The sequence below is a fragment of the Rattus norvegicus genome, chromosome 17 (assembly GCF_036323735.1).
Source record: "Rattus norvegicus strain BN/NHsdMcwi chromosome 17, GRCr8, whole genome shotgun sequence".
In the NCBI taxonomy this organism is placed as follows: domain Eukaryota; kingdom Metazoa; phylum Chordata; class Mammalia; order Rodentia; family Muridae; genus Rattus; species Rattus norvegicus.
Window position 1 is genome coordinate 53,774,731 of NC_086035.1, and position 72,089 is coordinate 53,846,819.

Here is a 72,089-nt window from a genome sequence, read left to right on the forward strand (position 1 = left end):
TCATTTCTTTTTACAGTTGAATAAAATTTCATTGTGTATACGAGCCACATTTCATTTTCCATTCATTAGCTGATGGATATCTAGGGTGATTCCATTTCCTAGCTATTGTCAATATAGCATCAATGAAAACATATGTTCATATATCTCTATAGGAGGATGGAGAGTCCTTTAGGTATGTGTCCAGAAGCATCAAATGGTAGTGTTCTTTTTAGTGTTGGCACTAATTTGTATTCCCACTAACAGTGGATAAGTGTTCTCTTCCCCATCAGTCCCAACAGTCTCACTGGTATGTGTTATCATTTTTTTCCTTGGTGATACCTGTTCTGACTATGGTCAGATGGACTCTCAAAGATTTTAATTTTCATCTTCCTGATGGCTAATAAAATTAAATGGTTTTTAAGGTGAGGTTTTTATTTGTTTGTTTGACATTTAAACTCTATTCTGTTTCATGACCTGTTTTTATTAGGATTTCTGTTTTCTTGATGTTTCAGTTTTTCGTTTTTTGTATATTCTAGATACCCTCTGTTGGATATATGTCCAGCAAATACTTTCTCCTGCATTCTACTGGATGTCTTTTCATTTAATAGCAGTTCCTTTTCAGATAGACGGATAGATAGATAGATAGATAGATAGATAGATAGATAGATAATAGACAGATAAATGATGGGTGAGTGGATGGGTGGATAGACAGACAGACAGATGATAGATAGGTAGATAGATAGATAGATAGATAGATAGATAGATAGGTAGATAGATAGATAGATAGATAGATAGATAGATAGATAGATAATAGACAGATAAATGGATGGGTGAGTGGATGGGTGGATAGACAGACAGACAGACAGATGATAGATAGATAGATAGATAGATAGATAGATAAATAAGAAGATAGATAGAGATTTACAATCTTATAACAACTGTTGATCAAAATCTTATCTAGAAATTCATTATATTATCTATATAACTATATCTTCACATGTAACCTACTTTTACCTCTGGAAGTTTCAATATTCTAGGTCTTACCTTGACGTTCTTGCTCTGTTTGGAATTGTTCTGTTTTTATGTTTGTTTGATTGGTTTTTGTTTGTTTGTTGGGGGGGGTTGCAAAGTGAGAGATAAGTTAATTTCCTGTCTAGTTTTCCCAGCATTATTTGTTGAAATTTTCTCTCCAGTGTGTGTTTTGGCATTATTTTTAAAATCAGGACTTCCGTGATATTTATACCTGTATCTGCTATTCTATTCCATGACACATGTGTCTGTTTTTGTAGAAGTGTCAGATTTTTATTACTATGGCTCTGTAGTATAACTTGAAATTAGGAGTAGTGATATCTACTACTAACATTTATTTTTTTAAGATTTCATTAGCTTCCTATGGTCTTTTATGTTTCATATATGAACTTTAAGAATTTTAAATGTGAACAATGATGCTTCAATCTCTATTTGTATTGCATTAACTCTGTAGGTTGGTTTTGGATTTGGTTTGTAGATTAAACAATATGGTCTTTTTCCAATTATGGAAATGTCTCCCATTTTCTAGTAAATCTTTCTCCTTTTTTCTTTTCAGGCTTTTAAGGTTTTCATTAAAGAAATATTTCATATTCGTGGCTAAGTTAATTCCCTGGTATTTTAAAAGTCACTGGTAAATGAGATTGCTTACTTTATTTTTTTCAGTATGTTTATCATTGATATATAAGCAACCCAACCATTTTCTTGTGTTGATTTTTAAATTTTATTTTATTTATTTACAGCTGTTACACCCCTCACTACCCCTTCCCACAATTCTTCATCCCACTCCTTCCATCCCCCTTGACTCCAAGAGGATATGCCCCCCAAACATACCAGAGCTCCTGCTCCCCTGAGGACTCAAGTCTCTCAAGAATTTTTGTATATTGAACCATCCCTGTATTCCTGGAATGATGACTACTTGGTTGTGGTAAGTGACAGTTTTGATGTGTGGCTGGATTCAGTTTGCAAGAGTTTTATTGAGCATTGATATTCATAAGTGAAATTGGCCTGAAGTTTTCTTTGTTGGGTCTTTGTGTGGTTTAGGTATCAGAGTAACTGTGGCTTCAAAAATAAATTCTGTTTCTATATTGTGGAAGCAGTTTGAGGAGTATTGATATTAACTCTTCTTTGAAAATCTGGTAGTCTTTTGAGTAATACTTAACTTTACATATATATGCACGTGTCCACCTTAGGTTGTCAACATATGTGACAATAGTCCCAAGAGGAAACTGCTTCTTCCTCTTTAAGCAAACATTGACCATTTGTAGCTCATAAGCTAGGGATAAGACCATATGAAATTTCCCCTACCCATATTGGCCTGGCATGTCAACTTGTATTGTAATTATGAAGTCTCATTCAGACAACCAAATTGGTCATGGTTTCAGCTTCCCTGTCATATACTGAAGACAAAATCTCATAGCACACAACCTGCGTTTTGTTGTTGTTGTTGTTGTTGTTGTTGCTGCTGCTGCTGCTATTTATCAGCTATATTCTTTCATTTGACATATTTACAATGTCCCTATGGAAACTGGGTATTATAGAGTTGAGTGTATAGTTCACAAAAAAGTTCCTCAATCCAGTAGCTTGGAATGTCAAATGCAAACTCTATATTATTTTTTCAACCATAGCTGCTTACTATTATCGTTATGCAAATTTCACACTGGCTAATTTGCTTCACTAACTTAAATAACTATAGGATGATAAATATTCAGAGACAGTGTATACTATACTCAGATTTTATTTATTAAGATTAAGAACAAAAGGGTAAAGAGAGTGGGGATAAAGATTAAATATTATGTCAACTTTAAAAGAAAAGAGTTGAGATGAGTATAGTGTCTAGAAAGGGAATGTTGTGATATTGTTAGACTCCACAGATTTTAGAAACAGCTGAATCCATGGAAGGTTAGCGTTAAGAAGAAAGAATAGGAGAGAATAAGGATGAGGAAAAGAAAAGACATAAGGAGAACACGTTCATATATGAGACATGGTTTATAGTAGTCAGAATAAGGAAAAAATAAACAGCCCTAAGACCTAACTGAACAATATACCATCATGAAACATACATGCATAAGTAGAAACTGAATCACAGAAAAATAAGAAATAGAAAGAATACTTATAAAGGGAAATGTTGGCATCGCTGTGATGAGTTAAAGGTGATGTTTTCAGATCCTCTGGGTCTAGCCAGCTCCATGTGGCACTGTTTGCAGGAGGGGCTAATGGAAGTCCCAGCTTCTGATTTCTCAATGTACTCTTGTGTGGTAGCTCCCTGCCCTGCTCTGTGATCTCTTCTGGCCCTGCAGTTAGTGAGGAGCATCGCTTCCCTCTAAGTTCTGTCACTGTCTGGTGGGAAGCTTTGTTAGGCAGACAGGCCTTCTGCTGAGCTGAGTACTACCTGCCTGCTCTGCTTCTCCACCAAGGTCTCTTCCACTTACAGACCTTGGTTGTTGGTGTGTGAGAGCGTCTTGTGTCTTATGTTTACTATTTTCTCCCAATCTGTTTCGGTGATGAGGTTCCCAATCTTTTTCCATCTTACCCAGAAGCTGGGTATATATTTGTGTATATTTGTCAGATAATCTATGGGACTTCCTCCTTGGTTTCTTGTATTTGGCTTTCTAGAGGATGAGGTGAATTATTTGGCTCCATCTAGTGTTACCACCAAGATTTTCTGCTTGTCTGTAGTCCCCAAAGCTTATCGAACCCTCCGAACTGTGAGCACATATGTCTTGTCTTCTGATAAATTGTTTCTATATTATGATTGTGACAGAAAGCTACTTGTGCTACTTAGCTTTATCTTTGAGTCACTGCAACCAAATGACTATGATAATCAGCCTGAGAAGAGGAAAGGCTGCACTAAGCTCAGAGATTTGGAAGTTTCTGTCCATTGTTAACAGAACTCACTGCTTTAGGCCTTGTGGGAGGGCAGAGTGCTATGGCAGTAGCAGTTGGTGAAATAGCCTGTTCACCTCAAAGTGGTTAGGAAGGAACCAATGTCCCTTTCAACCATATGTCTACAGAATCCTAGCCTTTTCTCAGTAAGCTTTACCACTGATAGTTTCCACAGCCAGTAGCACTCTCTGCTGACTGATGTTACAGCCGGACCTTTGTAGGGTTCATCCAACCCATGGGCAGTGCATACTGATTAACATACCACTCATGCGGGCAGAAATGCCAGTCTGAGCAGAACAAATACACAGACAGTTCCAATTTCAAAGAATTTAGAGTCCCTAATAGAGTAAGACAGGAATCAGTTTTTCTAAGTGATCTACCGTCACATTCTTATGCAAACAGAATAAATAAACAAATGTTTAGCTTCATAATGCTTTTCCACTATATTGACTAGTTACAGAATCTTAAAAGTATGAAATGTTGAGTCACTGTCCCAAAAATATCACAAAATATTTGCTGATCTTACTGTGAACACATTGCTTCAAAACATCTGGCAGGTGAGGAATGAGAACATGTTTAGTGACATTTACAGGTGGACAAAGAAATACATGGGCTCCAAGCTCCATTTGAAATTTCTCTCTTGGCTTCTGAATTAAAAAAGAATATCCAGTAGTAGCATGAAGCATAAAAAATAAAAATAGAAGAAGAAAAAAATTTCTTAATGGGCAGTGAAACAAAGCAGGTAGAAATTGAATCACATGCAGTAGAAGACAGATCTGTAACAGCAGAATGTGGGCAGGGACTCAGGAGAGAGCTCAGTGGATAAGAGGACTGACTGGTCTTCTAGAGGATCCAAGTTTGTCTTCCAGAAGGCAGGTAGTTACTTATAACCATCTATAACTACAATTCCAGAGGATTACACACCCTTTTCTGACCTCTGCAAGTACCAGACAGGTACACAGTATGCAACCATGCATGCATTTAAACACTAGTACACACAGAATTTTATGGGTTTTTTTTTTAATTTTTAAAAGTAAAATGTGTGCTGAACATAGCTAAAAAGGCTAAACTTAGAGATTAAAATAAACACAAACATATTTTTTACCCTTAGTGATAATTAAGATACTTTGCATGTTTCCAAATTTTCTCTGTTTAAACCTCTTTTTGAGAAAAAAATATGGGTAAAAAGAGAGGGAAAGTATTAGTTGGGAAAGGGAGAAGGATGTCAATACAGAAGAAGAGGAGAAAGGGAGGAAAAATATCTCTAAGAAAATCTAAAAAGATAATCCAATTAGTATTTATTTACTTAAAACATATGAGATATATACATATATATACATATATGTATATATACATATACATATACATATATATATATATACATATATATTCCTCCCAAGAGCCATAAACTATTTAACAATAACCCTAATGCTGGGCATGAGAAACAACCTTTTAAAGTATTCATAAGGGGAGTCCAAGAGACTCTCAAAACAATATAGGCTATTGCTATTGCCCATAGTTATCTTCTAGGGGTCAACAGTAGGTAGTTCCCTATTGTTGAAGATACTGTGGACTCAGACACATAACCCAGAGGATCTGAACTGAATATTACTGGAAAGTCTGAAAGTCTCCTCCCTGGGCATTAGCTTTTGTAGTGCTGGAAGATGCTGTGCAAACTTCCAAGAGGGGAAAAACCAGTTATGATACCGACAAACCACAACAATGACCAGCATGACATGATAACCCTTAGGGCACTCCTATGTTAGGAGTAACCAGCAGCTGTCAAATTGGACTTTAGACCTACTCAACAGGACAGAAACCATGTTTGGTACTAGAAACCATTCATGGCTTCTGAGGTCTTGAAACTCAGAGGAGAACCAACTGCCACTTCACTAAACCAGGGTAATTCCTAACTACATTTTAAATATTCTTATAGCCACAGGTAACTATAGCTCTCACACCTCATCAAAAACAAAAAAACAAAAATTTTTCTTTGCAATAGCCAGAGACTATTACAGAAAAATCACAGCAGGTCAAAATTTAGAGAGCATAGGATTGTGGGGCACCCATCTACAGTGGATACATCTATAATACAACTGGAGCACTTATGGTTCAGGGAATATCAAGAAAGAGCAGGGCAGAAAACCCTCTAAGAACATCTGAAGAGATAATCAAATTAGTATTTATTTACGTAAAACATATGTAAAGCCAGGGGACCAGGAAACCTGGTGTGAAATTATGTCTCATATGACTACATCCACAGTATTTCAACAATATGTTTGCCTAAACAGGATTGAAAAACAAAAATGCCAACAGACATTCTTTTTTTTGTCTAATTAAACACAATACTTCATCCTTTATTTTGTCTTCATTTTCTATCCTATTTTTCTTTTCTTTTTTTAACTTCTTTTACTTTTTTTTACCGGATACTTTTTATTCACATTTCAAATGTTATTCCTTTTCCCAGGTCCCCGTCTATAAGCCCCCTATGCCATTCCCCTTACCCTTCTTCTATAAGGGTGTTCCCTCTCACCAGCCACCTTCCCTTCCTGCCTTCCCAGCCTGACATTCCCCATTGGGGATTCCAGCCTTGGCTTCTTCTCTGGGTCTGTCCATGTGTACTCTTTGGATGATGGTTTAGTCCCTGGGAGCTCTGGTTGGTTGGTATTATTGTTCTTATGGGGTTGCAAGCCCTTTCAGGTCCTTCAATCCTTTCTCTAACTCTTCCAAGGGGACCCTGTTCTCAGTACAATGGTTTGCTGCTAGCATTTGCCTCTGTATTTGTTATGCTCTGGCTGTGCCTCTCAGGAGACAGCCATATCAGGTTCCTGTCAGCATGCACTTCTTGGCTTCATCAAAAGTGTCTAGTTTTGGTGGCTGTAAATAAATAGGCTGGATCCCCAGGTAGGGCAGGCACTGGGATGGCCATTCCTTCAGTCTCTGCTCCAAACTTTGTTTCCATATCTCCTCCTATAAATATTTTTGTTCCCCCTTCTACAAAGGAGGCCTGAAACATCTGTACTTTGGTTGCCCTTCTAGAGATTCATGTGGTCTGTGGATTGTATCTTGGGTAATTCGAGCTTTTGGGCTAATAGCCACTTATTGGTGAGTGCATAGCATCTGGGTTTTTTCTGTGATTGTGTTACATCACTCAGGATGATATTTTCTAGTTCATTCAATTTGCTTTTAATTTCATGAAGTCATTGTTTTTGATAGCTGAGTAGCAATCCATTGTAAGGATGTACCACATTTTCTGTATCCATTCCTCTGTTGAAGGGCATCTGGGTTCTTTCCACCTTCTGACTATTATAAATAAGGCTGCTAGGAACATAGTGGAGCATGTGTCTTTGTTGTATGTTGGACTATCATTTGGGTATATGCCCAGGAGTGGTATAGCTGGGTCTTCAGGTAGTGCAATGTTCAATTTTCTGAGGAATCTCCAGACTGATTTCCAGAGGGGTTGTACAGCTTGCAATCACACCAATAAAGGAGGAGTGTTCCTCTTTCTCCACATCCTAGACATCATCTGATGTCCCCTGAGTTTTTGATCTTAGCCATTCTCACTGGTGTGAGGTGGAATCTCAGGGATGTTTTGATTTGCATTTCCCTGGTGACTAAGGATGTTGAACATTTCTTTACGTCCTTCTTAGCCTTTTGATATTCCTCAGCTCGAATTTTTTGTTTAGCTCTGCACCTCATTTTTAATAGGGTTATTTGGCTCTCTAGAGTCTAACTTCTTGAGTTACTTGTATATATTAGGAATTAGTCCCATATCGGGTGTAGGATTGGTAAAGATCTTTCCCCAATCTATTGATTGCCATTTTGTCCTAAAAAACAGTGTCCTTTGCCTTACAGAAGGTCTGTAGTTTTATGAGGTCCCATTTGTAGGTTCTTGATCTTAGAGCATAAGCCATCGGTGTTTTGTTCAGGAAATTTTCCCATGTGTTCGAGACTCTTCCCCACTTTTTCTTCTATTAGTTTGAGTGTATCTGGTTTTATGTGAAGGTCCTTGATCCACTTTGACTTAAGCTTTGTACAGGGCAATAAGAATGGGTCAATTTGCATTCTTCTACATGCTGACTTCCAGTTGAACCAGCACCATTTGTTGAAGATGCTATCATTTTTCGACTGGATGGTTTTAGCTCCTTTGTCAAAGATCAAGTTACCATTAGTGTATAGGTTCATTTCTGGGTCTTCAGTCCTATTCCACTGATCTACCTGCCTGTCTCTTTATGAATACCATACAGTTTTTAACACTATTGCTCTATAATACAGCTTGAGTTCAGGCATGGTGATTCCCCTAGAAGTTCTTTTATTGTTGAGGATAGTTTTCACTATCCTGGGTTTTTTGTTATTCCTAATGAATCTGCGAATTGCTCTTTCTAACTTTATGAATAATTGAGTTGGAATTTTGATGAGCATTGCATTGAATCTGTAGATTACTTATGGCAAACTGGCCATTTTTACTATATAAACCCTGCCAATCCATGCACACGGGAGATCTTCCCATCTTCTGATATCTTCTTCAATTTCCTTCTTCCGAGACTTGACGTTCTTGTCATACAGATCTTTCATTTGCTTGTGTAGAGTTATACCGATGTGTTTTATGTGATTTCAGATTATTGTGAAGGGTGTCATTTCTCTAATTTCTTTCTCAGCCTGTTTATCCATTGAGTAGAGGAATACTACTGATTTGTTTGAGCTAATCCAGTTCTCTCCCCAATGGGATTTGGGTACAGAGATCTCACCAACAGATATTCTAATATGAAAGAAGGAATTTCATGGGTGCCCATGCATGCAAAAGAACAATAAGCAAATAAGGAAAGCTGGGAGAGACAAATTGTCATCCCAGTAATGAGCACCATAATTGGTTATCTAATATAAAGTGATCATTATGTATATAATTTTTATATACATATACATAATATATCATATGCATATAGGTAACCTAACTTGACTAATTGTGTTGTATATTTTAGTCATATATAAACATTCTTCATTGTTGCATATATATGCTACATTATTGTTACGTGTGTACATGTGTGTGTGTGTGTGTTTGTGTGTAGTGTGTGTGAGTGTGTATTTAACAATAACAATCAAAGAAAAAGAGGCAGGCCATGATTTCCAGCATGGGTACATGGGAAGAAAGGATATGGGGAAATTTGTGTAATTAAATTTTATTATTTGACAATTTAACAAAATAAATGTGTGTAATTTTGAATACCTTTGTGAGTAATTTTCACATTTTTTTCTTATTGCAAATAATTAAGTGAGATATTTTAGTGCTGTTCCTAGTATCTAAAATAATGCTGGGACATTAAAATATTAGTAATTTAATTACTAATTTAACTAATAATGAAAACATTAGTAGATTAGGAATTACTGTTTTAGTTAAGGTTTTACTTCTATGAACAGACACCATTACCAAGGCAACTCTTACAAGAACAACATTTAATTGGGGCTGGCTTACAGGTTTAGAGTTTCAGTCCATTATCCTCAAGGTGAGAGCACAGCAACATCCAGACTGTCATTATGCAGGCAGAACTGAGAGTCCTACATCTTCATCTGACAGCTGCTATGAAGAAACTAACTTCCAGGCAGCTAGGATGAGGGTGTTAAGACCATACCCACATTAAGACACCTACTTCAACAAGGCCACACCTCCTAATAGTGCCAGTCCCAGGGCCAAGCATATATAAACCATCACAATATCTAATTACTATGTAGGTCATTGTGGTAATACTCTATTTCAGAGCAAGATATAGTTGGGATTTATGACTGGAAGATATGTTTAGCCCATGTCCAACCACTTTGGTTTTTGGCATCCTAAAGATGAAATGCACTTCATGGAATCCAACACGGCCCTTTCTATAGATGTAGACTTTGTAACCCATATATATCAATGGAATCTGATATGGAGGAAAGAAATCCTTTATTTTCTGCCTATAGGTCCAGCTCTCTTCTCTTCTCACCACCATGCTACTTGGCACATGTAGCCCGATAAATAGTTGACTGTAGCACTTGTACATATATAATATGTATGTAGAAGCAGAATGAAGACAAGAATTCATTTTCATGAATTCAATAAGTGAGAAGTAATAGCCACACTGTTGATAAGGAGAGAGTAGAAAACAGGAGGGTTGTAGTTTGTCCTGGGCTCTGCCCCAGCTCTGTCACATCCCTCATATTTGATATTAGGTGATTTAAGATTTGATCATAATTCCCTCGTGTATTAACTGTGGCCGAGGTTTGAATTTGAAAAGTAGAGCTAGAGTTTGTATATGACTTAAAAGTATTCTGGAAAGAGTCAAGAACTTTGTGTATACGTGCTGTATGGCCTCACCCATGGGCAATGTGCTTCTGCAGCTACCCTTGTCTGTTTCTAAACATGGCCTCTAGTTACGGAGTCCTCCCTCCCTCTAACCCATAGATACTTAGACTGGCTCTTCTTCTCATACTGAACCAAATAGTTGAAAGAAAACCATTTTAGAGCTCTCCATTAGCAAGATAAACATGAATCCACTGGTGGTAATAGCTATCCTATGGTCCAGTAAGACTGGTATATATTCATTATTTTGAACCTTAGTGTTAGCATTAGTTAATTTCTGACTTGTGAGCCCCATAACACTTTGTATAATGACAGCCAGCTACTAAAGGGACACTACAGACTCCAGCCATCACATCGAGGTGGTGATTCTGTAATTTTTAGGATATGATTACTCATATGAAAAATTAGTTTTATCATCAAGAGTCTGTCTGTTTAATGACAGCATTACTAAAAGTCTTTGAGGGATAAACAAGTTGACCATGAAACACAAACATTTGTTGTTAAGATCAATGGTAGAAGCTTTGCTGGTTCCATTTAGAGGAGTTTGATGCCTGGCTTCAAAGAAGCAGCAGCACAAGCACAATACACACTTTGAAGCAGGCTGCTTTGTCATCTTCTGCCTTAGGCCTGCCTGCTTCTGGCATACATTAGCAAAGCTTGTCTTTTTTGTCTTTTTTCTTTCCTGTCTTTTTTGTCTTTCTTTCACAATGGAAGAGTTTTGCCTTAATGACCATTTCTATCCCATGAGGATGGAGCTTTTCCCACAGCTTTGCCTTGATACTCCACTGTGTTGAGACAACTTCATTAATGAAGGGTGGGTTCTGTGGGAGCTTTTGTTGCCACATAACGGTATTTGTGTGAGAACATTGTGTGCCCTACATCACTATGATGCAGGCAGACCAGCAGCATGACAGGAAGAAATACAGCAGCAAATTAGCTCTGGCCATGGGTGGCCTTTCTGCTCTCTTCTGACAGACACTGAGCAGTGACCAGCATTTTCATTTCTTCTTGAGGGGACAAAGAAAGGGAGGCTTACTCTTTCTCATGTATACTTAGTCAGTCACCCTCATGCACCTCTAGATCTTAGTTGCCATGTATTCTAAAAAATGTTTTTTCTTTGGTGTGTACTTGATGAACCTAAACTCTTTGGGACACAAGCTTTTATGAAATTAAACGTCATGGAGTGAGGCAATTGTACAATTCCAGTCTTGAAACTGCCCAACGGCACTTTGCTTGTGGGTGAACAATTCCCTTTTGCTCTCCTTCTTTCTGTAATCGCTAATTGCATAACAATTAAGGAAAGCTAGAGGGGACATCAAAGAGACTCTGGAACTAACATCCTTTCTTTTCACAAGCCGAAGAGAACACTCAAACCTGCAACATTGCAGATGTAGCAGAATCCTTTCAACCAGAGGTAGAATCAGCACTCACTATTCTACCTCTTCTTGGCAGTGCCTCCTAACACAATTGTTTTATGACAATACTGAAACCATAATGGACATGGTTTGGGGTGTAAAGATGACAAGTTCTCTCTTCACTAACATGTGTATATGTTTGCATATTACCAACATTTCTTTTTAAATTATAGGATTTTTTTTCTAGATTAGGACATTATCTATATAAAATTTGCAATGATAATTATTTTATAAGTCAGATAAGGATTTGGGGTTTGTGATTCCCTGGGGCAGGGGAGGAAGGGTTCCAAATTCTATCAAAAGAGTGGAGAAATTGAGTTGAGCACAAATGAGCAAGTGGGCACATGTGCGTTCAGGGTTTCTTGACTTTGTGATAATGATGGACCTTATTCTAGAATTGTGCAAGAATGAACTGTGTTTCTTTCACATGCATATTGCTCTCTGGCTTGAATTAATCCACATATTCCCAAGTCTCCAGGCAAAAAAGGAAAGGGGAGAAAAAGTAGAAAAGTGGGGAGAAAGATAAAGAGTATGCATTTTTTATAAGTGACCAACACTACAATTGAAGAAGGGAGAAAAAAGAACAAAATAAATATGAGACAAATCTCGTAGCTTAGTGTTAGTTTCAGCCATGACAATATAGATACATACACATCTATTGGACTTCTCACTCAACGGTTTGTACTGTAGCCCCATATTTCTCATTTCTGGAAAATTATCACCTAGCAAATGTGTGATGGCATATATGAAAGTCGATATTGAAAAGCAAGTAGACAAATAACAAAAGTAAAAACTACATCCCAAACAGGTCTTTTTATTTAACATAAGGCCAAAGAAGCTATCGGGCATTGCTGAATACTGTCTACTAACTGTACAAAATATTGACTGCATGCCTCGCAAACACCGGAGTATCTGCTGGAATGGAATAGAAATAAATAACTTCTGCTATAAACACATGAAAACATATCCAACCATTATCTCTTTAAACATATCGTAAATAAAAAATTACCAGCACTTCTACAAAATAAATATTAAGAAACCATTGACATAGTTGAAATGCACTCATATAAATTAACAACTTTAATTACATTAGCCAAACAGACATCGGTTAAGGAATTGCATGAAGTATGCAAGGGAACTCACAAAATAAAAATAAAAAAAACAAACAAACAACATCAACCACATAACATAAAAGGTTTTAGAACAAAACAGATTCAGATTATCTTGGCTTTCATAATTATATTTTTCTTTTAAAGAAAAATATCAACCATTGTCAATGCACTGTTTTTCAAAGCATTTAAATAGAGGGTAAGACCCACTGAAGATTAATACAGAAGAAATTATTCACTTTATGCATAAAAATAAATAATATAGCTGAGACATGTGATTTGCTTTTGCTCTTGAAGATGTGAACAGCATCTATGCATTCATTATCTCTAACCCATCCAATAGCTTCTCGGTGATGTAGAGTTTAATTTAAACACATACAATGTCCATCCCCAAACCTCCTGCCCACATCTACAAGTCTCACTTAAGCGGGTTTGGGGGTGATTATGGTTTTTTTTTCTATATTAAAAAGAGAAATTGCCAAAAGACCCACAGGAAATCAAACTTTTCAAGTGACACAATCATTTCAATGCACATTTCTATAACTGTGGCATGTTTGTTCGGAAGTCATAAAGTCACTTCTTGAATTCAGTCTGGCAAATCACCCAATTTTGCTTATTCTGCCTTTTAAGAAAACACAAGGTCTCTCCCTGAAAATAGAGTGTGGAATCAATCTTAAATGAACATGATATTGGCTAGTCCTCTAGGATAAGAACATCCCCATCGTTGTGCTGAAATTTGACTTATTTTGGGAAGGAAAAGTGTCAATTGAGTTTACAAGTATTTAATGTTTAAAGAGGTACTGACTATAAATGCCCTTCAAAGCATCTAGAATTCGTGTGGGCAGGTGTTTAAGAATTATCCTTGAGAAAGCGGGGAGACCAGTCAGAGCCACTCTAACTCTAGGGAAAGCACAGCATGAAGAAACTAATATCTTAAGCATAAAAGCTTTTCAAATTTTGGACTAAGCACTTATGTAAAAAGACCAGTTGTTCACAAGACTCTGTGTCTTCTAAATTGTTAGCTATAGCAAAATAATATCTAATATTGTTTAAATATTAGCATTTAAATTCTATTGCAAGGCCATACAAATTTGATGAGCTCCGATGAAGTTTATGTGACAACCAAGTCATTTGACCTCCAGTAAATACACTGTCTTGTGGAATTCCATTTCTTTCTAGATTTAGTTACTACAGTTACTAATTAAGCCCAAGCTTACTTCCAAAACATCTAGAATTTAAAGGACTTAAGAAGATTGCACATTCGTCTCAGGTGAATGAGAACTATAATTAGTAGTTTCACAAATCCTGCTATTCCCATGGTCAAGATCTTCTCTGCTGTGGCACAGTTAGATCTCTGCCCACTATTTCTATAGGCTCCAGTGCCAAAGAAACAGTTCAGAGGGCCCTAAAGTTTTTTTTTCATAAGAATTGGCAAAGCTGAACCTGGACATCTACCTCCCCTCAATGTGTCCTCACCATGCCATCTGTCCCCAGATGGGAGATCTCTGAGGTCATTAGACCTTAATTATAATCCATTTCTTAGGCAGTACAAGCATTTCCTGCATAAGACAGGGAGGGCCCTGGAACACAGTAAATATGTTTGCCCAGTAACAAGACTAAAGTAGTTTGCCTACATACAGCCTAATGTGATAAAGTATGTTGACAGGATATTTAATACATATTGAGTTAGTTTATATTTAAGAATTAAATCAGCTTTTGAAAGATTTAATTTCTCCCTTGTATTTCATTTTCCTGCAATGACTTTATTCTATGGACTGACTTAATGCTAAAAGCTTCAATATTTTATAAAATACTGAGGAATATAGTTTTTTTAATTAGAGTTTTTCACTTTTATAAAGTTTTTCGAATTTCAAACAATTCCATAAAAATATGGCTCTGTAATTTTAAATACATAAATGAATAATTTTTTAGTTCTTTTAAACAAGCAAACACTGGGCTAAATTAGAAACTTGGGTTAGGTGTTATTTTGATCTTTATAAGACAATCCTTTCAGTTTTGCCTCTGAAAAATACAAATGTACACATCAAGATTTTTGGCTGTAAAATAGAATATTAGAGATTTGTACAACTACCCCACTCCCTGGCTCCTAAGCGCTCTCTTCCATGACTCCCGCTGTCTTAAATACGTTCCTGTTTCTTTTATTATTTAAGTAGTAACCACACTATTCAAAAAAATTATTCTAGCCTAACAATTTTTTCCAAAAACGTTTCTGATTTAAGATTGATTCCAATAAATAATAAATATAAGTTGAAAAAAAATCAGCCCGTTTTTTAAAGTAACATCCCATTTTTCCCCACAGGGGATAACTTGTAGGGAGCAGGGGTGAGAAAGAGGGGGATTTCATCCTGTACATTTATAGAGGGCCTGGCTGGATACTCATTGGGATTTTCAGTCTCTTCCCCATCCTAATATTTGAAATGTACCCACGTAATACAGAGTAAAAGCAAGAAAAAAATCTATCACTTATCCTTCTTAAAAATACTGTGTTTTGCACACAAACATTCATTGTTTTAAGAACATTTTAAAAATGACAGCCTGAAGTGCTTAAAATGTGTATGGACATGGTACAATACATGTATATATACACACAGGTATGCATATGCACAAGCAATGTATATATACACATACAAGCATGTAGTCTCATCAATTTGAACTTGATAATCCAACAGTGTACACTACTGTACATCCAGTATGAAAAGTCCTGTTTCATGGATGTAAAAGAGTCAAACCCAAACCTCTCAGGTCTTTTAAGCCTGAACACAATCCACTTAACTCAACCTTACATCTGTACCCCTGACTCATCGATGGTGAACGATACCAACCACAGACAGACTGTTTAAAGGCTCACACAAATGTCTTTGGTGTATGTGTCTATTTTTAAGGTACAAAATAATAATAATAATAATTATAATTATAATAATAAAAATAGCTATTTTGTGTGCTGTAGCAGTTCTTTTATAGCTCACATGAAGTGCAGCTCTTAAACCCCACCCCCACCCCCACCCAAAGAAAATACTTGTTAAATAAGGATTAGACAGGTCAAACACCATTGTAGTGCAAATAGTAAACGATAAAAAAACAACATTTACAAAATATAGAAATGTTTGAATCCAACAGATGGACAAACATATTCCTTTCAAGTATCTCTCCTTGAAGAAAATAAAAATTAATCAGGTTACTTCCAATACAAAAAAGTCTCTCTTTTTGTCCTCTTTCAGGTAAACAGTTTCAAACCTATTAGGTTGCATAGTTCTAAGATCATAAGCACCTTAACGAAATGTAACTTGGTATTCTTTTTACCTTGGTCTTTCACTCTTTCCATTCTTGTTCTCAATGTTTTATGGTGGTTTTGTCTGGTGGCAAAAGTGGTACAGAAAAGAAAATGTGACCACCTGCACAGAATTGTCCTTTTACTGGTATGTGTATGCATGTGGTGTGTGGAAATGCCTCTGTGTCTGTGTGTATGTACGTGTGTGTGTATGTACGTGTGTGTGTGTGTGTGTGTGTGTGTGTGTGTGTGTGTGTGTGTGTGCGCGTGTGTTGAAATACATAGAGATAGTGTCACATAGGCATACTTATGACCTGGGTAACTGGGTGGGACTGGCCCTTTAAAACGCATGGCTTTCTAGACGTTATTTGGGTTGTGCTAACCCACATTACTGCAGAATAGACAAGTAGACTTCCAGGCTCGCACGGGGACTGCAAGAGGCAGGAGAGAGGACAATACCCAGTTTGGATGAAACTGATGCAATCAGTTTGGTTTTGGAAGAAATGAAGGGTACACCATTCTCTCTTCTCCCCCAAATCCCTGTCTCCTTCACTGCTTCATCTCTGAGCCCTGCCTTAGGATATTTTTCCACATCTTCCTTCATCTGTTTCATTAGGTCTTGTTTTCAGTTTAGTTTTTTTTTTGTGGGTTTTTTTTTATTACTATTATTTCTATTTTTCTGGTTGTCTTGTTTAGTTCAGAAATCTTATATATTTTTTCTTCATTTGCCACTGTCTTTTCTGGACACCCTAGATCCATTTGCTCTGGGACCTGGCAACTCTAGGAGCAGCCACACTCCTCCACAATCATGTTCTGAATGTCCTTTTTGATAATGTTTTGACCATCATCATAATACAGCATGGACATGGGTCTCAGCTTGGTGGGCACACAGCATGACTTAAGGTTGGCAAAGGGGCTGTGACCCCTCATGCGGTAGTGGTTAATGACTGTTGAGTGGAAGGAGAGTGAGGACCCAGAGGTGCCTGCTATGTGGCTCGGGCACTCACCCTCACAATAGTTGGCATGATAGCCAGAGGGAGCAATGATCCAGTCATTCCAGCCAATATCCTTGAAGCTGACAAAGAACTGTTTCTTACAGCAAATGTTGACCTTGCCATCACACTCCAAGCCCCGCCTACGCCTGCGGTGAGGATGGTCTTCAGACTGCCTAGCCTGCAGCATGAGGAAAGGTCTGTGTGACTGTTCTTTTTCCTCTTCCAGCCCTCCGTCACTTCCGTCTTTCTTCTTCCCGTCTCCATCCACCTCTTTCTTCTTCTTCTTGCCCAGGAGCACTAGGCTGGCACCGCTCTCCTGGCACTGTTCACAAGCAATCCGCACATCCAGGGAACTCTTCCCCTGGTCCAGCAGGCGCTGGATGCTGCTAGACACTGGGAAGATGTGCCAAGTACTCTTCCGAGCATCTACCACTTTCTCTGATAGCAACAGTTCACTCCTCTCCCCCTTCAAGCCCATTTCCTCGGCCTCATCCCCCATGTCCAAGCTGCCCTGTGGATGCTTCTGCTGCTGAAACAGACGGATGGTGACTTTGGTCCTGGTCCTGTTGGCCTTGGGGACTTTCAGGAAGAGCCAGACTTCTGCACGCTCCACGACTGACAGGTCACTGCCTTCCTTGGAAATCTCAAAATGCAGTGTCTTCCTGGCTGTGCCTAAAGACAAAACACAAGAAAGGGAAGAAAGAGAGAGAGAGAGAGAGAGAGAGAGAGAGAGAGAGAGAGAGAGAGAGAGAGAGAGAGAGATGAGAACACCTGTTAACTCTAAATTGTTCACCTATCACTAACTTCCAGCAGCAAGACTCTTCTCAGGTATAGCACACAGTGTTCAGTCAGCAATTTAGAGCCCACAAATGAGATAAATCCGCTTCCATGTGGCCACTGAATTGAGAAAGGTTTTGAAGTATGAAAATGGTTGAAGAAAAACAATAAATATTTTTTACACGTGAAACTTAACCTGAAATATAACCTTTAGTGCCTGTTTGTATGGTTTTGCCAGAACACAGTTAAGCGTATTTCTTAATACATTGCCTGTGACCTTGTTTCACTTATACAGAATTGAGTAGCTATAGGAGACATGACTAACAGAGACAAATTTGTAGACCATGCTCTGTGATGAAGGAAGCCTGGGCTTCTGCATCTGTTTCATTCACTCCTTCATTTTAGTTTAATTCAGGGAATAAGAAAGGTGAGTCAACATTTGAGCAGTGATCTCTGGGCTGCAAAGGGCTAACAGAACCCAATAAAAGAAAACCGGGAAGCCTGAGCAAGGCAAGGGATTATTTTCTCACAAAAGCCCAAAACCTTGTATCTACTTGTGAGTCAGTAGGTCACATTCTCTGACACATGTCTTCTTCCTGTCACCACTAGACCAAACTCCTCTGTCAACCTGTCCCCCACTACAGCAGAGGGTTTTTCACCAAATTGCCTTCGAAGACTTAAGTCAAGACTTTCTCATGTCATGCCTCCATCAAGCAGTTGAAGAAATCTTCCCTAAAAGTGGGTCTGATTGCACTGTCCCCTCTGTTACAACCTTTTGTTTTCAATATCCAAACTTCCCATGACATTGCACTGTGCATCTCATATAGGTCTGTGTCCCTGTGACCTACATATTTTCTTCCTGTGAACTTTATGAACTCACCCCCTTGTACCAGGGACACTGACTATTCCTGTGCCATCGAGTGCAGCCAAAACAATGCTGTTATCCAACTGACTCCTACTTTCCTCTTCTTCCCTTCTCCTCACCTGTTACCAGTCTCACATCAATTCAGTTAAGGACACCTGAGGGCTTCGGGATTGTATGTCCTGTCCCATTCTCTGTCATGCTGTAGCATGCATCAGAGGTAGGCAATTGATTAACAAGTGGGAGCATATTAGCATTGAACAGCCTTACATTAAGAAAGCAACTCTTATCTCTGAATCCCTTATTTTTGCCTCAGTTCATCTAGAATCCATCAAATCAATACCAAAAGCATGCTCCACTCTCTATGTGCTTTTAAAACAGCCTATATCCCAGCAACTACTCAGATCTACCTAGTTATAGAGCTAGAAACTTGATATTTTCTTTTCTTTGCCCAGACACTTGTAGATTTATTACGTAGTATCTTTTACAAATAGGAAACGCAAAAGAACAAGAATTTTCAGTAAGAAGCAGAATTCTTTGATGAAGTATGCCTTTCCCTTCATTTCCACATGAGTGCTGGGAAGGTGTATAAAAGCTTGCTGCCTTTTACTTGATCGCATCCCTACTTGTCTGCGTACATGGATCACACGTACAATCAAGGAACATTCTTCAAGTTCATCTTTGACATCACAACTCCCTAGAAAGGTTGGCCTAAGTGGATTCCCATAGCTTACAGAAATCCAGACATACTCATCAGTAGAGACTTTCAGATGCTCTGGTACCATAAATTTCAATGCAGTTTCAAATGCTCTGAGGCAGAAGGAAGACTTTCCTGTGCATGGTACACTGCAGATTCCCATCTCAATTTAACCCACTCTCTAGAGTGTGTCTACAATACTGATCAATTCACGAAGCCCCCTGGCATCTATCTAAAAGATGGAGTATAGGGGCATTTCTCTGAGTGACTTCACATTTTTGTTAGGCATTAAAATAAATAATTAAGAGGATATATTTATTCCATAGCATATAAATGCAAGGACTGGTGAGGAAGAGAAACATGGTAATAGCTTTTAAAGTGAAATCCTATCTCACCCCTTGCAAAGGTTGAGTGAGTTTATTGTTGGTTGTTTGTTTTTATGAGAAAGTAAAATGCTCTAGGAAGAAAATCTAAGATGATAATTGCAGCAGATCCTGTGGTAAGGTACCAGAGGGCAGAGTGATCCAGAGAGGTTGGGGCAAAGGAGGGATAGGCTAAAGAGGGCTTGGGACAGCACAGGTTCCTTCCCAGAATGGGAGGCTACTACCTTTGGAGAAAATGTCACCTAGCTACCTATTGTTTTCCCTTCCTGCCTCTAGGCAGGAACCCCTTCTGAAATTCTGAGCTACTCAAGGTTTCAGTCCACAGACAGAAACCAAAAGTAGCAGCCAAATTAAAGGAGCCAATGGAGGATGTGCCTTTTCTCTAGGAAGCAGCTCCTGCCTGACTGCCTAGGTCTCACTAGATCTCAGGCAACCTCCTCCCAAACTCTGTTCTGCCCCCTGAGGGTAAGGGGGCAGACAAAGGGTGCTGACTTGCTCACACTGGGCTTTCCATAAACAGTTCCTGGCTGACAACTGCAGATGCTGCAGTAGGGACAAGAGAGGATTCAGTGGCATGCTAGAACAAGTGGCAGTGCATAGGAACAGATTTTTATCATGGCCAGCAAGACTGAGGCCATGTGCTCCAGTTACACAGCCTACAGGATGGCCCCTGATTTCCTGGGAACAAGTTTCTAAGGCACGAGGGTAGCCCCACCCCTTCTTCACAGGCGGCTGTACTTGCAAGCAAATGATTTAGTGTTTCTGCAAGAGGATCGTACAAAGACAGTGCTCATTAGAGGGGGCTCGGTCTGTCAGGTGTTGTTACATTAGGCTCAGAGAGTCGTCATAAAATGACTTTCAGGCTGGTCTTGGCTGACAATTAGCTGCAAGACATTTGCCTATGTGTCACGGGAGGCAAGAGCGCTGATTTCTGCTGCAGTTTAATTATCCAGCCGAAAGCCTCTGCTCCCTGGATTTGTATCCATCCTAGCTCGCTTCATCTCTCCCCCATATTTCTGACATTTGGATTTTCCCCTACTAATTGACATGCCTGTCCCCTCCTTCTCCTGGTGTCCATTTCTGGAACTGCTATTTGTGTATTGCATGATATTTTATCAGGAAAAAAAATAAAACTGAGATCCAATTTCATGAAAATGCTGTTGCCGTATGCCCGGGAGGACAGGGGGAGGAGAGAGTCAGGTCTTCCTCCATCTACCTCATGTCCAGGTACAGTTTACAAGTTCTATTGTATTCTGACTTATTAAGCAGTGCATTTTTTTCTTTTACCTTAGCTTTCATTGCAGAAGGGGATGGGGGGTGGGGGGGAGTGAGGAGGTTGGAAGCTGAAGTAGATTCGACCGTTTCTCAGACCTGTTGGTTTCAGAAATAGATTACCACTCTCAGGTTACTTACATAAGGCTGAAAAATGTAATTATAAATGTTCTATCCCCTTTATCTGGGAGAAATTACTCTATTGCAGTGGTGTTTCCAGGAGGCCCCAAGCTAAACATGTGATGATTTGGAAAAAGGAAGAAAGATATCTAAGGATGAGATGTTTAGGATCAACTTCCCATCCGTTTCAGACCTGATTTAAGTATCTGGTGCTGTAAAATCCTGACGTGACGGCCTTCCCATAATGCTGAGTAAGCAGGCACTGCGCTGGTGTGTACAGGTGTGTGCTGGCTCCCTCCACAAGGCCACAGCTCCCCAGCTACGGCTGCCTGCTTGTAACCTTTCATTAACTACTCCCTGGTAACATTCTTTTCCTCCTCTGTGCTATTTTTTGTCCTGAGGCTTGTGAGCAAGGCTTGTATCACACAGCCTGCTCTGTCTGAGTAACTCAGCTTGAAAGTCCCACGCAAACCCATGTGGGTGATAATTTCTCATCACCGAAGCCCCTGTGAGCTTGGTGGACACACACCAAAGCAGAAGAAAATGGGCAGAACATTCAGTAGGGATAAATTTTGTACCATATAGAGAATACCTTTGAAATGCTGCCTGGTGGGGGTGGGGGGCGCTGACAGAAAGTCTACATAAGCCTAAAAGAAGGATGTTTGTAGCAATTCTCTTTTGCTCTCCTGGGTTCTCACTAGCTTGATCATGAACGTATGCCAGGACTTAAGTAAACAGGCTCCTAGCCTCCTTCCTAACATTGGTATGCAAATTCCACATACACAAAGTCCTGGTCTCAGATTTGTGAGGTATATAATAATTTCCCATTAAATGATCAGTATACACATAAAGTTTCAGCTTAATTAGCCTGCTTTTCCTCATCAACATCCTGGGTAAAATATGCTGCCCTTTCACAAATCAGTAATAATGACGTTTCTGTTAATGTAAAAAGCCTCGCCATTCACAGTGCACATTTAAACTCACCATGAGGGGAGCACAGCTCTGCTGTAAAATATGTTACTTACATTTTCCATTCTTCATCAAGTTTCCCTGTGCCTAGATTACAGTCAGTAGCATGAAGGGCCCGCATTACAGCCTGTGTGTTCTCTCAGGCACTAAGTTGGCCTCTGGGTGGCTTCCAGAGGTTTCTGCAGAAGGCAGCCAGTAAGATCTGAAAGATTATTTTTCCTTTGGCCTATAGTAAAGAATCTTACCATTGCAGGCATATTAGCTTGTTTGTATAAATTATTCTGTCTAAGCCTTTAGCTTTAATACCTGTCTTCAGGATCCATTTTTTAATTATTGTAACTCTTCGGGCCTTAGTAATTTATCATCCATTGCCTCTTCCATTTAAAGAATGATTAAAAAAGGGTTAAATGTTCAACAACAACAACAAAAAAAAAGAAGCTTACTTCATAATATAACTGGAAAAAAATTTTCAAGATTCAACCCAAGAGTCATTTTCTAGAGTTCCTCAAAACTTTTACACTTTTAATTTTGGACCCAGGAACCAGTGAAGCATGAAGAATTCTGAACTAAAGTGAAGAGATCATGCTCAAGTTTGATATAAGAAGGGCCAAGAGAAATAAGTGTTTTCATGCGAAACGCCTGGGAAGATATTTCTTCTCTATGTGAAAACTGCGTCTCTCCCCTGATATCTCCCCATTCCCACTCCAGTCCACCCACTCCTCAAGCAAAATCCCTGTGCTCATCTCTTTGCACATCCTTCCCCCACCACGGTTTCTTTCCACACTCTCAGCTGGGAAACGAATGCGTCCCTCAGCAGCTGAACTCCATGTTCCTACCAGGCGTTAAATAAATAGTCTCTTTTGTCTCCCTGTTGGAAGTCACTTGTCATTTGTCCCTTGTGAAAAGCACTGATAAGGCAGGCAAACTAGGAAGCGGATTTGGGGCAGATGAAAGATGATTCTGTAAAACCTGGGCGTCTGTATTAGGGAACGACTGCGCTCTCATTGGTGTGGCTGACGACGCACACACCCCAAGCCCTGCTTTGTTTGTGTTTGAAAGGCATCACTCCTTTGCTGCCCATAGAGCTGTGGAATGTTCCTGTGAACCCCAGTACTTCCGTTGCTGTGCCTCTGTCTCAATGTTTACAGGTAGCTGTGCACCTCCCAGCCTATCAAATCTTAACTCTGCCGAAAGGTATGGCTGTGGGAGGAAGTAACTGATATTCTTCAAGATTAAGGTGCTACAGGCCGTGACTTCAAGTAGCCACAAAACTGCCTTGCTCAGAGTGACGCTGGCTGAGAGCAGTGAGGATTTAGGGAGGCGCCCTCTTGTGGCCAGTCTTTCCTAAAATTCAGATTCAGTGTGAAAATCTTAAAGGTTCAGAGGTTCAGAGAAGTGTAACTCACAAGACAGGTCAAAAGAAAGGCGGGAATGGGGCTCTCAGTGTTTACTCCACTTGCAGATGGCTTTCTTTGGGTGTGGAAAAGTGGTTTTCAGGTGAGCCCATGTCTAATTCAAGCCTTCTGTACCTAGTGTCCTCCAAGAGAGTAGGCACTTTAGACAATACCTGGGCAGTATCTATCTATGCAGGCATCACTTCTATTGTTTTTATATCCTATAGAGCAAGCACTCCAGTAAGCTAATTGTGAAAGTCAGTGGCTGACCATGCTACAATTCATGTAGACTCAATGGCAGGCCGTTACTGTACGTTCACTGAGCACCTACTACAATGAAGGAAACTCGATAAAACTCAGTGCATCAGCCAAGAAGGCCTCAGATCTCAATGTCATTGACAATTTAGGTCATATTCATTGGATCAGCTTCACTCATCCATACTGCTGCTCCTCTGAAGAAAAATGAGGAGTAATGGTATAGGGCCAGCCATGCAGTGAATACACTAACTTTGGGGAGGACCAGGATGGTGCTCCTTTAAAAATAAAATCAATTTCACTTATTGGGACAGATTTCAGAGCCCTTGAGCGTGAATACCTGCTGTTCAACCAATGCAATTCAAATCAACTTAGCAAATGCAAAACACTTCCCACCTGGGCACAGGAAAAACTCACTTAAAAGGTCAAGGAACCATAGCCCTTACATACCTTTAGTTTCATGTTTTATCAGCCTTATCTAATAATCTTGAGTGAAGAGGCCAAAGAAAACATACATTTCCATACCAGGGATCTTGCTATTAAAAGGCACATCTGTAGTGTGTTTACAGGTGACATTCACCATCTGTACTCTATGTTCTACAAATGGTTGTAAAGAAGAGAAAAAATTCGCCCTTTTCTATTCTTGAAATGTGTTGATTACTACATAGCAAAATAGGATTGTCCCGAAAGCAAGAAGACAGATCTTTGCAGTTCATTTTCATACATTTTCTCTAGCTAATCAAATAATAAATGTTTCCTGAATAGGTCACATGCTTATGTCATACCCTACGCTACTTGGAGAGTAGGTTGTCTACACTATGATCTTACTTGCATCTGTGAAATTATATTAAATCAACTTGAAGTCAGTGTGTTCTACTTCTCACAAGAGAAAATAAGCAATGTTAACAAAAATACCGTGTTCCTGGACTAGAAGAAGTTTCCTCTTACAAATTTTATACTCAGTCAATGTGTGAGCCCAGTGAATCACAGATATAAATGGTGGCTTATTTTCTCTCAAACTAAACAACAGAGAAGCAAAAAAATGACAGGATCCCATTTAACTGAGAGAGCCATTAGCATTGAGAAGGTCATAAGTAAGAAGAAAAGGAAAATGACCCAATTCTTGGCCCTACCTTTAACTGCCAAGTGATAGTCTAGTAAATCAGAGGGAAGGATAGAGTGCTAACATTCACTGTGCCATTAAACATGGCAGAAGTCACACATAGACTTAGTCATATGATAGAGTTGATTCCAAGTTAGTAGAAGCTGCAATTGTGGCCTACATAAGGGGAAGCTTGTACATAAAAGCTTGTATGTGAGTCACTTTTTGTCAGAACCAGGGCCAATCTCCTAAGACGGGGAACCCATCCCCCTCACACACCAACCAATGTTGTAAAGACTTTCTTTCTTACCTTCCCACTACGAGAGGTGAAAGAAAAATTAAAATTAAATAGCCACCTGATAAATCCAACCTGTCTTTTTCCTCAATGTGGTCCCGAAAATAAAGTCACAATGACCAAGGTTTGGGGAACTGTATCAAGAAGGAGCTAGTAGTTAAGAAAGTAGGACACAGATAGAGCTAACCTGTCTAGGAAGCTGGTGGGGGTACCAAGGCTTCTCCACAGGAAACCACCAAGCCAGCTGTCTCCTTTCCCCCTCCCCCAAGGATGCACAGGTCTTGCACAGTTTTCTTGAAAACAAAACATCTGAGTCAACAGGTTTTCAGGATTGGAAATTTTGACTGTTTCCTTAATTGTTTATACTGCTGCAGCAAACTTTTAAACAAAATGCTGGGAGTCCCTGCACATACTTCACTAGCCATATGCTCTAGCAAACAAAACAATGGCATTCCTTTCAAATGGCTTTGGCAAGAGATCCTATTCCTTAGCCTGGCATTTAACAGGAGAGTAAAGAGGTTCTGAAACATCTGAGTGCCCAGTTCCCACAGACTTGCAGTGAGATCTGTGTCCTCCTGACTGTATGAAGAGCCAGTTCCCAGGCTAGAGCCTGGGCTTTGCACAGCTATTTCCCCACAGCAACAGGTTAGTGTGGTCCTAAGCCAATGATCAAAATCCACTGAAGTTCTTCCTCTTAAGGACTGAGTAGTTCAGCATAGGGTCTGAGAGCACACTGTCAAGGTTGCATTCCTTGTCAAAAAGTTCTTAGCCACTTTACAAAATAATAAAACTGGGTAGGGGGGCTTTTGGTTGGTGTCATTCGTTGCTTTTGCTTTTATTTTGTTTTTGTCCTAAAAGCCAAAGTTTCAGTGTTCTGAAATTAATTGCCAATTCAGTGCCCTAAGAGCTGCTCTCTGCTGTCTTGGGTGGGTTGTGCATGGAGTCAGGCTTTCCAGAGGTGAAAATGAGTGTCACTAACAAATATGCCCAGAGTCTGGCTCCAAATGTGGCCCCAGATCACACATTTAAAGGAAATTTGTTTTCAGACAGAGCCATCATCAGTGCCTTTGCACTCGGCCCCCGGGCACTCTCACTCCTACTCCAGAAAAACTTTGGATGGAGTCCAGATGCTGCCTCTGCACCCCCAAACCCCCAAATGCCCTGTTTTCAACTGGCTGCTCAAATCTGGTTCCCTAGGCAGGGCAGTCAGGGAGCCCCAAGCAGACTGCTTTCCAGCTCCAGACTGGCCCAAGAGCTTCCTCTCTGGGAAACCGCTGAGTTTATTTAGCAAGTGTAATCTAGCCATCGCGGGGCAGGGATCCCTGGCAAAGAAGTCCTTTTCCCCCTCCTCTGCCTCTCCGGCGCCACCATCACCACCTAATAACTAATAACCTTCCCGGACAGTCTTGAGCTGGAGGGAAAGAAGTTCCTGCTAGGACTGTCAATGAAATACGTTTCCCTGCCCCCGCCCCCACTCCCAACGCCAGCACCCACCTGACTCGGCAAAGGTGATGATCTCCGAGGTCTGCTCCATGAGTTCATTCATTTCGGCCCTCCTGCCAATGTCGTCCTCTATCTCCACATACCCGTTTTCCCCCACTTTACCCACATGAAGCTTTCTGATCGCGTTGAGAAGCGCCGCCTTGGGTACCGGCTGGGTGACATCGGGTCTCTTCTTCAAGTGCAGCATGTTTAAGATGTGCTTCTTGACAGCCTCTACCATCTCTGGCTGAGAGTTAGGTCCATCCTTCGGAAGGGTGGCCAGCGCACAGGACGGGCAGTCCGGGGCTGCGCCGTGCCCCTCGGATCCTGGGGTGGGGGAACTCCTCACTATAATCCAGCAACTTGCCAACAGAAATCCTCTCAGCCAAAGCAAGGGCATCCTGGCAGCAAAAGTCGTGTGGTTGCCTTCTTTAAAGGCCCTGCTTTTCCTCCCCACCCCTCACGTACAGGTTTTTTGGACTTTTTTTTTCCTTCTCCTCTTCAGCAAATTCTCTGGAACAAGAGCAAAAAGTTTTCTGTGAAGTTTTGTTTGCAGGTTCCCTCTCTGAATGCAGTCAGTGCTGTAGGTTTGTGGCTGTCAGGGAGGAGAGTTCTGACTGTCTCCGAGTAAAAGAGAAGGAAGGAGGGAGGGAGAGAGGGAGGGAGGGAGAGAGGGAGGGAGGAAGGAAGAGACAGGGTGGGGGGAGACAGAGACTGAGAGAGGATGGGAGGGAGAGACAGGGAAAAGGGAGAGAGGGGGAAAGAAGACAGGGAAAGGGGGAGAAAGAGAGGGACAGCAAGGGAGGGGGAGGGAGAGAGAAAGAAAGAGAAGGAGGGGGAGGGGAGGGAGGGACTGAGAGGGAGGGAGGAAGGGAGAGAGAGAGAGAGAGAGAGAGAGAGAGAGAGAGAGAGAGAGAGAGAGAGGCGGATTGGTCCTATGTGAGTGAGTGAATGGGAGAGGGAGGAGGCAGGGCGCCTGTGAGTATGAGCTGTGACTAGGGAGGAGGGACAGCCCGTTTCTGACAGGCTGCCTCCCGCTGCTCCTTGCTCCCTCACACACACCTCTCTCCCAATCCTACCATTCTCTGGGGGGGATGGGGACTCTTCCGTCCTTTCTACAATAAATTCTCCTAATTCTGTTCACTTTTAGTCTGGGGGTTTCTTTCTTTATTTTGTACTTTTTTTTTCTTTTCAACTTTCTCTGCTCAAACCTTTTTCTTGCCTCACCTTTCTTCTTTGGGGGGCGGGGGAGTCCAAGGAAATTAAATGCACTGTTTCCATTCACTGAGATAACTAGATAGGAAAGTGGCACCAAGTCATCTCCCATGGTCTTGTACTTCCCTGGAGTAAGCACCCACCTGACCTTGATATGGGTCTGAGGGAAGTCCTCAGATTGGTTGGGGGCTGGGGCTGAGGCAGAGGGGCTGCCTGAGACAGCTGGTTGTTCTGCCTGACAGAATCCAGAACCATTCCTTTCTGCCATTCATTCATATTTAAATGTCCAGGGTCCTTATGCCAGCAGGCGATCTTATGGGACCTGGAGCGCAACACAACTTTTGTCTGGGGTCATATAATACACTCTGCTTTTGCCAAGTGGGCACCACAACAGGGCATTGGAAGCTCCCTTGGGCAAGCAGCAATTTACATACACAGGGAAGGTACTCTCACACACACCCTGCCCCCTGCATCTCCTTTCTCTACCCTGGATGCACATATACTCAGAAATTATAGCCCACTGCCCATTGTCCTGGCTTCACTGATAAAGCACAAAATTCATTTGGTCTTTCTCACATCCTTTCATGAAAAACAATGTACTCTTACAATGTAACTAGCCTAGAGGGCAAGAATCTCTAAAATATACCAGGAAATTCTTTTTCTCTGGCATGCACTACTTTTGTTGTTCTGCTGCCCACCTCCCCTCGCCAGCCTTGACCATAGTGTAGCATTCAAGGCAGGCTGCCTGGCTGTGTTGTTTCTCTTCAAAGTACCAGCAGAGCCGAGTTCATTGAGGATTACAGTATTCAGAGAACGAGACAAATGTGCACTTAAAACAATGCCTTTCTGAGGCTTCTTTTTAATTCTTCACACCACCTTTTCGTTCTGTCTTGTGCAGAAGATCTTTAAGGTGTCCATCTGTTATAGCAGTCCTTCTTTCTCAGTTTCTTCCCTACATATAAGCCCGCTGGTTTCTGCAGATACATTCAATCCCTTCTGCCTGACACCCGCTGTGTTCAGAGTATTCTAGGCTAGCAAAGCAGGTCATGAGGACAGAGTTAATAGGGGTCAAAACTACAAGCATAAGATCTACATACAAGGAGAAGAAGTTCAGATAAGCATGACACTAGGTTAAACTTCCAGTTTTGACAGGTAACAATGCTTCCTGAACAACACAAATGCTATCTTTCCCCAAAGCAGCAATGCACAAGACTTTCTTGGTTATAAGCCCTCTGACACCTCTGCAGGGCTAGGAGGACTCCCACCTCCAGAAACACCAAGGACACTGCTGTTGTTGGTAAGACTGTCCATATTACCTAAAACAAAACTCTCATTAAAAAAAAAACCTGAGGGAAGTAGGAACACTGGCATCACAATGGTTTAGGAGAACATCTTTGTGTTCTAATAACATCACCCACCTATTTGGAGTTACAGATACAGAACCCGAAGCATTTTGTAGCACAGTTAAGTTTTACAAGACAGACTAACATAGAGCTAAAAGTTTAATGACTCTAAACAACTCAAGAGTCCTAATAGTAGCATTTGGATAACAGCAACTTATCAATGTTTGGATTCTCTCTGCATGTGAATATGTGTGTGTTCCCTGGATTTACTGTTTGCAAATGGAACTCTTAAAAATAGCTTTCTTTTTGGCATATGTACTTGTATATGTGTGCTGAGTGGGTTGTATAAACACATAATCTATTTGCATGCTCTAGGACTATTAAAAAACAGTATTAACCTGCTTGCACAATAGAAAAACGATACAAATTACAATGCCTATGGAGGTGCCAAAAAGTTGTAAAAGTCCTTTTAGCCACACTGACTTTTAATGTGTAGAGAACTCGAAAGCAAGAATTTAAAAGCATTACCTTTCGGGTCCCTTCTGTTTTGCCAGCCGGCTCTTGTCTCATGAGGTCAGAGCTGTCTGAGTTCCTCTTCATGGTATTGGCACTGTGAAGTTTTATACTGTAGTACTTAGTTGTACACTCACACATTGGTACCTCTCAAAGAGGAGGGCTGGGGCTTTGTTTAGGATTGGTTAGAATCAGCATGACATCAGCAGATGACTCGTTTTTCCAGTGTGAGACATTTCATAATTCACTATCTAATGGAAATCTCTCTTGGCTTCTGAGACACGACCTGGGTGATGCATTGAGCCAGTGAAGCCTGTGGCTAGGAATAGTCCACCCTTTACAAACATAAGAGAACCGAGTACACACATCTCCAAGAGTGTCCAGCTCTGACAGGTTACTATTCATACCCACTTCTTACTAGAATCAGCCTTGGCTTTATGTCTACACATAAAACATCTGTTACTTCATAAAACTACTCCTATTTGCAAAGCACCGTACTTTTGCCACAGCAAAGAAAAGTCATAGTGTTCTTCATAGGGATTCTAGTTTTATAATTATGACTACAGTAAACTATTTTCTTGAGGAAAATCTGTATGTCCGTGGTCGCCCTGCTTTGACTCACACTATTAATTACACCTTTAAATCGAATGCCGGCTTCATATACCATTTCTCACCTCAGACTTGGAAAATGCTCTTCTTCTGCAAGTGAACTTCATAAGTATTATGCCTAGGTCTTTAGAGTCCCATCCTAACTAGCAAAAACAACAATAGCACACACACACACACACACACACACACACACGCAAAATGCATCTTTTCTTTAAAAGCTTGAACATCAAGCCCTATCATTTGTAAACACTATAAATACGAGTTTAATGAAAAGAAGTGAACGCTCCTTAAAATAGAAGGAAAGTTAGGTTAGGATTTTCTTTGGCCTGGGTCACACTGGCAGTGAGATAACATAGAGAGAAGGAATGCTCCGATAAGCACAGTAAAGAGGGGCTCTTGTTCTCAGGAAAGAGTACAGCTGAAGCACTGGCCAGGTTCTCATGACAAGTCGGATAAAATGTGCAAAATCGGGAGCTAATAAAAGCCATATGACCAGATATGTTGTTTTGTGTGCCGGATTTAACATGAATAAAATAAACTTTTCACTATGCCCACCAGCAAAAGGTTTGAAGTGGGCAAGGTTCCTCTATGACACCAGGAGCTGTCTGGAGGGTCTCTCGTGATTGAGAACAAAGTGGATGGAAGGGGGGGGGGGAGAGGAGTAGTCTAAGAACCACAAGTAAGAGAACTGAAGTAGAAAATAAAGTTGCAGGGGAAGATGACAGGAATATAAGTGGCAAAGACAGAAAAAAAAATCAGTGATGATCAATTGCACTTCGACCCCGGAATGAACTTAAACCTTTGGGAGAGAGGCCCTTCCCAGTGTTTGATAAGAACTCCGAGGGTCTACACTCACTTCTTGCCTCACACATAACTTCACGGAAAGTCGTGCTTGCACCAGAATGTAGAATGTAGACTGGGTGGCACAGAAAAGTGCCTGGATCAGACCCCAGCTCTGAGTCTCTCCTCATTTAAACTCAAGACTCAGTGTTTCCATCTCTAAAGTGGGATGTATAATTTCAGGATCCAAACTCAGTGGTCACAAAAGAATGTTATTTCTGAGCATCCCCGTGGTTTCTTAAGCATGTGTGTCATGGGAATGTTTCAGACCCTGACTGCAGGGGCCACCTCACACAGGGTCACTCTTAAGACCCTGTTGGCCTTTGACACCACGAAGTGCCAACCTGCTTGCTAAGCCAGTGTAGCAGCTATGACGTTGCTGGATTTCCCCCCAACCTTAGAGCTGGAACCACGTTGGGAAAGCCTTCTCTCTTTCTGTGGAAATTCAGGTGGGGGTGGTGGAGGAAGCAGGCAGGTTAAAATAGCTTCTGTGGAATATTCTGGGCTGAGGATCAGCATTTCCCAGCTGAATTCCAGGGCCCAGGGCGTGCGCTGGTCAGCGCAGCTCTGAGCTGGGTTGGTTTCTCTTTCATTTCCTGCCCCTCCCGCGGAGACTCCCTGCACCCAGGCCCTGTCCCTTTTCAGCCTGCCACCGTACCTTGAGCAGCACCTGCTGGCAGTTTCCAGGGATCACTCCCGAATGCGCAGCTCCAGCCCGGCTCGCGGGACGCCTGGACTCAGGGCCAAGCTGGTCCAAGTGGCCGCCTCTATTTTTACCCTGAACACCAGCAAGGGCAACTTCGCTTAAAAGCGCAGCTCTTGATTTTTCCCCCCCTTTTGGCAGCTAAAGAATTCAGGGAGGGAAAAGAAAAAAAAAAAATCACTGTTCAGTGAGTGCAGCTGGGAATGTCTGATCCCAGCCCTCGGTGCCAGAGAATGTCAGGGACCCGGACCTGCAGTGGGGCTGCCGGTCTCTCGGCCAACCGAGGCGAGCGGCAGCTCAGGCCCCGCGCCCGCAGGCTGCCCCTTCTCGAATGTGGAGTTCGGTCCCACCGACTACCGCACTGGCAGAGTGGCCCGTTGCCACTGCGCTCTGCACCTAGCGGAGGCGTTTTGATTTACTGGCTACTTCACAAAGCTCCAACTCCATGCTGGCCCTGTGCTCGCCTGGAGGAGCAGCCACTAGCGAACCCGGGGAGCAGCTTGCTGTGAGGAGGAACCCGGAGGGAAACTGGTACCTTATTTTACTGTAATTGCAAAAGGAGCGATGTGCCAGAGATTTATATTTAGAAGTTGTATGTTTCTACTTTTATGTAAATGGAGCAATTAGGGCCTGTCTTGTTTCTGCTAACTGGGATGCGTGAGCATTGCTGGGGAGCTGGTGTTTTCAATCACAATTAGTGAGCTGGTCAAGAAACAAAGTTCCTTTGAGGATAGAGCTCTTTTGTGCGGATGGGGGAAACCTGCCTTTCTGTGCTGGCCGGTGGCCTGTGGTGACACACTTCTAGGGGCACAGCTAACTCTGGACTAGTGTGTTTGCCCTGTGCAGCAGCTGGGCCCATATGAAGTTGGCAGAGATCAAGTGAGAATATTCACTTTTCCTCTCAAGCAAACCGTATGGCCTTAAGCTTTCATCCGGGCTACTAACTGTTCTTCTCTCACTATCCCTGAAGCAAAGAGACAGGCTTGGAAAGGAGTCCGTCTTCCAGGACTCTGTGGTTAGCTGCTGCTCACAGACCCTATGATTCAGTCAAACATGCAAGCCAGGGAATGTGGACACCCTAAGCAGGTGACTGACAAGTGTCCTCTGATTCAACTGAATGACAGACAGGAGGCTGGTGGTTTAGAGGCACGGACAAGCTGCTCTGATAGCTCACGGTGTTTGGTTCCTTCTCATGATAAATCTGTTTCCAAAAAAAAAAAAAAAAAAAAATCATGATTTCTGACTTAGTGGGAAAGTGAACATGAAACATGACTGTGGAAATGAAAAGAACTCTCGAGGTGTTCTCATCTGATACCATGTTGCTCTAGGCTTAGGAAAGAAAACCTGGCCTCCTTGGTTAGCACGGACCCTCTCCCCCAGGAGATAGCCCAGCATTCAGAAAACATGGGCAGGATTCAGAATGACGTGCACTGCAGTAAACTGTGGAAATCCCTGTTTAACCATCAAATAGCTATGGTTTAGTATGATAGGGTTGGCAAACCTGTCTGTTTCCTACAGGCCACAGCCTGCAACCAGTTTGGGCCAAATGTTAGATACCAGGATTTGGGCCAGAGATGGAGAGGCACTTTGCAGTCAAAATCCAACTAGGGGGCTGTGTGCTTCTAAGCTAGAACAAGAATGAATAGTTCAAAACAGAAGTGGAAAGGGGAGCATTCAAATTTCTCTGAACTGTATCCAAAACAACAAATTAGAAACAGTTAACCCAAAACTCCCTGATTCCTAAGACTCACATTTTCCTCAGAACTACCTGAGTAGCCCCTTCAGGCCTCATGCTGTCTGTGAGGGCCTGCTCTCAGAGTATTGAAGACTGTTATTTGAACAGTGGTCCCAGATGCTAGAACTAAAATGGGAAAAGAAAAAGAAAGAAAAAAACAATCAGTAAATAAACGGTTGTTCTTCACTCCAGAACAGTGGTTCTCAGTTTCTCTCTCTGGGACATCTGAGCATACTTTCAACTATCACGACCAGAAAGGAGGTGCCATTGGCATCTACTGACTGGAAACCAATGTCGAAGCTCCCCTACAATGGACAGCACAGGACGGTGCCCATGCTAGAGAAATTAGCAACGATTAGCCCTGAGTTAGAGTCATGATTTTAAGACTTCACCCAATTCTCGTTCCATCTGTGTTCCAAAGGGACTGGGAAACCCAGACTGTAACACTGGGAAAGAATCCAACTGTTCAAAGTATTAGTGAGTGAAGGGAGTCTGCTTCCTCATGCATGTGTGCTACCCAATGACTAGAAACTCACGACAGGCAACAAATAGCTGGCTTCCATAGGCAGCCTTGCTGTTCCCACCCACATTCTTCTACATCCCCTCAGAACATGCTTGGCCAGTTTTTGGGTTAAACCCAGGGCAGTCTTGGGGGGCAAGCAACAAATCTAGATGGACTGACTCATACCAAATGTGTTATAAGACAACAGAGAAAAAGTAAATGAAGATCTGGGTTCCTCACGTAAGCCATTTAGTAACAGCTCAATCAATGTGACAACAAATTCCCCAAAGTAAATTTTGCAAATATGAGGTAGCCATGCTTATCTTAACTAAAAAGGAGAGAAAGAAAAACAATAGTTTTTGTTTTCGTTGTCTAGTACCTTAATGACATACAATTAATATCCAAAGAAATAAAGCAGAGTCCGTGTCTAAATTGTAAGATTCATTCCAAGCAACATATTATCTACAAGTGCTATTCTCATAAGGAAGTGGAGTGGCTAAAGGAAGACTGTGCTGGGGCCCTCCAGGTGCTGCTCCTCTGAGAAGGGCCAGACCTGATTGCGAAAGACACAGAAAAGGCGTCATACATAACAAGTGATAAATATCAAAGACAGAAACAGCCTACGACAAGCCAGCTTAGGTGTGAATACTGTTCAGAAGACAAGGGCCACTGTCCCAAGTTCGTGGTTTAGCTTCTCAGCAGCTCAGGTCATCCGGAAAGGAGAGAGTAAGTCAGAGTTCATTTGTCAATTGACAGAGCCATGAAAGGAGTGTCTTAGACATCATGACGCCATGTCATCCCCTCCGAGATATAAATCATAGTCTACTCAGGTAAATGGTCATTTTAGAACCAAAAGCCTCAATCAACTCTCGAATGATTCATAAATGCCTGGATTTCTTCCCAAGAATGGCTACCACATACAAAAACTCAACAATCACTTTTAACCTACAAAGAAACTATGTAAATATGAACGTCTCAAAATTCTGACCAACATACATATGTTCATAAATTGTCATAACTCAGTTAAAACCGAATCAGGAAACATCTACGACAGAAATTGATTTATTTCCTGTAGAAGATTATGGAAAACATTTTCAAAGAAATATAGAACAGAGTGCCACCATACTTTTCCTTACCTGGATCCCCTAGGATAACAAGTCCCATATTCCTGGTTTGAGGACACAGCTATGAGGACTCGAAGATTTATCATGTAGATTCCATTAGACTGATAACAGAGCAGAGGCTTTGATTCTACTCCAGTTTTGTTTATCCACAAAGATTCCTCTACAACCTGTTGTCCAATTATAGATCCAAAAAGCAAAAGCCAATAAGAAGGTTGAAGCTATCTACAATCTCTCTCTCTCTCTCTCTCTCTCTCTCTCTCTCTCTCCCTCCTTCCCTCCCTCCCCTGTCCCCTGTGTGTGTGTGTGTCTGTGGTGTCTGTGTGCGTGTGTGTCTGTGTGTGTGTCTTCATGTGTGTCTGTGTGCGTGTGTGTCTGTGTGTGTGTCTTCATGTGTGTCTGTGTGTGTGTGTGTGTCTGTGTGCGTGTGTGTCTGTGTGTGTGTCTTCATGTGTGTCTGTGTGTGTGTGTGTGTGTGTCTGTGTGTGTGTCTGTGTGTGTGTGTGTCTGTGTGTGTGTCTGTGTGTGTGTGTGTCTGTGTGTGTGTGTGTGTGTCTGTGTGTGTGTGTCTGTGTGTGTGTGTCTGTGTGTGTGTCTGTGTGTGTGTGTCTGTGTGTGTGTGTGTGTGTCTGTGTGTGTCTGTGTGTGTGTGTCTGTGTGTGTGTGTGCGTGTGTGTCTGTGTGTGTGTGTGTGTGTGTGTGTCTGTGTGCGTGTGTGTCTGTGTGTGTGTCTTCATGTGTGTGTGTGTGTGTCTGTGTGTCTGTGTGTGTGTGTCTGTGTGTGTTGTTTTAAATCAGGGAGCTGCTACCTCCTGCATCTCCAGATAAAGTCCAAAGGTTGTGTCCTTCTGTGGAAGCAGCTCTCAGACATGTTTAAGCCACAGTAGCATGAGTGCTGTTCTTCACTGCACTGTGACCTCTTCTGTCCATGCTCTGGCAGCACTCTCTGGCAGCAGCCCAGCCTGGTCAATAAAAATTTCCAGGTGCCCGAAGTGTAATCTCTGGAAGGTCAGATTTTCAAAGGTGGGTCAGCATTCAGCATTCTGTCAGCATTCATCTCACTGGTTTGGGGAACCAAAGTATAAAATGTACAAGGATCTTGTGTAGTTTCGCTGGTGTCACTAAATTCTATTTTCTTAAGCTTTCCAAAGACAACTTCTGGTCACAGTCCCTGGTCTTAACACTTACTCCTCCTGAAAGATGGGCTAGAAGGAAGGATGGAAGGACAGTTGTTTTACTAAAAGTAAAAATTTCTTTTCTCAAAGACCATTTGTGATCACTTTAATGAAATGACTGGAAAACCAATAAAGTCATTTTAGCCAACACTAACATCATTTAGCTGTGAAATGAGAACAATTAAAATGGCGCTCCCTGCAGAGAAGAGTTCACTCAATAACTTCCTTAACTTCAAGACGCTTTTGTTTTATTAGATGCTGTTAGCTTCATGTTAGTCACAGGGAAAAAAAATGCCCACATACACACGCACGACTAAATGTAGTCAGTTTGCTCAGCTGCTGCTGACGTCACTGCTGCCCACTAGGAGTGAGTTACTGTAATAACCCCCTTTTATTAATCATAGGCTGGAGGAAGCACAAAGTGAGTGACATCATTAGGCAAAGGACTGGCTAACTCATGCTCCAATTTACTCAGCTTTATTATACATTTCTCAAGTGTCATATGAAAGTGATTACCATTTCATACTTTCCCCCCCTGAGCAGTCATCCCTAACCTTCAATTCACACTCCCAGGGAAGAGTTAGTTTTCCACATGGAGGTGTGCAAGAGCCAAGTCTCACTAAGGGTCCTTATTCCAGAAGGGAGCAGCTTCTTCCTGCACTAGAGACTGAGGCACTTTCTAAAAAGGATAGCATTCCAAATGACTTCTGCTTCTCTCTGACCCTATTGGCAGCATCCTACTGCAGAAGACAGTTCTGGACTGTCTTGGTGGTGACCGAGGTCTTGGATTCTGCACATCTGAGCTCTACAATTTGAAGGTTCCATTGGGAGAGTGGCAAAAGTTGGTGAATCGACACATGGGTTGTTGAAGTGATACTGTGTGGGGATAAACTCACTATTTTCAGATTTGAGGACTTCTGAAGAAATCCCTGTTGGTGGAGATTATGTAGTGCAGCTCCCCTGACTGGGGAGAGCTGGTCACAATGCACATCTTCCACAGATAACAATCATGCAATATGAAAGCATCATTACAAAGCCAGCACATAAAACACTGTGCTGTGTAGACAATATGGCCATGCGTGGTATTTTTTTTTCTTTCTTAAAAAGCTACATTGTTTAAATGAGCCTTCCCTGTCCTTCTACATTAAACACTGGGAAGACATGCAAACATTGTGTATCTGGGTACTGGGGTAGATTAGGGAAAGGGAAACCCAACTGCATACTCAGCTTGCACAGTAGCTTGAAAGTCCCAAGCCAGCTCACATTTGTGTGGTCAGTTCCTCATTTACTCCTACTTACTCTGTAGGGAACTTCTGGAAACTGAAGAGGAAGGTGGTTAAAGGGAAGAAGGTAGGTAGCTCAGAAATGGCCAAGGTTACTGCATCCTATACTCTCCCATTTTATGTTTGTTGGTTTTTTGTTTTGTTTTGTTTTTGTTTTTCTTTTTTTTTGTTTTTTGCTTTTTTTTTTTTTTTGACGAGCTCACACAGCCCATACTGAGCTTGACCTTGCCACCTTGCACTCATGCTTCCACATCCAAGTTCTTGGATTATAGGAATTACTACCAATCCAACCTGTCTTTCCTATTGACTATACATATACTGACTGTTCCCATGACGACGATGATGATGATGTGTGTGAGCGCTGAGTGCTCTCTCTCTCTCTCTCTCTCTCTCTCTCACACACACACACACACACACACACACACACGCACGCACGCACACACACCACTTCAGGGAAAAAAGTTTTACTGTAATCTGACTTGTCTTTAAGCTCATAAACGTGCATCTACTAGGGATTATTTACAGAGGCCTTCACTGATTTCCTTATTTGTATTTTACTGAGTAAGGATAAAGTATAGTGAGGCACATATGAGAGATACAATGTCTGAAGAAAAGAGAGGGCCAGAATCCTGGGATAGTAAGATACTGGTAAGATTGACTGCACAATCGAAGAACAAAATAACTAAGTGAGATACGTTACTACTTGTATACATGAGTATTGAATCATGAAAATGACAGGAAGGACCAACCTGAAATGACAGAATGACAGGAAGGACCAACCTGAAAATGTTGCATGATAAATCAATTACACAGAGCAACCATAGGATGTCCAAGTTGGAAGCTTCCTTACACAAAGGTACATTAAGGTACGGGTACATCCAGATAACTGATTCAAGTTCCTTAGCTGTGCATGTGGCACTTTTCAGCCTCTCTATGGCCAAGTTCATGCTTTACTCCACTCCTCATCCGATGAAGTTGTGTTCCTGAATTCCTGAAGATGCCCTGCTGGAGTCAGAGCAAAGACTCACCAAACACAAATCATGTTTGTTAGTGTTGGGACTAGAGGAAGTGCCCACCGAATCACTAGAAACTCATGAAAATTTCTGAAGCAGAAAAAAAGAAACAAACAACAACAACAATAACAACAACAATAATAACAACCCAAAGTGACCACCAAGGAAAGTAAGTCTTACGGACTTGGGAGAATATTCCAGATTTACCAAGTGATTGAGCTGCTGCTCCCTTGGAAAGATGCAGCAGCTCCCTCTTCTGGTGTATTCACATAGAAGGAAACTTCAGAGGATTGCTGAGGCACCCGGTCTTTGCTGTTCAAATGACACATCCTGAGTTTAAAAGTAACATATACTCACCACACAGAATATAAAAATGTGTGTAAGTGTAAGAATGTGAATCCATGTGCTCTCCCTCCCCAGAATACTGGCTATTTTGATGTATGTATAAAACGAAATTGGAAAGGAATTGTAATTGGTTAAACTGACATTTTTTTTTGTCTATCATTCATTATACGTTGACTATTTTCAATGGCCTCATTTCTTGAAAAAGTTCATGTCCTATTAGTTCCTTAAGGCAAATTCCTGATGAGTTATTGGATCGGAAATGTGGACATATTCAATATCCCCATCCAAGTTACCAAATTACCCTCTTCCAAGTCCTAATAGTGGAAGAGTGTGTAAGAGTGTGGCCTCTTCCCTGTGTTTCAACCTGAGTCTCAGCCTAGTTCTAATTCTCCTTTCAAGATAAATTACATGTTCATTTTTTTTATATTTGAGTTTCTAAGTTGCTCATTAACATTAAACATTTCATTGTTCATTTGCGAGTTTCTTTTGAGTCACTGCTATATTTTAGAATTTCATGTTTCAAACAAATTAAATTATGTACAATTTAACAGAAGCATATTTCACTATTATTAAGGAATTCCTGTATTGTAATGACTTTTCTCCTGTTTTCTACGTCATTTCATTTGTTTACAGTATTTAAAAAAAAGACTGTTTCTATTCAGACCATTCTAGCAAACTTCATGGATGTTGATGTTCTCCTATCAGGAAATCCAGTTGACATTCACCTGCGCTTTCTTCTCAGTATTTTTTAACATTTTGTTTTTTAATCCTAAATATCCAAAAGGCTTTCCATCATGCCAACCAAGAGCTTCATAGCAACCTAGCATATGTAAACTTTAGCCTTCTGTATCTGTCCTTACTGAAAATTTGTCATTTAATAATGATAAATCATTAAATAGTATTTTTTTAACTGCAATAGTTTTCTATTTATAGAAAACCCATTTATTTTAAAAAATGTTTCCTTCTGTTATATTTTTGACATGTGTTTTTGTTTGGTTCTACAATTTTCTCAAACATGTAAGTAATTGTTGGTTTGAAAATCTTTAGGTTTAAAGGTGAAATTGTCTTTGCTATTTTGCTGAATTCTTTTCTATCAGTGGCAGAATTTAGGCAAAATACCTTGGTTGTCATTTTATTTCTTTTCTGGTGATTCACCTTTTAAAGATTTATTTTATTTACTTACATTGGGGTGATACTGTATCCATTAAGAGTGCCCAAAAATGGGGTTGGGGATTTAGCTCAGTGGTAGAGCACTTGCCTAGGAAGCACAAGGCCCTGGGTTCGGTCCCCAGCTCTGAAAAAAGAACCAAAAAAAAAAAAGAGTGCCCAAAAAAGTCAGTGCTGTAAGATTCCCCAGAGCTGGAGGTTCAGGCGTTTGTAAGCCACCTACATGGGTGCTCAGAACCACACCAGAGCCCTCTGAAAGGTCTTGTTCATAAACATTGAGCAATCTCTTCCAATCCCTGTGACTCGTTTTTAAATAGTTTGTCTTTTTTTTTTAAATTAATGAACTTACTATCTTTACCCCCTTTGCCTTGCTTGCCCAGGGACCAATTTATTATTTTTTTTGTGGACATGTCAAATAATATGCAGGATGCCCCTGACTTCAGAAGGTGCACAATTCAACTCTATTCAGTTACTCAAATTGAAGGTTAACTGAACACTCAAATGTAAAGTGACTTTTCTTTGTATTTACAAGAAATTACCAGAAGGAGGAAAAGAAAATGCAGACTATAAAAAAATCGTGGTTGGTGCTACTCCTTAAAGCATCTTATAAAGTCCTTCTCCCTATGCAGTATCACAGCCCTTTGTAGTCTATAAGGAGGTTGTTGTTTTTTCATCTTTATTAACTTGGGTATTTCTTATTTACATTTCGATTGTTATTCCCTGTCCGGGTTTCTGGGCCAACATCCCCCTAACCCCTCCCCCTCCCCTTCTATATGGGTGTTCCCCTCCCCATCCTCCCCCCCATTACCGCCCTCCCCCAACCCTGTACTGTCTTCAAATAAGGAAACATTCCTCACTGTGGTGTCTCTGATAACTGGATGTTTGTTTTGTGACACTGGGTATTGAATCTAGAGTCTCATGCTCACTGAGCAAGCCTATCACTGTGCTCTATGTGGCTAGCCCACTTTTTAGTTTTTACTGTGAGTCTCATTCTATTTCCCAGGCCGGCCTTGCACTTACTCTGTAACCCAGAGGAACCTAGAACTTTCAATCCCCTTACCCAAATCTACTGCATAGCTGAAATTGCAGGCCTATACCGTCAAGCCCAGCTTCTGACAGCTGTTTAACATTGGGATGGGATTCTGAGTTCAAATTTCAGTCTATAAATACAAAGGACTGGAAACACTTTTTTCCTGTCATCGATGATTTTGAGACATCATCCTCAGGGTATCTGTTTCTCATAGCAACAAATGTCTTTGCTGGAAGGAGCAGAGGCTGAGAGGAAGAGAATTTTTTAGGTTGTTTTTTCATGTTATTTTTATTTATTCACTTTACATCTTGCTCACTGCCCCTTCCCCCTGGTCACTCATCCCCTTCTCCTTGTCCTCTGAGAGAGTGGAGCCCTTCTCTGGTATCCTCTTATTCTGGCAATCGAGTCTCTGTGGGACTAGGTGCAACCTCTTCCACTAAGAACAGACAAGGCAGCCCAGCTAGAAGAACATATCCCACAGACAGGCAACAGCTTTTGTGATAGTACCCACTCCAATTGTTCAGGACCCATATAATGGTCAAGCTTCACATCTGCTACATATGAGCAGGGAGGCCTAGGTCCAGTCCATGTATGTTCTTTGGTTGGTATATGTTCTTTGGTTAGTGGTTCAGTCTCTGAGAGCCCCAAGGGTTCAGGATAGTTAACTCCAGTGGAGTTTCTATCTCATGTGGAGTCCAAAATCCGAGGAAGAGAAGCTTTAAGGATACTGGAGCTCCATATTTAAGATGAAACTGTGAGAAGAGAAGCCTGTGAAATATTTGGAAGAGTAGTCCTGGTTGGAGGTAAGGGAGAAAGTCTCAGGGAAGCATGTGGTAGATAAGAAGCTTGCCCTACAGCAGCCAGGCAACTAGCCTCTCTGGACACCAGTGTGCTTCAAAGGGAAGGCTTCTTAAGTTTAACCTCCAACTAGATCCTGTCCGCTTCAACTGGTAGCAATTTGGTTTCTGTCACAGCCACCAGATCTGTGGTTTGCTCATTCTCTGTCCTAATGCTCCAAACTTTTCTTTTGGCCTCCTGGTAGCTCTACACTCAGTTTTCTCCTCTCCATTTGAAACATGAGTCAAATCCAGGTGTTACTGCTTTTTTAATTCACTAAGCAATCCTTTGAAAAGCAGGTTTGCTTACTGTTTACATTTATAGATAAAGACACACACACACACACACACACACACACACACACACATGTATGTGCCAAATAATATGTCTCCAGCACATGCATTGGAGGGGTAATTGAGCAAAGACTCTAAGCCGTAGCACTTGTCCCCACTCTTATCCTTACCCATGTGTTCCAGAACTGGGAAGCTGCTTGACTTGAGGAAATGCTATTCACTGAGGATTCAATGTGAAGAGACATGAGGGAAGAGCAACTATTTAGGGTAAAACTGAGAGTGAATTGCAGCTTACTGACACTAGAACAAGCGGGATGTTGGCATGATGTAAAGAGAAGGATGGGGAATTAGGCCTATTGGAAGGAAATCCTGGAAAAACAAACTCCAAAAGGGCTGTGAATTGGAATGGTGCTAAAGGTTGGCAAGCAAACATTAGCTGTATACTTTGACATTGAAAATATACATACAGAGCATGTTAGTTTACATATACTAATAAATAATAAAAGAACACTGAAGTGCCTTGTCTCTGGAAAGCCACTAAAACTCTTCTCACAAACAGTAGCAAGAATCTGCCACTTAGAAAATTTTATTGTGTTTTCTCCCTTCGCCACCTCTCCCCAAATTGCCCGTGTTTCCTGGCTCTCTTGATACTCTGGCCCATGGGTCCTGACTCATTGGGAGCTTCCTTTCCCTCTCTGCTATGGTCATATGTCTGTTGTCGGTCTAGATTCAAACTCTTTTTCAGTGACAATCCCTACTTTATGGGTTCAGCAGATGTTGATAATTTCTAACTCATCCCCTGCCGTCACATATTCTCTGAGACCCTTGTACATACCCATACGGAGACTAGCTATTGATTCCCTTTCCATGACCCTAACATAATACACCAACTTCTTCAGAACCTTACCTTTGAACATCAGTCCACACTGGCATCCAACCAGTGAAGAGTTTAACCTATTTTCTCTTCCCTACTTCTAAGTACAGTCAAGAACTGTGCTGTGCTCATTTCGCCTCTCATTATGTTCATAATATAGTTCTTTGTTCCACTGAAGAATGGTAGAGCATATAACAAGATCCCGTGGCTTTAAACCTTTGCCCATGCTCTGCTATAATGGAAACTTTGGCATACATCAATGATTAATTTTATCAAAATATATGAAAAACAATAATCATGACCTTAATGGAGGCACATTGTGGCACCATAGATCACAAGGTTAATTAATTAGTTATTGAAGCTTTAGAATTAATATCCCAAATGTTCTTTTTTCTCTCATATTTTCTATATTTTTGCTCTGAATCCTGGAACTTCAACTCTATCATCTCTCTCTTCTACTTTCTTTTCTTTCCTTCTCTCTTTCTTTCTTTCTTTCTTTCTCTCTTTCTTTCTTTCTTCCTGACCAGAGAAAAGTAAAAATGTTCATATAAACTGAAACTATAAGTCAACAGTTTCCTCTGACTTTGGGCTTAATTTGTTCTAAAACATTTTGGAGAAAAAAAAAGTGTCGTTCTTTACCTTGAGAAACTTCTTTGTTTCTATACCATTGAGCTTTTTTATTTTTTCAGCTGCTATACCTCTGGTTTTCCTCAGGCATGGTGATAGTATATTGTCTCTGAATATTCTAGATGGACTGTGCCTATTGCTCTGCTGGTGTGTAGACTGTGGGAGTGGGTGAGTTTTTTGCTTGAGGCCTAGCCTGTTTCCTCTCCTCTAAGTCTGGATGGTAGAAAGTGTGGTGTCTCAATTGGTTTACTTCTGTGAATTATAATCTTTGTGCCTTCCAAACTTTCTGCTATTATCACAAGAACCCTAAAATATTAGAATTAATTGTTACTGAAGACTTTCTCCTGTTATAGCTCACAAGGTTGTTAGAGGATCTAAAGAAAGCTTCTAGTGAAACATTGGCACTAACCCAATCCTAAGGTATTAATTGGAGTTTATCTAATCAGAACCAACTTTCCAAGCTGTTTTCTTTTTCCTCCAATTTTTAGGATATAAACTTCATAAAGTTAAATCAGAACAGAATGAGACAATGCCCATCTCACAACCATAGCTTCCTGAACCAGGAATGAGAAGATCTAAGGTAGATTCTACACCCACATGTGTTGAGGAAAGCCCAAAACATGGCTTAACTCACTAAGCTCTGGTTTCTCAGTCATGGAGCTGTTAAATCAGACATAGGTTGAAAGGGACAATTACTAGGGTTGAGATAGCTCAAGATAACTTGACTATTGACCTGACAGATTGCACCTCTGGAATCTGGATATAGAAGACATACATCTCAGCAGAGGTTGTTGGAATGTAAGTAACACTGTAGATTTCAATGGCCTTAGAAATAATGTCTTAAAAACATTCAAGCACTAACCTTCACCAACAAACTCAAAATCCCAACACATAAATTTGTACACATGAAAGAGTGAATAATTTACATATTTTGTTAACTGTTCGCATATCAGAGAACATGATTCATAAAGGGGACACTCATGACTCAATGAGCAACAGTGACATCATCACCATCATCATCACCACCACCACCATCATTACCATCATCGTCATCATCACCATCATCATCATCTCTTTGTGATGGAAACATACCAAGAGATGAAAAATGGGAGAATGGAAAAGGGTTAAAAAAGGAAGAAACAGAATTTGTCATTTTAGATTCAAAAAGTTGAAATCCAGACTAGAAAGTGGACAGGAAGTCAAATAAATTATAAGAAATATTTCTTAAGCTACAAGAAATAGTAGAGCAAATAGATTGAAAAGTGCAAACTGTGTTTCAGGAATTTCTAATAAAAATTAATACAAAATCAGTTCCTTTCCTCTGACAGATGAAAGGTGCTGCTTTATTTTGTGGGTTGAACATGGGTTGACCAAGTAGGAGCAAGCACATCAGAATTAATGAGAATATTCAACAACTGCTTGATTTAAGTGACTGTGGGTTTGGGCTCAAATGTAACGATTCTACTAAGAAAAAGAAAATAATCCATTCTAAGATAAATTTGAGTGACTATCCAGAAACACATATACAAAGGACAGGAGACTTCATGACTTTTTATAACCACATGGAAAGGATATCATATGTTAATATTTATTAATTACATAGCCAGGGCCATGAGGCAGTGCTGCAGCAAAGCAGGGAGATTTTTCTTATAGTCTCAGACATTACCTCACAGCAATCTTAGATGATAATCCGTCGAGGCTGACAACGTAAACTCTGCAGTACATTGTGACAGGGTGACCTAATAGTCATGGGGCTGTTAGGTCAGACACAGGTTGAAAGTGACTATACTAGGGTTGAGACGGCTCAAGATAACTTGACTCTTGACCTGCCAGATTCCACCTCTCCAAAGTCAGGATGTTGTAGTCACCCAAGATCGTGGAGTGTGTGAGACATTCAGTACAGATAAAGCTTCTTTCCAGTGGTTGAAAATAACCAAAAAAGGGAATGAGGAAAATGTCCCTGTCATGAAAGAATAAAGTAATTAAAATATGTCCTTAGTTTCTATCCTTGACGCAGTTCTAAGGAAAAGAATACATGCAAAAAGTTGATAAGGACTATTTTTACAACCCAGTACATAGCAAGATCCTGACAAGAAGGGGCCTTCTCGAACTTTCCTGACATCTCTGCATCAGATCCAATCCTTCCAGCTCATTCTCTTACTCATAACTATTCTCTGTTGACCATAGTTTTCTTCTAATCAAAATGAGACAACACAAATCATGGTTTACCTCCCAATCTGAATCACTTTATTCCCCATCAGAAAGCAGTGACAGAATGAGGGTCTGAAGTGTAATTAGCTAAAATGGGAGCACATAAAGTAATACATTAAATGATAAATTTAATGTGTAATTAGTTACCATTATGTTTATCATGAGCCTAAGCCAATTTTATGAACAGAAAGCATCTCCATGTTTGGACACATGCCTTGATGTTGCTGACGCTGAGTGCCCATCAGGGTCTTCTAGAGTCATAAGTCCCAGCATAGTCTGGTGCTGCCAACCACTGATGATCTTGCATCATTCCATGGGAACAAAGCATCTAAGCCTTTGAGAGGTTTCCTCATATCTGGTTCATACTCAATAAATGCTGGCTAATAAGGCCAACCAGAGGATGTTTCATCTCACTTTCCTTTCCCTTAAACACCTTGATTTTAAGAGTCACAAATATGCCTCTATATAATTTTTCCACTGCTTCATTGTGTAAACAACCTTTTTTATTTTTTTTTATTAACTTGAGTATTTCTTATATACATTTCGAGTGTTATTCCCTTTCCCGGTTTCCGGGCAAACATCCCCCTCCCCCCTCCCCTTCCTTATGGGTGTTCCCCTCCCAACCCTCCCCCCATTGCCACCCTACCCCCACCAGTCTAGTTCACTGGGGGTTCAGTCTTAGCAGGACCCAGGGCTTCCCCTTCCACTGGTGCTCTTACTAGGATATTCATTGCTACCTATGGGGTCAGAGTCCAGGGTCAGTCCATGTATAGTCTTTAGGTAGTGGCTTAGTCCCTGGAAGCTCTGGTTGCTTGGCATTGTTGTACTTTTGGGGTCTCGCGCCCCTTCAAGCTCTTCCAGTTCTTTCTCTGATTCCTTCAACGGGGGTCCTATTCTCAGTTCAGTGGTTTGCTGCTGGCATTCGCCTCTGTATTTGCTGTATTCTGGCTGTGTCTCTCAGGAGCGATCTACATCCGGCTCCTGTCGGTCTGCACTTCTTTGCTTCATCCATCTTGTCTAATTGGGTGGCTGTATATGTATGGGCCACATGTGGGGCAGGCTCTGAATGGGTGTTCCTTCAGTCTCTCTTTTAATCTTTGCCTCTCCCTTCCCTGCCAAGGGTATTCTTTTTCCTCATTTAAAGAAGGAGTGAAGCATTCACATTTTGATCATCCGTCTTGAGTTTCGTTTGTTCTAGGGATCTAGGGTAATTCAAGCATTTGGGCTAATAGCCACTTATCAATGAGTGCATACCATGTATGTCTTTCTGTGATTGGGTTAGCTCACTCAGGATGATATTTTCCAGTTCCAACCATTTGCCTACGAATTTCATAAAGTCGTTGTTTTTGATAGCTGAGTAATATTCCATTGTGTAGATGTACCACATTTTCTGTATCCATTCCTCTGTTGAAGGGCATCTGGGTTCTTTCCATTTTCTGGCTATTATAAATAAGGCTGCGATGAACATAGTGGAGCACGTGTCTCTTTTATATGTTGGGGCATCTTTTGGGTATATGCCCAAGAGAGGTATAGCTGGATCCTCAGGCAGTTCAATGTCCAATTTTCTGAGGAACCTCCAGACTGATTTCCAGAATGGTTTTACCAGTCTGCAATCCCACCAACAATGGAGGAGTGTTCCTCTTTCTCCACATCCTCGCCAGCATCTGCTGTCACCTGAGTTTTTGATCTTAGCCATTCTCACTGGTGTGAGGTGAAATCTCAGGGTTGTTTTGATTTGCATTTCCCTTATGACTAAAGATGTTGAACATTTCTTTAGGTGTTTCTCAGCCATTCGGCATTCCTCAGCTGTGAATTCTTTGTTTAGCTCTGAACCCCATTTTTAATAGGGTTATTTGTTTCCCTGCGGTCTAACTTCTTGAGTTCTTTGTATATTTTGGATATAAGGCCTCTATCTGTTGTAGGATTGGTAAAGATCTTTTCCCAATCTGTTGGTTGCCGTTTTGTCCTAACCACAGTGTCCTTTGCCTTACAGAAGCTTTGCAGTTTTATGAGATCCCATTTGTCGATTCTTGATCTTAGAGCATAAGCCATTGGTGTTTTGTTCAGGAAATTTTTTCCAGTGCCCATGTGTTCCAGATGCTTCCCTAGTTTTTCTTCTATTAGTTTGAGTGTGTCTGGTTTGATGTGGAGGTCCTTGATCCACTTGGACTTAAGCTTTGTACAGGGTGATAAGCATGGATCGATCTGCATTCTTCTACATGTTGCCCTCCAGTTGAACCAGCATCATTTGCTGAAAATGCTATCTTTTTTCCATTGGATGGTTTTGGCTCCTTTGTCAAAAATCAAGTGACCATAGGTGTGTGGGTTCATTTCTGGGTCTTCAATTCTATTCCATTGGTCTGTCTGTCTGTCTCTGGACCAATACCATGCAGTTTTTATCACTATTGCTCTGTAATACTGCTTGAGTTCAGGGATAGTGATTCCCCCTGAAGTCCTTTTATTGTTGAGGATAGCTTTAGCTATCCTGGGTTTTTTGTTATTCCAGATGAATTTGCAAATTGTTCTGTCTAACTCTTTGAAGAAATGGATTGGTATTTTGATGAAGATTGCATTGAATCTGTAGATTGCTTTTGGTAAAATGGCCATTTTTACTATATTAATCCTGCCAATCCATGAGCATGGGAGATCTTTCCATCTTCTGAGGTCTTCTTCAATTTCTTTCCTCAGTGTCTTGAAGTTCTTATTGTACAGATCTTTTACTTGCTTGGTTAAAGTCACACCGAGGTACTTTATATTATTTGGGTCTATTATGAAGGGTGTCGTTTCCCTAATTTCTCTCTCAGCTTGTTTCTCTTTTGTATAGAGGAAGGCAACTGATTTATTTGAGTTAATTTTATACCCAGCCACTTTGCTGAAGTTGTTTATCAGCTTTAGTAGTTCACTGGTGGAACTTTTGGGATCACTTAAATATACTATCATGTCATCTGCAAATAGTGATATTTTGACCTCTTCTTTTCCGATCTGTATCCCCTTGATCTCCTTTTGTTGTCTGATTGCTCTGGCTAGAACTTCAAGAACTATATTGAATAAGTAGGGAGAGAGTGGGCAGCCTTGTCTAGTCCCTGATTTTAGTGGGATTGCTTCAAGTTTCTCTCCATTTAGTTTAATGTTAGCAACTGGTTTGCTGTATATGGCTTTTACTATGTTTATGTATGGGCCTTGAATTCCTATTCTTTCCAGGACTTTTATCATGAAGGGGTGTTGAATTTTGTCAAATGCTTTCTCAGCATCTAATGAAATGATCATGTGGCTCTGTTCTTTCAGTTTGTTTATATAATGGATCACGTTGATGGTTTTCCGTATATTAAACCATCCCGCATGCCTGGGATGAAGCCTACTTGATCATGGTGGATGATTGTTTTGATGTGCTCTTGAATTCGGTTTGCCAGAATTTTGTTGAGTATTTTTGCGTCGATATTCATAAGGGAAATTGGTCTGAAGTTCTCTTTCTTTGTTGTGTCTTTGTGTGGTTTAGGTATAAGAGTAATTGTGGCTTCGTAGAAGGTATTCGGTAGTGCTCCATCTGTTTCAATTTTGTGGAATAGTTTGGATAATATTGGTATGAGGTCTTCTATGAAGGTTTGATAGAATTCTGCACTAAACCCGTCTGGACCTGGGCTCTTTTTTGTTGGGAGACCTTTAATGACTGCTTCTATTTCCTTAGGAGTTATGGGGTTGTTTAACTGGTTTATCTGTTCCTGATTTAACTTCGGTACCTGGTATCTCTCTAGGAAATTGTCCATTTCCTGTAGATTTTCAAGTTTTGTTGAATATAGGTTTTTATAGTAAGATCTGATGATTTTTTTAATTTCCTCAGAAACTGTAATTATGTCTCCCTTTTCATTTCTGATTTTGTTAATTTGGACGCAGTCTCTGTGTCCTCTCGTTAGTCTGGCTAAGGGTTTATCTATCTTGTTGATTTTCTCAAAGAACCAACTTTTGGTTCTGTTGATTCTTTCTATGGTTCTTTTTGTTTCTACTTGGTTGATTTCAGCTCTGAGTTTGATTATTTCCTGCCTTCTACTCCTCCTGGGTGTATTTGCTTCTTTTTGTTCTAGAGCTTTTAGGCGTGCTGTCAAGCTGCTGACATATGCTCTTTCCTGTTTCTTTCTGCAGGCACTCAGCGCTATGAGATTTCCTCTTAGCACAGCTTTCATTGTGTCCCATAAGTTTGGGTATGTTGTATCTTCATTTTCATTAAATTCTAAAAAGTTTTTAATTTCTTTCTTTATTTCTTCCTTGACCAGGTTATAATTGAGTAGAGCATTGTTCAATTTCCACGTATATGTGGGCATTCTTCCCTTATTGTTATTGAAGACCAGTTTTAGGCCGTGGTGGTCCGATAGCACGCATGGGATTATTTCTATCTTTCTGTACCTGTTGAGGCCCGTTTTTTGACCAATTATATGGTCAGTTTTGGAGAAAGTACCATGAGGAGCTGAGAAGAAGGTATATCCTTTTGCTTTAGGATAGAATGTTCTATAAATATCCGTTAAGTCCATTTGGCTCATGACTTCTCTTAGTCTGTCGACATCACTGTTTAATTTCTGTTTCCATGATCTGTCCATTGATGAGAGTGGGGTGTTGAAATCTCCCAGTATTATTGTGTGAGGTGCAATGTGTGTTTTGAGCTTTAGTAAGGTTTCTTTTACGTATGTAGGTGCCCTTTTATTTGGGGCATAGATATTTAGGATTGAGAGTTCATCTTGGTGGATTTTTCCTTTGATGAATATGAAGTGTCCTTCCTTATCTTTTTTGATGACTTTTAGTTGGAAATTGATTTTATTTGATATTAGAATGGCTATTCCAGCTTGCTTCTTCTGACCATTTGCTTGGAAAGTTGTTTTCCAGCCTTTCACTCTGAGGTAGTGTCTGTCTTTGTGTCTGAGGTGTGTTTCCTGTAGGCAGCAGAATGCAGGGTCCTCGTTGCGTATCCAGTTTGTTAATCTATGTCTTTTTATTGGGGAGTTGAGGCCATTGATATTGAGAGATATTAAGGAATAGTGATTATTGCTTCCCGTTATATTCATATTTGGATGTGAGGTTATGTTTGTGTGCTTTCATTCTCTTTGTTTTGTTGCCAAGACGATTAGTTTCTTGCTTCTTCTAGGGTATAGCTTGCCTCCTTATGTTGGGCTTTACCATTTATTATCCTTTGTAGTGCTGGATTTGTAGAAAGATATTGTGTAAATTTGGTTTTGTCATGGAATATCTTGGTTTCTCCATCAATGTTAATTGAGAGTTTTGCTGGATACAGTAACCTGGGCTGGCATTTGTGTTCTCTTAGGGTCTGTATGACATCAGTCCAGGATCTTCTGGCCTTCATAGTTTCTGGCGAGAAGTCTGGTGTGATTCTGATAGGTCTCCCTTTATATGTTACTTGACCTTTTTCCCTTACTGCTTTTAATATTCTTTCTTTATTTTGTGCGTTTGCTGTTTTGACAATTATGTGACGGGAGGTGTTTCTTTTCTGGTCCAATCTATTTGGAGTTCTGTAGGCTTCTTGTATGTCTATGGGTATCTCTTTTTTTAGGTTAGGGAAGTTTTCTTCTATGATTTTGTTGAAGATATTTACTGGTCCTTTGAGCTGGGAGTCTTCACTCTCTTCTATACCTATTATCCTTAGGTTTGATCTTCTCATTGAGTCCTGGATTTCCTGTATGTTTTGGACCAGTAGCTTTTTCCGCTTTACATTATCTTTGACAGTTGAGTCAATGATTTCTATGGAATCTTCTGCTCCTGAGATTCTCTCTTCCATCTCTTGTATTCTGTTGGTGAAGCTTGTATCTACAGCTCCTTGTCTCTTCTTTTGGTTTTCTATATCCAGGGTTGTTTCCATGTGTTCTTTCTTGATTGCTTCTATTTCCATTTTTAATTCCTTCAACTGTTTGATTGTGTTTTCCTGGAAATCTTTCAGGGATTTTTGTGTGTCCTCTCTATGGGCTTCTACTTGTTTATTTATGTTTTCCTGGAATTCTTTCAGGGATTTTTGTGTCTCCTCTCTATGGGCTTCTACTTGTTTATTTATGTTTTCCTGGAATTCTTTCAGGGATTTTTGCGATTCTTTCAGGCATTTTTGCGATTCCTCTCTGTAGGCTTCTACTTGTTCTCTAAGGGAGTTCTTCACGTCTTTCTTGAAGTCCTCCAGCATCATGATCAAAAATGATTTTGAAACTAGATCTTGCTTTTCTGGTGTGTTTGGATATTCCATGTTTGTTTTGATGGGAGAATTGGGCTCCGATGGTGCCATGTAGTCTTGGTTTCTGTTGCTTGGGTTCCTGAGCTTGCCTCTCGCCATCAGATTATCTCTAGTGTTACTTTGTTCTGCTATTTCTGACAGTGGCTAGACTGTCCTATAAGCCTGTGTGTCAGGAGTGTTGTAGACCTGTTTTCCTCTCTTTCAGTCAGTTATGGGGACAGAGTGTTCTGCTTTCCGGCGTGTGGTTTTTCCTCTCTAGAGGTCTTCAGCTGTTCCTGTGGGCCTGTGTCTTGAGTTCACTAGGCAGCTTTCTTGCAGCAGAAAAGTTGGTCTTACCTGTGGTCCCAAGGCTCAAGTTTGCTCGTGGGGTGCTACCCACGGGCTCTCTGCAGCGGCAGCAACCAGGAAGACCTGTGCTGCCGTTTCCGGGAGCTTCAGTGCACCAGGGTTCCAGATGGTCTTTGGCTTTTTCCTCTGGCGTCCGAGATGTGTATGCAGAGAGCAGTCTCTTCTGGTTTCCCAGGCTTGTCTGCCTCTCTGAAGGTTCAGCTCTCCCTCCCATGGGATTTGGGTGCAGAGAACTGTTTATCCGGTCTGTTTCCCTCAGGTTCCAGCGGTGTCTCAGGCAGGGGTCCTGCTGCTCCTGGGCCCTCCCCCACGGGAGCCCAGAGGCCTTATACAGTTTCCTCTTGGGCCAGGGATGTGGGCAGGGGTGAGCAGTGTTGGTGGTCTCTTCCGCTCTGCAGCCTCAGGAGTGCCCACCTGACCAGGCGGTTGGGTCTCTCTCTCACAGGGTCTGGGGGCAGAGAGCTGCTGCCCAACCTTTTTTTTTTTTTACCGTTTCAGTTTGATGTTTCATTTTCGGTTTGAGAAATTTGGTCTTGTGCATGTGTGGTTAGTCAAAACTATTTAGTGATTAGGATGCCATGCCTGGAGAATGGTGCTTCAAATTTCTTATTCCCAGGTAATCACAGCCTAGAGTATGTTCTTGGATTCTATATATATGCTGAGTTTGGTTTACAATTGCACAAGAAGAAACAAGGCGAGGAAGAGAGAGTATGGTTCAGTAGAAAAAATAGAACTCTCTAATAACTCATTTAATTTTAAGATTTTGACATTATATGAGACAGATGACCAAAAAGTTGTATGAAGGGAAAAATAAACATAAAGTGCCTGACATGTGGCTGAATTGTTGCATTATGGCTAGCATCCCCATTAACTGCTAAAAAGCAAAACCAAGAGCGGTGTAAGAGTTAAATGACTATCACAATTGTCTCTTTCTTGAGTACTGAAATGCCAGCTAAGTGTCGTGATCATAAAGACACATGGGAGCCTGTGAGTCACTGGTCTGTGTAATGCAGTTGAGCCCAGGATCTTCCAAAGACATATGTGAGTGCCTGAATCATGCATCTGTATAGTGCAGTCAAACCCATGAGCCCCCAGAGACAGATGTGAGTAGAGAGTCTGTGTAATGCAGTAGAGTTAATCATCTCTGTAGAAATGTGAGTGCATGAATTGCGGGTCTAAATTATAATGTGTGAACAACTCTTCCAGAAGATTGAACACTGTCAGTTGAGACCTATTATATCACACAATTCCAGTGGTTCCTTCTCCATCCTACTCCTTCTGTAAGCTTGGTCTCAGGAATTGTGTGACTTGAAAATCATTTACCTCTGACACCCAAAGATAACTCATTCAAATGCAAGACAGGAGATATCTGCTAGGATTAAAGCCATTCTAATAGTCTCAAAGAACCGCTTAAGTGTCTGTCCAACATTAAAATTCCCCAAATTTATCAGGATTGATGCCCAGTCCCATGGTGAATGATGCTTGGAACACAGCTTTGACTAAAAGGAAGCGTCTCCAGGTCTCAGGAGAAGGCAGATGTTAATAGCTGTTCCTTTATCTACTATGAAGATCACTGTAAAGATCTGAGTGCCATGGAGCCAGCACTCAGCCTTGTAAGATGTACAAGTCAAGAAGTACTTATCTTCCCTACAGGACAGACAGACCTTCTTAAATAGTGTTTCCATGGTTGAAAACCAGCAGAGAATTCTATTACATCTTGAGATCATAGTGATAAAAAGTAGTGTGTTGAATGTAATTACAGTTTATGTTAGCATTTTGTCTAAGCTCCACCCCACAGTTACCTGGCAAGAGCTAGGTATGACTGACTCACTATAAAAGGGGCTGCTTGCACCCCGCTAAAATCAAGAACTAGACAAGGCTGCCTACTCTCTCCCTACCTATTCAATATAGTACTTGAAGTCCTAGGCCAAGCAATTAGATGACCAAAGGAGGTCAAAGGGATACAAATTGGAAAGGAAGAAGTCAAAATATAACTATTTGCAGATGATATTATGGTATTTTTAAATGACCCAAAAATTCCAACAGAGAACTCCTAATCCTGATAAACAACTTCAGCAAAGCAGCTGGATATAAAATTAACTCAAACAAAGCAGTAGCCTTCCTCTACTCAAAGGATAAACAGGCTGAGAAAGAAATTAGGGAAACTGCACCCTTCCCAATAGTCACAAGTAATATAAAAATACCTTGGTGTGTCTCTAACCAAGCAAGTGAAAGATCTATATGACAAGAACTTCAAGTCTATGGAGAAAGAAATTAAAGATGATCTCAGAAGATGGAAAGATCTCCCATGTTCATAAATTGGCAGGATTAATATAGTAAAAATGGCTATCTTGCTGAAAACAATCTACAGATTCAATGCAATCTCCATTAAAAATTAAAATTCCTACTCAATTCTTCAGAGTTAGAAAGAGCAATTTGAAAATTCATTTGGAATAACAAAAAACGCAGGACAGGCAAAACTATTCTCAACAATAAAAGTGCTCCTGAGGGAATAACCTTCCCCCACCTCCAGCTGTATTACAGAGATAGTGATAAAAACTGGGTGAGATTGGTATACAGACAGGCAGGTAGATCGATGTAATAGAATGGAAGACCCAGAATTGAACCCACACACCTATGGTCACTTGTCTTTGACAAAGGAGCTAAAACCATCTGATGGAAAAAAAAGAGCATTTTCAACAAATGGTACTGGTTCAACTGGTGGTGAGCATGTAGAAGAATGCAAATTGATCCATCCTTATTGCCTTGTACAAAACTCAAGTCCAAGTGGATCAAGGACTTCCACATGAAACCAGATACACTGAATATAATAGAAGAGGAAATTGAAAGATCCTTGTACACATAGGCACAGGGTTAAATTTCCTGAACAGAACACCAATGACTTATGTTCTAAGATCAAGAAGCAACAAATGGGACTTCATAAAATTGCAAAGCTTCTCTAAAGCAAAGGTCACTGTCATTTGGACAAAACGGCAACCAACAAATTAGGAAAAGATCTTTACCAATCCTACAACAGATAGAGGGCTAATAGCTAATGTATACAAAGAACTCAAGAAGAATCAAATAACCTTATTTAAAAAATGTGGTACAGAGTTAAACAAAGAATTCTCAGCTGAGGAATATTGAATGGCTTAGAAGCACCTAAAGAAATGTTCAACATCCTTAGTCATCAGGGAAATGCAAATCAAAATAACCCTGAGATTCCACCTCACACCAGTCAGAATGGCTAAGATCAAAACCTCAGGTGACAGCAGATGCTGGCAAGGATGTGGAGAAAGAGGAAAACTCCTCCATTGTTGGTGGGATTGCAGGCTGGTATAACCACTAAGGAAATCAGTCTAGTGTTTCCTCAGAAAATTGGACAGAACCTGTGGACCCAGTTATATAACACTCCTGGTTATAAACCCAAAAGATGCGCCAACATATAACATGTTCCACTGTGTTCATAACAGCCTTATTTATAATAGCCATAAGCTGGAAAGAACCTAGATATCCCTCAGCAGAGGAATGGATTCAGAAAATGTGGTATATCTATACAACGGAATACTACTCAGCTATTAAATAACAATAACTTCATGAAATTCTTAGGCAAATGGATGGAATTAGAAAATATCATCCTGAGTGAGGTAACCCAATCATAAAAGAACACTCACTGATATGTGGATATTAACCTAAAAGCTCAAATACGCAATGTACAATGTACAATTCATAGACCATATTAAGTTCAAGAAGAAGGAAAACCAAACTATTGATGCTTCAGTCCTTCTTAGAAGGGGGAATAAAAATAATCACAGGATGAAATATGGAGACAAAGTATATGGAGTAGACACTGAAGGAATGGTCATCCGCAGGCTGCCCTACCTTCAGATCCAGCCTATATATATATATATATATATATATATATATACAGCCACCAAAACTAGACAATATTGATGAAGCCAAGAAGTGCATGCTTACAGGAGCCTGATATAGCTGTCTCTTAAGAGGCTCTGCCAGAGCCTGACAAATACAGATGTGAATGCTTGCAGCCAACCATTGAACTGAACAGATGGACCTATGTCTCCAGCTGCATATTTAGCAGAGGATGGCCTGATTGGGCATCGATGGTAGGAGAGGCCCTTGGTCCTGTCAAGGCTTGATGCCCCAGTGTAAGGGAATGTCAGGGCAGAAAGGTGGGAGGAAGTTGGTGGGGGAGCACCCTCACAGAAACAGGGGGAGATAGTGGGTTTCTGGAAGGGAAACCTGGAAAGGGGATACCATTTGAAAGGTAAATTTAAAAAAATACTCAATAAAAGAGAAAAAAATCACCAAATATCAGAAAAGGGGGTAGGACAGGAAGTACAGAGTGGAGAAAAGTCAGCCTGTTCTAAACAACCTGGGTATATACATGAGAGGGATGAAACTGGATCCCTCTCCCCTTGCACCAAAATCAGCTCCAAATGAATCAGAGACCTGAATGTGAGACAGACGTGAAATTCTGAAACTGTTGAATAAAAAGTAGGGGAAACACATGAACATTAGGTACAAGCTAACACTTCCTGATAATCACTCCTGCTGCATCAGAAAGAGTGTCAAGGACCTACAAATGGGACTTCATGAAACCAAAAAGCTTCCATACAGCAAACAGTGATTGCTAATTGAGTGAAAAAGAGTCTTCAGAATGGGCAAAATCTTTGCTAGCTGCACATATGATAATATTAATACCTAACATACACAAGCTCAAAAACCTAAATGAGAAATCAACCCACTCAATATATGGCCCATGAAATGAACATCTCTCAAAAGATGAAATGAAAATGGCCAGTAAACATATGAAAGACAGTTTCAACCTCTGTGTTGGCTACTTCTATGTCAACTTGACACAGCTCAAATCATTTTGGAAGAGGGAACCTCAATTGAAAACTGACCCCACCAGACCTGTGGACAAACCTGTGGTGAATTTTGATGGGTGATTAATCAAGGAGGTCACAGCCCATTGTTGATAGTACCATCCCTGGGCTAGTTGTCCTGGCTGCTACAAGAAAAGAGTCCAAACAAGCTGCAAGGAGCAAGATAGAAGCAACACACCTTGATGGCTCCTGCCCAGGTTGCTTGTTTGAATTCCTACTCTGACTTCCTTTAGTGATTGGCTGTAATAGGAAACTGTAAGCTGAAATAAATTATTTTCTGTTAGAAAAAAAGAGGGGGCTGCTTGCCCTTCCTCACTCTCTTGCTTTCTTGCTCTTGCCTTCTTGCCCCTGCTTTGTCATGTCATCTTTCCCCACCCCACTTCACATGCTCATGGTAACCCCCGCTCCCTTTCTCTCCCTCTATTATCCTTTTAACTCCCAGTCCCATGTCCTGAATAAACTCTATTCTTTACTATACTGTCATGTGGCTGGTCCCTCAGTGGAAAGGGATGCCTATGGCCCATCAAGTCACTCCCTTCCATCATTCCTCACCACACCTCCATAGAACATATCCCCTCTCTCTTTATCATGTTATAAACACATGGGCCTATATTTTTCAAAGCAAAATAAATAATTTAACTGTACCAGAATTCCTTCATGCTAATATCATTATCACCATGAAGACAATGGGGTTATAGTCACTCTTTCTACTCTACAAGTGAATACATTGGGCTTTGAAAACCCTCCAGTGAACCATGGTCACATAGCTATGAGTAAAACAGTAAGGTATCATGAATAAGCTTTGGAATTCTATACCTAGGCATCTTCATGATGTTTCTCCAGACAAACTGTCTGGGGAGCAAAAGGAATCTAAATGGCTTGACCTCTGTTTTACATATAAGTAAAATTCCTTTGCAGTGACATAATGCATAGACCTGGACTTCAGTTTCAGATGAAAGCTCTAATTCTACTCCTACCAGTGAGTCTTTCCAGCCCAGGGAACATTATATAACTAAACTGCAAAATTCTCCTTTTTCCATCTCAGTCATATTCAAAACAACGCTGGATGACACAGAGCCAACGTCTGATATTTTATATACTCTCAATAAACATATGTTTCCTTTTCTTTTAGTCCAAGAAAGGAACATAAAGCTGTTAATTAACTGAATGATGACGATGACAATGATGATGATGATGACGATGACGATGACGACGATGATGACGACGACGACGATAATAATGATAAAATAGTGTCCCTTAGTAGAAGAAGCATCATGTAGAATATGTGCTTCATAGTCAGGCAGTTGTATGGAGACCTGTCATCAGTAGCTCTGATGCCTGCTAGGCTCTGTGCTTTGCTTCAGGCCCAGGAAGAGCATATTCTTAATGCACCTGAAGGAACAGAACAAATATTCCTTCAGAGAGCCTTGAGGTAAGAGAAAAGGGAAGGAGCTAGTCAAGTAAACTTAGGGAGCCTATCTCTTTCTATCTCCCATACATCTGTTTTTCTTCCTGGTTCCAAGAACTGTGGTTCGAAGTGTGGACACCTGCCTTTTGACTAATAAAAAGATAGACAAATTAAATTAGGTGCCTTCTTTCAGTGCTTAGTTACCTCAATGAGATGACATCTCTAGCTGGTTCTATATTTAGCCCGACTGCTGTTGTTTAAACTTCTTGTGTTAATTTTTATTTCTGCCACTCTGTAATGGTTTCTGTGAAATTGTTTAATAAAAAGATAGGTATAAGGAGAGAAAAATAAAAAGAGATTAAGTAAGACTAAGTAAGCATATTTACTACTGAAAGGTGTTTTTAACATTTCTAGTCAGTGCTGAGCTTGAAGACTGAAAGGTCACTCTCTGAGGCTCCTGGCTGAACCACACTTTTCTGAGGCTGTTGTGGCATGCCGTGTAGTTTCATTTAAATAAGAAAACCTAGTAAATGTGCCCAAGTTAAACAAACATGAGCTTACCTTTAGATTTTAATAGCTTCCCTGTGCTGGGCCTGTATTTTAGCAAGGTGTGGCAATCATTTTTAAGCAAGTTTATTCCTACCTCATTCTCCCAGCTTCCTCCTCCCTAAAGACTGGAAAAACAACATAAAGGCATCTCCAGCTTTCTTTGTAGCAAGCAATGTTGACTCAGTTCTGATTTTTGAAGCTTACCCATTACTGAAAGAAACATAAACATTGCCAGACATTTCTTTCCTTTTTTCTTCCACAGAAATGTCATAGTTAGAGCTGGAGCAGCCATCTTTTCGCCTTGAGGCAATATACCAGCATGTTAAAAATATCAAAGCAAGGAAATAAAAGGACAGACAGTTCTTGTATGTGTACTTCACACTGTCTACTCAACTACCTGATTCTCAGTCCAACAGTCTGCTACTTGAGCCAAAAGCTATCTGGATAGATGTGTTCCTTGAAACTGTTCTTCTTTTCTAGTACTGGCACATGTAAGAAAACACAGCTTAGTGGTCCCACTGTTTTTGTCTGTGGGCTTTATTGTCATAGGGACCAGATGCAGGTGTAGTATCCTTAGGTTGTGTTCATGAAATGCTCCATTGATGAAGAGAAAGACACAATGGACTTTATCTCAGCTCAGTTTCTTGAGAGATTTCTTTAACTAATACTTCCTAAATCTACAATGAATCTTGAGCAACAGGACATAATATAGGAGATATGAGATGATACAGGAGAATGCTGGTCATAGTGGTTCCAGCAAAAGAGAAGAAAAGGCAGGTGGGTTTCTATGAATTCCAGGTCTATCTGGTGTACTTAGTAAGCTCCAGACCAGACAGGAATATGCAGAGAAAACATGTCTCAAAAAGAAAAACGAATTTAAGAAAAAAGTTAAATGAAATAGGAAGACAAAAACAGAATTAGGGCTAGAGAGATGAATTTATTGAGTAAAGGCATTAAGATTTCCATTTTCTAACTATTCTCATTTTTAAAATCATTTTATTGCTCCATCCATAATGATTCCTGATTAATATATATAAAATCATATTTTATATATTAATATGTATAATATAATATATGTAAAATATAACATATAATATATATATATATAATATTCTTGCAATATATTTCAGAAACATTATACCAAAAATTCAAAGAAGGATGTGGGACTGCATTACAAAAGGAGAAAGAAACACACAGGGAACACAGAAACTCATGTTCTCCAAGAAAAGATAGATTTGAGTCACAGCAACAACTTTCAACATAAAGCCTAGAAAAAAATGCACTGCTGTTTTATCAATACCATTCCCAAAGCCCCAGTAATGTGACGGTGTCAACAACATGTAGAGTAATTTCCTTTTAGTTATTTTATTTCATTTATTATATGTGTATGAGTATTTTACCTGAATGTAGATCTGTATACCTCTTGCATGCCTGGTGCCTGTGGAGACCAGAAGATGGTGTCAGACCCGCCAGAGCCAGAGGTAGACAGTACTGAGTTACCATGTGGATACCGGGAATCAAGCCTTGGTCATCTGGAAGAGCAACCATTGCTTTTAAGAACCAAGCTACCCAATCTCTAGTATTTTCATTTTCATGCTCATGATAGATAACCTCCCATTCCCTGAAGCCTCACATCTTATCACCCTTTTCTGTATTTGTTCCCTTGATCCCGAGGTGCTTTCTCTTGCTCATGCTCTCCTGGCTCTGATTTTTTTGGATCCATTTCTCAGCTAACATTTGCCTTGCCCTGTCTGCTAAGTGTTGAGAACATCCTGATGCACCTTCTGGTATTTCAGACCTCAGCTCTCTTACAACTTAGGAACACAGCTGCCCTTCTAGTGTAACAGTTTCCCAAAACTTCAGAGTGCAACTACAGCTGAGCTTGACTGAGAGGCAGAGGCCAGTCCAGATTAGAAAAAAACGCCCCATTGTCCTTTCCTTGTCCAGAGCAGGAAAGTTTCTGGACAACACTATGAAACTAGATGTTAAAGGTGAAAGAGTAGAAACCACATGGTTTTTCTTATGGACTTTGAGACTGTCCTGTGAAGACAAAGAACAAGAGATCATCAAACTCAGGGCTGAAATCAACCAAATCAACAAAAAGGACTATACAAAGAATCAACAAAACCAGGGGCTGGTTCTTTGAAAAAAATCAACAAGATAGATGAACCCTTAGCCAGACTAACCAGAGGGCACAGAAAGTGTATCCAAATTAGCAAAATCAGAAATGAAAAGGGAGACATAACAACAGAATTGGAGGAAATTCAGAAAATCATCAGATTCTACTACAAAAGCTTATATTCAGCAAAACTAGAAAATCTGGATGAAATAAATAATTTTCTAGACAAATACCAGGTACCAAAGTTAAAGCAGAATCAGATAAAGCACCTAAACAGTCCCATAACCCCTAAAGAAATAGAAGCAGTTACTAAAAATCCCCCAACCAATAAAGGGCCAGGACCAGATAGGTTTATCAGACCTTCATAGAAGACCTCATACCAACACTGTCCAAAATATTCCACAAAATAGAAAAAGGAGTACCACCCAATTCCTTCTATGACACTACAATTATGCTTATACCTAAACCTCACAAAGACACAACAAAGAAACAGAGCTTCAGACCAATTTCCCTTAGGAATCTTGACGCACAAATACTCAATAAAATTCTCCAAAACCGAATCCAAGAACATATCAAAATGACCGTCCATCATGATCAAGTAGGCTTCATCCCAGGGATGCAAAGATGGTTCAATATATGGAAATCCATCAATGTAATCCATTATGTAAACAAACACAAAGGAAAAAAAAAACATGATCATCTCCTTAGATGCTGAGAAAGCATTTGATGAAATTCAATACCCCTTCATGTTAAAAGTCTTGGAAAGATCAGGAACTCAAGGCACATACATAAACATAGTAAAAGCAATGTACATCAAACCAGTAGCCAACATCAATCTAAATGGAGAGAAACTTGAAACAATCCCATTAAAATCAGGAACTAGACAAGGCTGCCCACTTTCTCCCTACATATTCATTATAGTACTCAAAGTCCTAGCCAGAGAATTAAACAACAAAAGAAGGTCAAAGGGATACAAATGGGAAAGAAAGAGTTCAAAATATTTGCAGATGCTATGATAGTATACTTAAGTCACCCCAAAAGTTCCACCAGAGAACTACTAAGCCTAATAAATTACTTCACCAATGTGGCTGGATATACAATTAACTCAAACAAATCAGTAGCCTACCTCTACTCAAAGGACAAACAGGCTGAGAAAGAAATTAGGGAAACAACACCCTTTGTAATAGTTCCAAAAAACATAAAATACTTTGGTGTGATTCTAACAAAGCAAGTGAAGATCTGTATGACAAGTACATCAAGTCTCTGAAGAAAGAAAGATCTTGAAGAAGATCTCTGAAGATGGAAAGACTTCCCATGTTCATTGATTGGCTGGATTAACATAGCAAAAATGGCCATTTTGCCAAAAGCAATCTACAGATTCAGTGTAATCTCCATCAAAATTCCTACTCAATTCTTCACAGTTAGAAAGAGCAATTTACAAATTCATTAGAAATAACAAAAATCCCAGGATAGCAAAAACTATACTCAACAATAAAAGAACATCTGGAGGAATCATCATTCCTGACAGATGATTTGTTGCAGAACAATACTGATAAAAACTACATGGTATTGATACAGAGACAGGCAGGTAGATCAAGGGAATAGAATTGAAGATCCAGAAACGAACCCACACACCTATGGTCACTTGATCTTTGACAAAAAAGCTAAAACTATACAGTCGAAAAAAAGACAGCATTTTTCAACAGATGGTGCTGGTTCAACTGGTGGTCAGCATGTAGAAGAATAAATTCAACCCATTCTAATTGCCCTGTGCAAAGCTTAAGTCCAAGTGAATCAAGGACCTCCACATAAAACCAGATACATGAAAACTGATAGAAGAAAAAGTGGAGAAGAGCTTTGAACAGATAGGCACTAGGGAAAATTTCCTGAACAAAACACCGATGGCTTATGCTCTAAAGTCAAAAAATCAACAAATGGGACCTCATAAAACTGCAAAGCTTCTGTAAGGCAAAGGACACTGTCATTAGGACAAAATGGCAGCCAACAGATTAGGAAAAGATCTTTACTAATTCTACATCAGATAGAAGACTAATATCCAATATATACAAAGAACCCAAGAAGTTAGACTCCAGAGAGCCAAATAACCCTATTAAAAGTGGAGTACAGAACTATACAAAGAAGTCTCAAATGCGGAATATCAAATGTCTGAGAAGTACCTAAAGAAATGTTCGGGGTTGGGGATTTAGCTCAGCGGTAGAGCGCTTGCCTAGCGAGCACAAGGCCCTGGGTTCGGTTCCCAGCTCCGGAAAAAAAAAAAGAAAGAAAGAAATGTTCAACATCCTCAGTCATCAGGGAAATGCAAATCAAAACAACCCTGATATTCCACCTCATGCCAGTCAGAAGGGCTAAGATCAAAAACCTCAGGTGACAGCAGATGTTGGCAAGGATATAGAGAAAGAGGAACACTCCTCCATTACTGGTGGAATTGCTAGCTGGTACAACCACTCTGGAAATCAGTCTAGAGGTTTCTTAGAAAATTAGACATTGCACTACCTGAGGACCCAGCTCTACCACACCTGGCATATACCCAAATGATGCTCCAACATACAATAAAGACACATGCTCTACTATGTTCATAGCAGCCTTATTTATAATAGCCAGAAGCTGGAACGAACCCAGATGCCCTTCTACAGAGGAATGGATACAGAAAATGTGGTACATCTACACAATGGAGTACTACTCAGCTATTGAAAACAATGACATCATGAAATTCATAGACACATGGATGGAACTAGAAAATATCATCCTGAGTGAGGTAGCCCAACCACAAAAAAAGCACACATGGTATGCACTCACTGATAAGTGGATATTAGCCCAAAAGCTCGAATTACCCAAGATACAATCCACAAACCACATTCAGCTCAAGAAAAGGACAACCAAAGAGGGAACGCTATAGTCCTCCTTAAAAGGGGGAACAAAAAATATTCAGGGGAGGGAATATGGAGACACAGTTTGGAGCAGAGACTAAAGGAATGGTCATTCAGAGCCTGCCCCACCTGGGGATCCAGCCCATATATATACAGCCACAAAAACTAGACAATATTGTTGAAGCCAAGAAGTACATGCTTATAGGAACCTGATATAGCTGTCTCCTGAGAGGCTCAGCCAGAGCATTACATATACAGAGGCAAATGCTAGCAGCAAACCATGGAACTGAGAATGGGATCCCCGTTGGAGGAATTAGAGAAAGGATTGAAGCAGCTGAAGTCGCTTGCAACCCCATAAGAACAACACCAACCAACCAGAACTTCCAGGAGCTAAACAACTACCCAAATGCTACACATGGACTGACCCATGGCTCTAGCTGCATATGCAGCAGAGGATGGTCTTGTTAGGCATCAATTGGAGGAGAAGTCCTTGGTCCTGTCATGGCTGGATCCCCCCAGTATAGGGGAATGTCAGGGCTGGGAGGCGGGAAGGGGGGGTGGTTGGTGAGGGGGAACATCCTTATAGAAGAAGGGGAGGCAGATGGACTAGGGGGCTTGTGGATGGGAAACTAGGAAAGGGAATAACATTTGATATGTATATAAAAAATATCCAATAAAAAAGGAAAAAATTTTAAGTTCAAAGTTATCAAAGTCATTTTCTTCAACATCCACTTCTGAAGTGATACTACCTTCTCTCATGTTCCCATCATACTTTATAAAAATTTAATAAAAGTGAAAGTATGAAAATAAAAAAAAATTAAAGAACAAGAGATCATTGCGGTAGCCCTGTGAAGCAGCATCTTGAATTGATCCCTTGACATGGAAAATGGGAGGAACTTGGAAAGGGGTTTCTGACTCTCTTCAGAATCAATTTAGCCAGCCGCGGGGACTAGAAAAACAGAGTGCATGAAGTTTTTAATCTGGACATAATATGTTTGATAGTGCTACAGTCCATTCTGCCCCTACCATTGCCATTTATGAAAGTGTCAGGAATGAGTCTTTGACAACATCTGTATCCTGGACCTCCATTACTCACAGTGATAAGGAGCTAATTAAGTCGAAGTAGCTTTGGGTTTGCAACATCAGTCTTGTGTGTTACATCAGCCTTTGACCAAACTGAGAATATGTTCCAAAGGGGATGATTTTCAGACCATAATGTAGAGGACAGTGTCAGCTAATAGAGTTATTTATGTGTGTGTTAGAAGTTAGTCAGTCAGCCATTTAGTTTTTAATACGAGCGACAGTTCCTACACATTTACAAATGGGTTGAGGGAATGCGCAACAACTAGTTACCAGGTTGCTCTGCTAAAACCTTCTTTTGGTCATAGTCACCTGTTATTCTTCAGTGGACTAGGACTTCCTCTGGCCTCCCTCAGGGATTTGATCACTCCAGGATGATAGTTGATATTTCTTACAGCAGTGACTTACATGTTTGGACACATCACGGCATTCTTCCCAGGAAGGTGAAATCTTGGAAATTATAGAACAAAGGTTTTGCTCATAAGAAATAAGTACAGACTGTTTTGTCTCTGAATGTTACTATATGATATTATGAAACTCTGAGCCACCTTTAGACCTTGAAGAGAAAAGGTGGGGAGAGTGCGAATATGACAGGGAAGCTGGCAACACTAAGTCATGGCTGAACTCTTCTGGCTTTCTCTCTCTCTCTCTCTCTCTCTCTCTCTCTCTCTCTCTCTCTCTCTCTCTCTGTGTGTGTGTGTGTGTGTGTGTGTGTGTGTGTGTGTGTGTGTGTGTGTTTCTGGTCAAATACTTTATTTTAACTTGTGTTTGTTTGGGAGGAAGGGTCCATAAGCATTAATGTAGTTGTTCTTGGGGTCTTAAAGTGACATTGAGTCCCCTAGGGTTGGATTTACGGGGGGTTGTGGATTACTATGAGGGATTTGGAAACCAAACTTGGGTCCTGTAGAAGAGGAGCCAGTAGAGGCTGGAGAGATGGCTCAGTGGTTAAGAGCTCTGACTATTCTTCCAGATGTCCTGAGTTCAATTCCCAGCAACCACAACCATCTGTAATTGGATCAGATGTCTTCTTCTGGTGGGACTGAAGACAGCTACAGTATGCTCACATACATAAAATAAATAAATCTTTTAGAGGACGAGGAGGAGGAGGAGGAGGAGGAGGAGGAGGAGGAGGAGCCAGTGCTTTTAATTGCTGAGCCACCTCTTTAGCCTATGGCTATGTCTTTCGACACAGACAGAAGAATGTGTCCTCATCGAAACATAGCTCTTCCTTCCCTAAAGGCAAAGGCTGGAGCTTATTTAGTTGAAGTGCAGAAGGAGTCATTGAGACTCAAAGAGAAAAGGTATCAAAATCAGAGGAGTAAGATCCCTTGACTATAAGAAAGAGAGAGAGAGAGAGAGAGAGAGAGAGAGAGAGAGAGAGAGAGAGAGAGGTGCTGTCTCACAAGAAATTTGAATTTGTTGGGTTTTCATTTTGTTTGTTGATTTTGCTGCATTTTGATTTTGCTTTTTTGCCTCTGTCATCCACTTGGATTCCACTGTTTTCCTTATGCTTGTTCCTATAGTATTAAACAAGGCAATTCCCTCACCAGGTGAGAGGAAGTATTTAGTCAGAGGTCAGAAACCAAATTCAATCTTGTAGTTTATCATTTAGAAGAACAGATAACATTAATACCACAGGGCTAAGCACAAGAACAACCAAGCAAATAGCTGCTGCTCGTCTCCAGATCATATGCAGCAAGGCAGGACATGCTCAACAATGACACCTATATTTTATCTACAACCCCAAAGTTGGAGAATTTTCATTATTGATGTTAGGACATTCTCAGTGTCTTTTATAATGCCATGTTAGTAGTAATGTACTTTAGAAAAGTTCTCTTTGCATAGTTGCTCAGACCTCTGTGCCACCAACATGGACCACTTTTCTAGACTGTGACTGCAGAAGGCCATCATAGAATCACTACAGAAGAAGCATGGCTAATCCTGTGCTTAGGGATAGTCTCCACTCCGATACTGACAACACTGCCATTTCCCCAGTCCTTTAAAGCACACAGTCTTCTGGAAATACACCTAAGCACTCCCAGTGGACTGTCTACTATGACTTTGTCCATGTTCCCCAGAAGCTCATTCTCTCAAAGTGTTTCTGCCATGGGCAGCTTTCTACAGTCCACACTTCTCTCTTTTGGGAGTTTTCTCTGAAGATGTGTCTAGGAGTTGCAAGACTATTCCTAGTTTTATTGAAAACATTCTTAGAGAAGTCTAAATAAGAGTGAGATGGAACTTGAGGCTCAGGTGTCTTTTGCAGGTGTGGAAATGTCTGTCTACCCTTTCTGCTTCTAGCTCATGCTTGGTGACCATACAATATGTTGGGGAGAGCAGTATTCACTCAATTATTTATACAATCATTTCTCATTCTATGAAATGTGCATGTGTGACCAGTAATTAAGTTCGTATTAATGCAGAATTTCTCCTCTGTAATACAATATATGTTTTAATTACAGAAAACAATCACTTGAAAAAAAGATTGCACACACTTCTTTGAGCTTTGAGTGCCCTCTACTGGAACGAGAAAAAAAGCAAGAAATCAATAGCACAGAGGCTATAGAAGGGCCTGCCCTAACATCTAAGATGTCACCATTCTTAGGAAAATAATCACAATTAGGACTCAATGCATCTCATTCACAGTAATTTAAAAAAAAAGAAACCCACTTTAAGTAGACTTAAGAGTGTACACTGTGTGGATTTTACAAAAGAGCTAAAATACTGGCAAAAAGTGCTCCAGCTGGCTTCCTCACTCATTTCTAGTCTAAGTGGATCGAGTCTCAGTTTACAACCGTTCCGTCTAGAATAAGGATGTGATGTATCAGTGTTCTTCCAAAGCTCTGAGTGACTTCAGCTTTCACTAGGAAGAAGTATGCCAAACCTCAGCCTCACAGGCTACTAGTGTTTATCATTGTTGTTTGTTTTTTACCGTCTCCTCCTATCTTTGCTTTAATTTATCCCAGGTACCAGTCTCACCTACAACCCCTACATTCACCCTGCTCCCTGATGACTGCCAGGTACCCTTTATATCACACAATCTTTAAGCTGACTCTTCCCACAGTCAACACGATCAAGTCATACATTTTCTTTGGCAGTACTTCTATTCAAACAGGCTTCCAGACCATTGCTTTAATTTCTTAACTTGTCTGTACTGCATGGTCTATTGCTTTGACTACTGTCATCAACACACTCATCTCTTCCAATGCTTTGGTTTCCTCTAGGGCCTTGAAGACCTTCTATTCTTCTACAGCCGAGTGAATCACTCCAATAGACTCCTCTTACCAAGTTACCAAGCACTGCCAAAGTCAGTCACTCAGTCTGGCTCATCCTCTGGTCACAGACAGTGTCTTAGAGGCTTCAAGTGAGTATTGGGGACACTCAGTGATATACTTTCTCTTTCCATTCACTGCCCTTATTTCTAAAGGTCAGCGTTGCCTCCTTGCCTCATTATTAAGATTTGATTTGCTCCTTAAGTTTCATGGGGAAATACAGCTTTCCGTTGTCTTACTCCAAACTTCTAAGTTTGTCTTGATTTCCTGCCATTTCCCTTTACCACTGGAAATAGTATCTTCTCCATTTATGGCAATCTCCCAGTCATCCTTAATATTTAGCCCAGGAATTTGTTAAAGGTTGCTCTCCCTCCAGGTAAGTCATCCCCACACTCAGACTTAAAAACATTCCACATTACATACAGTCTTCCTTTCCCATCCCAGAAAAGGCAAGGTCTACACTCAACCAGGAGCCCCTGAGGGAAGACAGCTTTGGGCTGTTTGACTCCCTGGGAAGTTCTTTGGAGGAAGCTGGTCTGCTTTTCATCAGCCACTTGTACCTCCTTGAAACCCAGTGTGGCCTCAATGTTTTATCACTAAGGAAAAAGAGAAGATCTCTTCCTCTCAAGTGGTTACTCAGTCAACTTCTCTGAAGTTGCGGAGTGCAAGATTGGCTACACTGCTCCCAATGTTGTGTCACTGGGAAGAGGGAACTGGAAAGGTGTGCATGACTCTCTCAAAGAACACTTACCAGATGTTTCAATAAGTACTTCAGTTTGACTCTCACTGGCTTTGACTGCAATCACATGACTAAACCTAGCTGCCTGGGAAATTGGAATGAATTAGCTCATCAGTTAAGAAAATGGAGGTTCTATTTCTAAGGAAAAAGGAGAAAACTGATATTTTTTTCTTGGTTATATTAAGATCTGTGTGTGCTAATCTAATACAAGAATAATGGTGAAAACTAATGAGGTTGAGATTTCAAAATATGAAAAAGTACGTTTTTCAAATTATGGAAATTTAACTTGATATTTAATCGATAAAAGCTAATACTTGAAAATTACTGAAATTATTGTGTCCTAGTGCATGGTTTCTAAATGGTTTTTGAACACAGACATATTTGTGCTTTTAAATGAAAAGTAAATAAATACACAATAATTTATTTCATGAATATTTTTATGCTTTTATGTTCCCAAGCTTAAAAAATTAAAGAAAAACCGCAGAATGGAACTAGTTACTTTATTAAGAACATTTGATGTACTAAAGAGTCCATCGGATAACTAAACAGCCGTTTTTCTTAAATGTGTGAGTGTGTGTGTCTGTGTATGTGTGTCTGTGTGTGTCTGTGTGTGTGAGTGTGTGTGTCTGTGTGTGTGTCTCTGTGTGTGTGTGAGTGTGTGTGTGTGAGTGTGTGTGTGAGTGTGTGTGTGAGTGTGTGTGTGTCTGTGTGTGTCTGTGTGTGAGTGTGTGTGTGAGTGTGTGTGTGTGAGTGTGTGTGTCTGTGTGTGAGTGTGTGTGTGTCTGTGTGTGTCTGTGTGTGAGTGTGTGTGTGAGTGTGTGTGTGAGTGTGTGTGTGGGTGTGTGTGTCTGTGTGTGCCTGTGTGTGTGAGTGTGAGTGTGTGTGTGTGTGTGTTTGTGTGTGTGAGTGTATGTGTGTGTCTGTGTGTGTATGTCTGTGTGTGTGTGGTGTGGTGTGTGTGTGTCTGTGTGAGTGTGTTTGTGTGTCTGTGTGTGTGTCTGTGTGTGTGAGTGTGAGTGTGTGTGTCTGTGTGTGTGTATGTCTGTGTGTATGTCTGTGTGTGTGTGGTGTGGTGTGTGTGTGTCTGTGTGAGTGTGTGTGTGTCTGTGTGTGTGTCTCCTGTGTGTGTGGTGTGGTGTGTGTATGTCTGTGTGAGTGTATGTGTGTGTGTCTGTGTGTGTCTGTGTGTGTGAGTGTGTGTGTGTGTGTCTGTGTGAGTGTGTGTGTGTGTGTGTGTGTGTGTGTGTGTGTGTGGTATTTTCTCCTTCTCTGGGCCCTGGGGATGGAATTGATGTCATCTGGTTGGCACACCATTGTCCTGCTTTAAGAATCTTTCCCTATACTTGAAAACAACTTTCGTCTTGAAAATTATTTTTATCATTGATATAATATAATCACACCATTCTGCCTTCTTCCTCTCCCTCTCTCCCCCTCTTTCAGATTCATAGTCTCCTTTTTCTAGTAGTTTTGGTAGATGGTAAACAACTTTTGTCTAAAGTAAAAGTGTTCTGATGTTTCCAGCTCACAGAGACTCTTGACCAACATTAATGCTGAAGTTTTTATTTTCCTCTCCACAGGGATTTGCAAGTCAAAATTTTATTCTGTTCAGTCTGAAAGAGTATCAGTTATGCATTGGAAGTTACACACATCTAATTCTCAATACATTTGAGTTCAGTAATATTTCCGAGAAAAACTTTGTCGTGTTTTTCCTTTATTCTTTCTTCAATTGTTCTGTTTCTTAGTTGCTACTAATTGAACTGGATTAGAACAAATGAATTATGATGGGTTTTATGGCAGGAACTCTTCTGACTTGTGCTCTTGTGTTTCCAATTCATATTTACAAGAATTATACTCCACCCTGTAACTTGCTAGATCTGATACTTACAGAGTTTCTTTCAAAGGATTTTTCCATTCATGACTTGTTCATGTAGCAAATTCTCACCTCGATCAGTTGTAACATTTTTACTTTATTTTATTTTAGTATAGGCATGAATATTTCATTTTCAACTATCCTCATTTTGAAAACCATTTTATTGCCCCATGCATAATGATTCTTGGTTAAAGTATGGAATATTCTTGTAATATTTTCAGAAGCATTTCATTAAAAGAAACTTAAGGAAGGGTCTGGAGGAATGTCTTGGTGAGTAAACAGCTGAATTTAGATTCTTGGTACTCATATAAAATCTGAGTGCAGTTGTGTGCACCTGCAGCCCCAATACTGGGCACATAAAGACAGGTGGGTCATGGAGGCCTTGATGGCCAGCCAGTCGAGTTAAAACTGTGAGATTCAAGCTCAGCAAGAAAACTTACCTCACAAAATAAAGAAGAGCACAATAGAGGGACATACTCATTGCCAGCCTCTGTCATCCATATATATATATATATATATATATATATAGATATAGATATATATATATATCCATATATATATATATGTGTGTGTGTGTGTATGTATATATATACATATATATATGTGTGGGTGATCATA

General features: G+C 40.5%; 1 protein-coding gene across 5 annotated transcripts; it reads right to left on the minus strand.

Annotated features, from left to right (window-relative positions):
- Window positions 1-12,428: 12,428 nt before the first annotated feature.
- Inhba (inhibin subunit beta A) lies at window positions 12,429-36,212 on the minus strand. 5 transcript variants are annotated; one of them, XM_063276286.1, is made up of 6 exons: window positions 36,026-36,212; window positions 35,232-35,386; window positions 33,610-33,719; window positions 31,814-31,999; window positions 26,648-27,148; window positions 12,429-17,699 (listed from the first exon to the last, which is right to left on the minus strand). In XM_063276286.1, the coding sequence occupies exons 5-6, from the start codon at window positions 27,033-27,035 to the stop codon at window positions 16,813-16,815; spliced, it is 1,275 nt and encodes a 424-aa protein (XP_063132356.1). In that variant the 5' UTR covers window positions 27,036-27,148; window positions 31,814-31,999; window positions 33,610-33,719; window positions 35,232-35,386; window positions 36,026-36,212; the 3' UTR covers window positions 12,429-16,812. The 5 variants fall into 5 exon arrangements, with proteins under 5 accessions (XP_063132356.1, XP_063132357.1, XP_006254063.1 ...); XM_063276287.1 differs by lacking the exons at window positions 35,232-35,386; window positions 36,026-36,212 and having other exon boundaries at window positions 32,109-35,160; XM_006254001.5 differs by lacking the exons at window positions 35,232-35,386; window positions 36,026-36,212 and adding an exon at window positions 29,722-29,803 and having other exon boundaries at window positions 31,814-35,159.
- Between the last annotated feature and the right edge of the window lie 35,877 nt (window positions 36,213-72,089).

Bases quoted from the DNA above. Each gene is read 5' to 3' on its own strand.
- Inhba (XM_063276286.1), bottom strand. From the start codon at position 27,035: ATGCCCTTGCTTTGGCTGAGAGGATTTCTGTTGGCAAGTTGCTGGATT. The intron at 17,700-26,647 runs GTGGGTGCTGGC...TTTTGTCTTTAG, and splicing joins CATCACCTTTGCCGAGTCAG to GCACAGCCAGGAAGACACTG.